Here is a 71,721-nt window from a genome sequence, read left to right on the forward strand (position 1 = left end):
GTGAGCTTCGTAGACAACCCAGTGGAGAACTCCTAGAACTAGTGAAAGTTCTAAAAGAACTAAATTAAGTAGTTATGAAACTTGCTCATCAGATGGAAATAATGATACACCAATATCTGATGAATTTGAACCGATTCATCCTAAAGGTACAAAAGCAGCTAAAAGGAAGGGAAAGAGGAAGGCAACAGCTGTAGAAGTTTAAGAATATGAAGCTTTCGAAGCTAATGATTTGAGGAAAATGACTATAATGAAACCGTGAATGAAATTCGTCAAAAAGATATTGAGACTCGACGAAGGGAGCTTGAGGCGAAGCAAGCTGAAATGGATTTACAAGTCATTTTGGCGGATACTGAAAAAATGAATGATACTCAGCGAATGGCTCATGCAAAATTACTTGAGAAAATTATGGTAAGAAACTAGTCGTTGGAAGCTATTGCTTATTTTTATTTATTTTTAAACTAGCCATTGGAAGCTAGTGCTTATTTTTATTTATTTGTAAACTTGTTGTCGGAAGCTAGTGCTTAGTTTTTATTTATTTGTAAAATAGCCGTTGGAAGCTAGAATATATTCGTTTTTACCTTCTATATAAACTATATGCATCATCTCTTTCAATTCACATCAACAAGAATCAAACACCCACACTAGAAAGCTTTACTAAAGAATTCATTGAAGAATTTGAAGAAGAGTTTTTCGATGACACTAAAAGAAATCGTCTACTCGAGCTCTTTCATAAAATACATGGACATAGCTCAACATTCACACCCCGAAGAAATATTTACAGAGATCGTGAAGGAGGTCATCATCATCTAGTGAATGATTATTTTTCACCAAATCCTGTATATCCAGAAAATATATTTCGACGAAGATTCCGTATGGGAAGACATGTCTTTCTTCGTATCGTGGATGTTGTTTCAAATTTTGATCCATACTTTCAACAGAGGATTGATGCAGTGGGAAGAAAAGGTTTATCACCTTTACAAAAATGCACTGTGGCAATGCGTATGTTGGCATACGGTGTATCTGCTGACGCTGTTGATGATTACGTTCGTACTGGAGAGAGCACCGCGGTTGAATGCTTGAAAAAGTTCGTCTCAAATGTAATTACGATATTTGAGGGTAAATACCTACGAAAGCCAAACTCAAATGACATGCAACGTCTATTGCAGATGGGCGAGGCTCGTGGCTTTCCCGGTATGATGGGTAGTATTGATTGCATGCACTGACAATGGAAAAATTGTCCAAAAGCATGGAAGGGAATGTTCATGAGCGGCCATAAAGGAGTTGCAACAATTATCCTGGAAGCGGTTGCTTCATCTGATTTATGGATATGGCATGCATTTTCTGGAGTTGCTGGATCAAATAATGATATAAATGTGTTAGATCGGTCACTGGTATTTGATGATATCCAGGTCGTGCTCTAGAGGTAAATTATACTATCAACGGAAATAATTATAATATAGGGTATTACTTAACTAATGGAATATATCCTGAATCGGCAACATTCGTTAAAACGATACCACATCCACAAGGTGAAAAAGAAAATTATTTTCAAAATATCAAGAAAGCCAACGAAAAGACGTTGAACGAGTGTTTGGTGTGTTACAGTCTCGTTTTGCAATTGTACGTGGTCCTTCACGCTTTTGGGACAAAGAAGATCTTGGGAGAATCATGAGAGCATGCATCATAATACATAATATGATTGTTGAAGATGAAAGGGACACATATGCCACTTAATTTGGTTCATTCCCAACTTATGATGATGCAACAAATGGTTTATCGCAACCAACTTTAGGTGAAGAACCATCTGCCCCGTACGAAATATATATTCAAAATAATATGCAGATGCGTGATAGACGGGCACATCGTCAGCTACAAAATGACTTGGTTGAGCATATCTCACAGTTCAACGAGAATAGTTAAATTGTAACGTTTAAATTTTATGTTTTCTTGTGTGTTGTTTTCAGTTTCATATTTTTTTAATAATATGATATATTTTAAATACGAGTCATATTTTTTATTTTAGCGACATTTTAAAAAAAATTAATCATTTTAATTTTATTATTAAAATTTTTATACTCATAAATTAAAATTAAAATCAAATAATAAAAACAACTATTAGATATATAATATAATAATGATAAAGGGGTCCTACACAAATGTGGGAAATTGGCTCAACATTGAATAGGTTGGGTCACTTTTTTTATGGGGTTATTTCGGGTGACGTGACGGAGAATGCGCAAGTGTCCTCGAGGAAGTTGACCCCGAGGGCTCTAGATGCTCTCAACTTCCATTTTAACACCAAAATAAGCATGAGCTATCTGCTAGGTTAAAATTTTTCTTTTATTAATCTAGTATTTCTATTAATTTACTTTTAAACGTAATGACTATATATGTAAAGCTCGATAAATTAATCTTTTCGGAATTAAATTTTTTTATTAATTAATTATAATATTAAATAATTAATAAAATAATAATTTATTAATAATTAATAAATTTATTGATTTATTGATATATATATATACCATTTTTAATTTTTTTGACATACATTTGCAAATATATATTTCAAAATGATTATTAATATCGTAATGTAGTGAATGACGAATAAGTTATTGATTATTCTTGCGAAAATAAGGCATAATTGATGCCCGATAAACAAATAATTAGTAATACTATGATAAATAAGAAAGAAGATGAAGTATTGAGATAAAATCGGTCTCATGTCCTTAATTTTCTATTAAAATATGTACATAATATAATATAAAAAAGTTCCATAATACATCAAAAGGATAAAATTTATGAATAAATTAATTTTAAAAGAAAGGCAAGTTTAGAGTCTTATTTTAGAATAAAATATTTAAATAAATATATATTCTGATTTACGATAAGTTTTTTAATTTATATATCACATGAATTTATATGTTTTAAATGAAAAATGATAATCTTATAAATTTGACAAATTTAATTTATATTAAAGGATTTGAGTTGGAATTAAAAAAAATACTTAACTTATATGTATGTTGGGTGGGCGGTTTAAAATACCGATTATGGATTAATCGGTAAATCGGGAATTAATCGAATATATTTAAATATTTTAATAATATTTAAAATATTTATTTTATTTATTATAAAATATATAATTCAAAAATAATTTATAAATATTAATCGAATTTCAAAAATTAAATTATTTATATATTTTTTAAGAATTAATCAGAAATTAATTGAATATTTTTTTAAAAAAAATCCGGGATTTATAGAAGTCCGACTCCTTTGACTGCTAGAAATATTAAAAACTTTGTATATTAAAAATCAGAGCGAGTAAATTAACCTTATATCTTAATATTCAACGCTTTTCGAAAATCTTAATACAATCGAAGTCTCCTGAAAGTAAGCTGAGATCCAAGAACACTTGCAGCCAAGAGGTGTTTTGGGTGACCTTAACAAAGTTAACAGTCCAGGCAGGGGCACATAATATAATGGTAATCTCGGCGAGATCTCCCCTGCGTTTGCTCTACTGCCTTTGCTTCCTCCTATCTCTCTTCTCTTCACCCACTGCGATTTCCGCTAGGTAACCCCGCCCCCCTAATTTACTTCTTTAATTCACCACAATCTCTTCATATTATTAATTATTATTACATATAAACCTGTGAATATCCTGTTTATGAATAATCTCCATTAATTGATATTTATTTTATATTTGTTAATTCAATAAAATTGTCTTTATTTGTATTTTATTGAATGACTTAACATCCAAGTAAAGATATAATTGAACACAGCTTAATTTTTTTATTTAATTAATTAGTTTTTTTTGTTTCTTTTTCGAATAGGAGTGAAGGTTACACTATTAATGGTAGAGTCAAGATTCCAGGTATCTTTATTCCGCTTCTCTCTTTTGTATATTTTGTAATAATTTGCATTTGAGTTTATTCAATTCTACAATGTTATGTTTTCAATACATGGCTATTTTGTTTTGTTAAGGTAAACATCTGCTGATTGTCATGAAAAATTTAATATCTTTATAGTTCCTTTCCGTTTTTGATTATGTAAAGCTTTGTTAATGTGGGAGCTACGATTGGGTAGTGGTTTGATAAATGGAGTGAGTTGATAGGTTTGGATGAACTGTATACGCAATTATCTGATACAAACCTTTGAACATCTCCAAATATGATTGCCGTAGGTGTTTTTGTCCTTTCCTAAATAATGTGACCTGGACGCTCCTCAAAGCATTAACGTCTTGTTCTTGCAAATTTGTGGCCATGTACTAATTCGTAATAATAGGAATCTCTGCAATGACATCATAATCTCGCGTTCCTTGTCGGGTCTTGACAAGTGTTAGTTTTTTTGCAAAAGAACAGAACTTATGTCCGAGATGTCATATAGATCTACTCTTATGGGGTTCTTTTCAGTAAGTACACCTTAATATTGGAGGATGTGAAACCTTAGTACTTTGTCGGAGTATCACCATCTAATTGTGGACTGCACCTTAGTAAGATGTTTAATATCTTGCATTCCAACTGCGAGAACATCAACAATTGATCCTTTAGCATTATGCTTTGAGTTTGTTTCATAAAGTTCTCTCTTGGTTTAGTTTGCAATTTACATTTTCCTCTTCTAAATGTGGACTTTCTTAACAGGAGTTGCTGCAAAAGGATTTGGTCTGCCGATAAAAGTATCAAATGCCAAAGTTATATTAAATGGCCAACAAGTTACCTTTCTTAAGCCTGATGGATATTTTTCATTGTATCCTACCATTATAATGTGATTATCTGCTTTACTAAAGTCATTACATACTTTCCCTGTCTCTTCGTCTTTCTTAGTTCCTGTGTATAATTTATGTCAATCATGATTGTGCTATATGCACATGCCCAGTTAAAGTTAAAATTTATATGAATATGGTGTATTTCATCTTTAAATTCATATTCCTGGTTTAGTTTTCTGTCGGAGAAAGATCTGCTGACTATGTAGAACACATTCAAATCAAAACTTGATCAACCCAGCATCAGGATTTAAATAATTAAAACTACAGATTCACATCTGTTGGTGGATCATATGATTTCCTTCCATATTTTGTCATACATACAATCATACATGAAAACACATACACACACATACATATTTGCACACATATATACTTGTATAATATGGAAAGTCTTTTCAGGATTAATGAATCTTTCATTCTCAACTTATTTTGAAATTACTGATCGCTGTTTGGAGCATTTTTAGTATAATCTTTGAGTGATTTAAGGGCACAGATCTAGATCCTAGTTGTGTCACGGCTTCTAGTGTGGCATAGCTATTTGAGCTTTACTATGATTTAGCCTCTTTGCTCCCCACTTTGCACAGTATGCCACTTGTAGACCCATTTCTCTCTGCTGTGTGAAATGATGGAGGCAGGCTCTGACTAGTAGCCTTTTATACCGTTATTTCTCAAAGAGACAATGTTCAGTGTTTTCCTGGCTATTTGTTATGTATGTATACATATATAAGTATCTCCATGTTTTCGTTTTCAATCCTAAATAAACTAAAAGTATCCTATCCTGGTGCTATGCTATTACAGCTGTGAGCCCACATAAATATGTGTGTGTGTGTGCGCGCGCGCATAAGATAATGTAGGTCAAGCAATCTAGATCCATCAGGTTTTCAATAATCTTGTCTATCTAAAAGCCTAATGCCCAGATGCATTTTAGTTGGGCGCTTATGATATCCCATTAGGTTTACATTGTGCTATTCGATGTACTGAATAGACTTAAAAACTTTCTGAATGTCAAGTCTATTCTAACTTGTTTTACGTGTTTTCTAAAATCGAGGGCTGAGTGATAATGTCACAAATGGTATTGATAAATTTGTTGTAGTTCCTTAATTTTGGCCCAAAGCCATAATGTACCAGCAGGGACTCATCTAATTGAAGTGGCTGCTATTGGTTATTTCTTTTCTCCGGTGAGATTATATCAAACAGTCATTCAATATGATGATTGGACTTTTAGTCCTTTAAAAGTTAACATATTCGTAATTTTAATCCACTTTTACTTGTTCAGGTCCGTGTAGATGTAAGTGCCAGAAACCCCGGCAAGGTTCAGGCAGCACTGACAGAGAATAGAAGGGGTCTAAGCGAGCTAGTACTAGAGCCTTTAAGAGATGAACAGTATTATGAGGTAGTTATACCTTAAATAATATAAGCCGTATTTTTGAAGTCTTCCATATCGTTGTCATTTTGATTGGTTATTAATCTTTGAGTAAGATCAAAATCATCCTGTTCTAATATCCTTGCAGATAAGGGAACCCTTCAATGTAATGTCTTTAGTCAAAAGTCCAATGGGTCTCATGGTTGGTTTTATGTTAATTGTGATGTTCTTAATGCCCAAGCTCGTGGAGAACATGGGTATGTCTTCTGATTATTATCATCATATTTCACTGGGACCTTGCTACTTGTATGAATAATTGAATATACGTGTATTGTTCTTACTCAAGTACATATATGTATATTATTTTTGTTCTTAGACATGCACCTGAATATATATCTATTTTATGAACACAAATTTAAGTCTTGAATTTCTTGTGTTTTAGTTTGAATAAGTAGTACTTTTAGAACCTCTGTTGAGAAGTGTCAGGAACTGGTTGATTATTAAACAATTTGATGCTATTTTTTGGGTTTTTTTTGTTTAGGAAAGTAAATGACAGCAAATAGAACAAAGAAATAGAGTTGAGAAGAGAGAGATTTAGGCTCTGTTTGGGATTGCTGTTAAAAATTGTTGTGCTGTTAGAAAAAGTGCTGCTGAAAAAAGTGTTGTTGTAAAAATAAGATGACTGTTTGGTAATTTTTTTGATACGTATATGTGTTGATGCAAAAAATTAAAAATAATGATGCTTTTGGTAAGGTTTGATGGTGAAATCAGCATCTGCTTCCCGCAACAGCTGAAAAACAGCTTTTTCTAAAAGCATGGAGGGACCTGCTTTCTCTAACAGCAGCTTTTAGGCCAAAAGCACTTTTCCGAAAAGCAGCTTATAAATTTTACCAAACAGTTTTTTAACTGCTTTTCAGCGAAAAGTTGTTGCTGTCTGCAACAGCAATACCAAACACACCCTTAGAGAGATAGAGACATAATAGAGGGAGAGATCAAATAGAGAGATAAAATAGGGAAGAAGAAACTCTATAACCCAACACCTCTTGGTGTAGTGGTATATCCCTACGGGATGTCGAGGGTTCAAACCTTGTCAAAGACAAGATGGTGCGTGAGTGTGTAACTAGCAAAAAAAAGAAACTCTAGAGAGAGAAAGAGAAGAATCCAGTTATAGAGAGAGAAAGAGATTGGTGGCAAAGCCATTTTCATATATTCAACATAATAAGAGTACAAGCATTCATCTGGTATTCATGGACCAGTTTGGTAACTAACTTTGGTAAAGGCTAAAGTACTCTTAAAGTCATGTAAAACGACATTTACTCCACCATTACACTGCACTGCACCATGGTTGTCATGTCGGTCGACTAGTCGCCGACTAGGACTAGTCGGCGACTAGTCGACTAAGCGGTGATTGGAGGTCAACTCAACATGTCGACTAGCTGAATGTCGATATTTCGGTCGCCTGGTCGACTAAGCGGTCGACTAGTCGAGCTGCTCAATGTATATATTTTTTCTGCATAATTTTTTTTACATGCTGCACTACCACATCACATCACAGTTGTATCAGACAATTGTTATTGAATAATTGTTACTTATTTCACATGATTGCAAATACTTTTCTTTGTTCTAAATTGTTAGATGATTGCAAGTACTTTTCTTTGTTATTATTTGTTAGATCTTCTAGCTTTTTCATCATTCTCTCCAAGTGTTGGATTCTTAATTCCTTACAATCTGAAATAAAACATTGTGGAATGAGTTGGAACTTAAAACCTAGAACTTAGAAATCTAAAATACATAATATATATACATTTGTGTGTGTATATATATATGTATATTGTATTTTAATTTATAATAATATATTATTTTTTTGTCGACTAGTCCACGACTAGTCGACTAATCGACTAGCGGGGGGTCCGAGACTCATCGACGTGACAACCATGCACTGCACATACTGCTACTACACTGTACTATATTCAGCTATCGTAACAAGAGGAATGCAGAGACTAATTTAATACTTTAAGCCCTATTAGAGGGAATCACTTGCACCTTATTTTTTTGATGTGTAAAAAATAGACATCTATCACGTGCCTCTATGTCAATACCTTAATTAATAGGTTCCATGACTTTTGTACTATAGACTTTTAATCGTTATTTTAGGAATAAGAATAGAAAAATTGTAGACTTTCTTGACTTAATTGCTAGGGACTTATATTTGATGCAAGGAGGATATATAGAGTATCATTAAGTCGAGGATGTGAGAGAGTCGATAAGCTTGAGATAATAGATAAGCTTCGAGTGACTCAATGATATTTTAGCCAAATATTTTAGCCATGTAAGTTTTAGCCAAAATACACTTAAAGCATCACTAAAAAAATTACGATTCGACCTTTAAGAGTTTTGTTAATAATATCATAGGAAAGATTTAATAAAACTAAATTATTCTTCTTTTGTCTATAAAAATTAGCATTTAACATTCACTCCATTTCAGACTAATTTGAAACTTACATTTATAATTTATACATATCTTTATATAATCTATATTTTTAAAAGAGCAATGCTAAGTTCCCCAAATTCCCCCAAATGATGTGGCATGACACATGTTAAATTTTGATTTTAGGCTCATGTTTACATACACTTGATTCCATATTATAATTGTAAAAAGTTATCATTTATACATGACACATCATTATTTGGGGAAAAAAATTGGGGTATCTAGCATTTCTCTTTTTAAAAATATGGTCACTCTATTTTGATTTGAAGAAGATAATTTAAAGAAAATAAATAATATTTAACATTGCTAAATTTTGAAATTAGTTTAAAGTGCGCGTTAAAAATCAATACGTCTTACATTATGAACGAGGGGAAGTAACTTTTCTTTGTTAGATTATTGGTGCCAAGCTGTTCCTTAACACATACTCCTCGTGTCCCATAAAAATGGCAATATAGTGAAATTTCAAACTCAAACTACCCCAACTTTGAATGAAATTGATAAATACCATTAGACAATTTTTTTTGAAAGTTATCATTAATAAGTATATTTGATTCACTATTAAATTTAATTTTAATTTTGTAAAATTGTAAATTAGTACTGTATAATTTGTGGTCAAACTTGAATAGGTTTTACTTTAGGAAACTATAAACCGCCACTTTTCGAGGGATGGAGGGAGTATAGTTAAATATTAAAGTGGTTACAAGACCATGTAAGAAAATTTTCACTTTAGTTATCAGGATCTTTAATTAGTCACTTAAGTGATCGAAGGAAACGTTATTAGATTATGAGTATTCACTAATAAGTGACTGTTAAGTCATGGAAATATGTGGCGAATATTGTAAATGTGTACCTCTAATTTTTTAATAATCGATGAAATTTGATAGATGCTTGAATTGTTGAAGATAGAGTCGATTTCGTCAAGAATTTTTTAGAAATGATTGTTGTTAAAAACTGATTAAAGAAATTAGGGGTTTTCCTAATTTTATACTTCCCTCATTAATCAATGTACGGAAGAGTGATTTTCCAAATATAGGTTCGTTTTATCCAGCTATTTAGATGCCAAGTATGTCCACGTTTTTCGTGAAGTCAATATTCATAATCTAAGGATTATTATGATGCTCACTTGAGTGACCAATTAGATTCATACACTTTGATCTTAGCACTATATTTTATATATTAAAAAATTACTCTGACTGAATTTCTAAACCTGGTCCATTTGTTTTTTTTCCGTATATTTGCCAATCAGAAATGTTTTCTGTAGTGTCCAAAAGCAATAAACTTGTACTGTTTTAATGTTTTCAGAATTTCACAAGTTAACTGAATCTGTCAAAGGAATTTCTAATAAAAATTACCTTTGTAGTTCAAACCTGGGCCATCCCATATTAATTTTTTTGCTACTTGCAGATGCATCATGCAAATTTGAAATTAACTTCTAGATTCTGATTTAAGTTTAATGGGAGAGTATATGTGCTGAATATGTAACAACGCTAGCAAGAGAATAAATCATCTAATATGATAAAGTTTTATATCATTTTCTCAAGCAGAATGCATTCTAAAACAATCTTAATCCTTATTAAGTTTATCTTTCGAACTTTGATATGCACCAAATTCGTTAAATTTTGCCAAGCGTAGTAGCATTCATGGAAGATTAATTCTGTTATTTGCAAGTTTGTTGTCACTGATTCAACTTCGTATTTGAATGTTGTACTGACAGATCCTGAAGAAATAAAACGAGCTCAAGAGGAGATGAGAAGCCAAGGTGTTCCCTCTATTGCTAACTTATTGCCTGGAGCTGCAAGAAACAATTAGTTTGAATCTTATCGCATTAAGCTCCTTCTTTTCAATGTTTGCTTGGAAAAAAAAAAGTAAAACAGACTACATAACTTATTTATAACAAAGTTGCAAACATATGGATATTGAACGATGCATTTGTACAAGGGACTTGTATTTACATATTTTGGTAGAGATGTCTCAGTACTGGTGGCCAAAAACAGTAGTCTTGAATTGCTTACTTTTGTAAGAATTTCCTAAGTTAAATGGATTTCCAATTTACCTTTGTAGGTCCATGCATCTGTTATGCTGTCATCTTATCCATATAGGTGGTTTGCAATTTTGCCATTCACCTTTTTTGTCTAGAGCATTAGCTTTTAAGTCAGAAGAAGGTCCATTAGTGTTTAATCAATAATTTATCAGTATAAAAATTAATGAAAGGAAGCCAGTGTAGTAATGTTACCAAAAATTTTAATTCTTTGGATGCCCAAAAAAATGTTTGTTTCAATAGCCAAGGTAAGTGAATTTTGCATGTATAAAATATACACAACTTCAGAACAATGTCCAGCTACAATCTCTCTTAATTAGGTAAAAGAAAAAAACTTAAGAACGAAGTCCAGATTTATAAAACATTATACATACTCAGACATTTGAAACAAGGTTACCGCTGATTAATTTTTCTGCAATCATAATCGAAGTTTGGATTAGATGTCTATCATGCTATTCATTAGAAAAGAGATGCAAAAGTTCAAATCACATGTCAATATTCCATTCAGAATAAATTATGGTACAAGTTCTGCTTCTGATTCCTATCAGACACTATCGAAGGAGTCCATACTACTCAGTACTTGCAATTATCACAATTGACAAAGCGGAACTTAGATTTCTAAATGTAGAAGGATCTTGTACTAATACATCCCATTGGATCCTAAGCAACCTTCTAGTTACAACAAAGAATAAAATACAATACAACACAACACAAAACAAAACTGCTGAACATGAAGCGGTGTCACATTCTTAAACTAACACTATAAGTAGTTGCTCGTTTGAAACACATTGGGTTGAGATCCACTTGCACAGACTTTGTGGAAGAGTACCATGTGCTATCTTTTCTTCTCTATGACAGTCCACAAGAAACTTATTTTGTAATGAAGATCCCCTTTGTGAAAAAAGTTAGTTGAGAAAGCAAGAAAGTAAACAAATGCTAAAATCCCAACTTCTTTGAAAACCTATCCGGGAGATTAGCAATCACAAATCCAGCAAACACCTGCAACACGAATGAGGAACTTTGTAAGGGACACTAAGAAGGAATCGTGTGGGTACAAACTTACTTTTTAATGTAATGTTTCAGAGGAAATGGAATGAAAATTAGAAGCGGAGATTCAGCTCTAGTAAATTAACAGCATAAACATGTAATATAAGATATATGTCATACTGAAGATTCACTAATTCTTTTATCCTCAGCACTGAATTTATGCTATGCAAAAGTAACTGAACAAGTTCCGTCAAGCAAATTGAGAATCATAACATTCAGATCACTGTGATAAATGTGCAGAAAGTTGAAAGGTTTAAATATCTATATCCATTCACTTGGTCTGGTAAAATTATTAGAAAGTCGGCTTGAGGATGATCCAGTTTTATGTACTAATATTAAACTTCATCTGGTTGATTAATGTAGTTGGAGCAAATTGTTGTACCATTATAAAAACTACTATTAATGACAATGCTCAAGGCCTATTATCATATAGCTTAAACTTAGATAAGAATTTTCATCTAGATGTATGGACAGCCTTCTTACTTGCACTGAACCAAGAATGTAAATGGCTGAATAATGGCGGCCATGAATCATCATATCAGCCACCATAGCAAGTGGGATTGTGAGAGACATTCCCAAAGTAGCCACAAGTGGAGTTGTCCAAACAACACATAATGCCCTGATAAGATCAGATAACATTTAAACAGGGAAAACACAAGAGCATGTGAAAGAATAGTTGCATACAGGAAAACAGCAAGATCAGCATACCAAAAGTAGTCAGAAAGAACACTTCCAATAAAACCATTAGCAATAACAACTTCATCCAATTTAGCTGAGTGCGGAATCGTAAATTTCGGTTCAATTCCTAATGCTGTCAAAGGCCATACTGGAGCAACAAAATATAATCAAAAGAGTGCTGGAAGCAAGAGCAGATAGAACTGTTGAAGAAAAACTACTAAAATAAAAGAGGGCAAGTAAATGAACTTAAAAAACCTATCGTTATTTACTTACTCCTGAACAGCCGACATAAATTACGGAATATAACAAAGTAATTACACCAAACTTCCTTTAGCATCGTCGAAAATTATACAATAATTGACAAAAAAAAATAATGTAAGCTTTGACAATCCTCCCCTAACACTATGCAACTATGGCATTGAATTCAACCTTGAATGTAAAACTTTTGCTAGTGAAATGTAACACATCTCATTTCTACTGATTTCCATCTACGAGCCTACCTAAATCCACAAGCATGACACAAAGCACTAGTATGCCTTAAGGATGATTCTGAGTACAACTTTTACAGCTAAACTTGAAGATTCTTTTGTAGGTACAGGACTAATTCAGAATTTGGAGTACAGAGACATATCATACTCCATTCTCAGTAGGCTACAAAGATAGTAATTAGTATGAAGCCAAATGTATTATTTTGGACAACAATTGACTGTTTATAGTTGTTGTAGCCTATGTTACTCGGACTCTTCATTTTACCTTCGAATACCCGTGTCGGACACTCGACCCTCGAACATTGACACTTGGACCAGGACACTTATTTTGGGCCAAAATCATGTATCTTTTTCAAGATATAGCCGAGTCCGATACTTAGACACGTATCCATTTCGGACACTTCTAGCCGAGTCCGAGTAACATAGGTTGTAGCTAATGTACATATGATTTGGAGCGTATAGAAAACATGTTCCAAAACATACTAAAATGCTGCTCCCAGTTTTCAAAAGCTGTTACACAAGATTTATGATTACTGTGGTAAAGACAACCTAAAGTTCAAAATATGAATTTGTATAATAGATGGTCACTAAATAACCATTAGCATGAATCTTTCGGATTGGAATAATGCAACTTATAGAAATTCTACTTGTAAAATATTCAAATGACACTACTCTTTACAAAAATAAGCTTCTTGCATTATTATGACATATGTTAGAAGAATGTAACCAAACTAATCACTCTAGCACCATTTTATTATGCCCCACACGCCTTATGCTACCGTAGCTGGACTACTTACCAGTCAATATTGGATAGAGGCTAGTACACGAATTAGAGTTAATAAGAACTTAATTATAATACCTTGTTTGGAATTGGGACCCATGGATGGAGAGAATATTAGTTCTTACATTACATGTTACCCATTCTACTTGCTGCATGGAATGACATATTAAAAGACTTAGACTTGCTTATTTGTTTAAACATTTTCAGTACAGCATACACATATATAAATTGATAAACCAAATTATTTATGCTCTCATTTGTTGAAGTTTCAACTGGATTCATATACTCATCTTCTAATTTTTTCACATACACGTCTTCTAGTCTATGCTCATGGTCCAACTTATATGAATACACAGATGAGAACATAATATATGTAACTTCTATCATCAATTAAAACAATGGTGATTCAGTCAGCAACATTTACTAAATAAACATAATAACATATTGAAGAACTAGAAAGCATATATAGTAAAATGAAAAAGAGCTATAAGCATCAAGAACAAAATCCATCATGCAGATACCCAGTAGCATACAGTTCATTCGAATAAACTTGATATTAGCTTGAGGCTAGTTCAGGTATAAAAACAAAATTAATTGATAGTCAACACTCGACACATATGCACTTACCAAGCCACCACAGGGCAACAAGAGTAAACAAGCCAATATATCCAAACAACTTTTGTACATCAACTCTTTCACCTTCCTCCCCAGAGAACTTTTTGAGAAGAACTGCAGCATAATACATTTTACTAGCTTAGTTACATCGGGAACCTGAAAGCAGTGTGCAGTAAAGGAAGAGGGTCACAAACCAGTAAATAGCCCATACGACAAAGCTGAGAGAAGGCCAAAGAGGTCACCAACAAGTGAGCGTTTTCCATTACTTTAAGATAAACAAAAACAGGTTTAACTGTCAGTCAATGCCCTGAAACATGCAATGGAAGCATCTAAATGACAATAGTTGAAGAAATGAAGGGGAAAAAAAATTGTTCCAGTGTATGAAAAGGATAACGATAAAAAATCGTAAGACTATTTCAGCTTTTCCCCATGTTTGTAAAATAGCCATTATTCCAACCGATGTTACCAGGAGACATGGGTATGGATCCAAGAGTCGGATTCTTAATTTTAAGATAAATTGGATTGTTTGATATGGATAAAAAATTGGACATGGGTGCACTTTACTCAGCATGCAAGCTTAACAGAAGTAGATATTCATAGACTGATTCATTGTACATTCATAAAAAAGTAGTGTTCACTGCAAATAAATCATATACACTTGATTGTGCATGTTTAATTGTAGCATAAACCCAAAATCATAACACAGAAACAAGTCAATTATGGACCTTTACTCTTTAAAAACTAGTTGTTAGGAGACCTATTTCATCTTGAACACTGATGCTACAAGGTGAAGTGTCCGGTTTTAATAAGAAGGATCCGACTCAGATGCCATACCCACACCCATGTCATGTCCGGTGGACACGGGTATAAGGATAAAAATGGAGAGAGTCCAGGTAACAGAGATCCAACTACTTGTGATGACATACACTTGCGAATATTTGCTTATCAAAAGTGACATCCTAGAGTTTCAACTATCAAACAGAAGCATAAGAAACTTACGAAGTATTCAATTCTGAATCATCTGCTGCCCATGTTTTTCCAAGCGTGGTCATGGCAACACCTGCCATGCTAACAAAGACAGCAACTACCTTTGTCACATTTAAGGAGTCTTGACCCAGAAATGCACCAATAAAAAGAGTAAAAAGCCCCGATGTTGAGGACAATACTGTTGTGCTTGCCACACTTGTCCGTGCGAGTGCAGCATTTGATAAATACTGCAGGCTCATAAAGCAGTGAAACTTCTTAGTTAGGGTACTCCATGCAGTTTAGTAAATCTTTTCTATAACTCAAGACAAGATATAGACCTAAAGGAATATAGTCGATGAAGAAAGATAACATGTGCATCCGTAGTACTGCATTTTGTAAATTGACATAGAAAGACTGAAATCCTTAAGAATATGTGCTAAAACTTATGAGTTTGAATACACAAGTAATATCATACAGTGTACCTTTGGTTTTTAGTAGTATACTTACAATCACCAAGTTGAAAGTCATGGAGGTAATAACTTCTTATTCTACAAAACTGGTCTAATTGTTATTAATGATAGTTCAAAACCATAACAAATACATTAAAAGCTCCTATTTAAGGAGTAACTTGCAACAATATATGATTCAGTAATATGTGAAAAACTGGTAAACAGGACACTTGGGTAAAAATGTCTTGATATTTATTAGCTTTTATGAGTAAAATCAATCGAGGTTGAATTCCATGAACAAATAGAAATCACTGATTTTCATTTTGAAGCAGTCACTGATATTGATTGAATAGAAGTATAAGACAAATTTTCCCAGGTGTCTATAGAGTGGGCCTCTATTTTAATATTAATCTTTTGGCAGAAAGTATATAAAATTAAATTTGTTAAATGTATTTTCTATAAGAATGTAGTGCTTCGATTGATCTTACATGACCACAAATTTTATATGATAATTTCCAAAAGTCAGTATCAGGATGTTAAAAAATAGAAAAGAAGACATTTACATCAGGAGCTAAAGGATACAAAACTTAGAAGTATAACGTAGAAGGAATTTATTAGAAAGCAAGATCACAGTTTCATAAAAAAGAACAGGAAAAAATTGACAATTCTAATGAGGACCTGAGGGGCACAGGGACACAGATTACCTCTGTAACAAACCAAATAGGGGCAATGTAAAATCCATAAGTAGCAACTTCCCTGGTGGTAAGCTCTTTGTTTTGCTTCACTGTGTCAGCAGGAACCAATAGCATTTCTTCTTCCTGAGCAGAGATATCCCCTTCACTGTCTTTTCTATTAATTGACCCTTGAATCTCAATTTCAAACATTTTTATGGCCCCATTTTCCGTTGATATACTCTTGCTACTTCTAGAGGTACGTTTCTTAAGATAACTATAGATACAGTCCTTAAGGAATGCTATTGGAAGATACACTACCATTAAAGAAGCACCAAGATATGTCACAGCAAAAGGCTGCTTATAATCTGTGAAAATGCCCTGTTAAAAACACGCATTCTGTTACCAACAAATAAAAATGACATCCTTGCAGAAATCAGGTCTTTCAATAAAACCATATGACTGGATAATGTACGTTAACGTATCTCAGCATCTGATAGACATCAAGTTATTGCCAACACGGGCATTTTTTTAATCTACCTTGAGGAATTAGGGAAACAGAAATTGTATACAATGACTAATATTCTTACAGAAACTCTTAAAAGCTAAGGGCCTGACAGTTACAACCCACATAAGAAGAACTTTTGAGTACAAATAGAAATATCACCTACTAGGAATCCATATGGTATAACTATCAAACAACATGAGATCAAAGAACTAGTTCCTAGCTCCTCATTCAATGTCACCTCCTTGCTAGACATTATTACACAAGCTACCATTTCCAAAACAAAATTCTAAAATCCCCCCCCCCTTTCCTCCCTTTCAAAAGATAATATAAGAAGGAAAAAACAAAGCTTCAAGGAGAATACTAAGATAAGTACATGGCAAAATAAGTAAAAATTAAAAATTAAAATACGCTTAAAGTGACACATAGATGCCTAAAATGCTAAATATGCAAAATTGCCAGTTTTCCAGTTCATTCATTATCAATCTTTACTTAGCTACTTCATTAACCAAACTAATTAAATGCCTAATAGAGCTACAACCCTTTTATTATTTTAATGCCTTAACTCCCCATTATTTCTAATAATCGCAAACATCTCTTATCGGAATTTAGGATCAACCTACAGAAAATGCAAATGTCTCCTAAACCAATCTCCATCCTTCGAAAACCCAACAAGAAATTCCAATAAAAAGACACACACGCACACAGACACACAAAATTGGGTAATAAACCCTAAAGAAGAAAAAGATACCTGTGTAACCTCTGCAGAAGAAACCCAAATAATAACAACAGTACCAATTAGAAACAACCCAGCTCTGTATCTCCAGCCCATCACACAAAACTATCAAGAAAACACCCAAAAAAGATATAATTTTTATTCCCAGATCAAGAAACTTCAAGAAAATGAAAACCCAAGATTATTCTTATGGTTCTTGATCTGACCTTGCTTGTAATTATGGAAAATAAAGAGTTGAAAAGAAGAGAAACAATGGAGTCAGAATGAAGTATCTAGAGTTGAATCTCAAGATTATTCTATAGTTGTATGTGTGTTAAATGTGTGTGTATGTATTTATTGCACATAAACTTGGAATGTAATAATAATGTCAGCTGTGTTTGTTTGTTGAAGTCCCTTGTGGATTTCACAACAAGACATGGATATTCTCTCTCTCTCTCCCCCATCCCATATCGGTTAAATTAGGTTCATTGTTCTAAATCTACCATTTTTCTAAAGTCAAACTTTTACCAATACCAGCTGGCGATCCGTGGGGTCCATGAATTTTGGTTAATATTTATAAATTTTTATTTTCATTTTTTATAATTTTATTAAAATTTTATATAATTAAATATTAAATAATGATTATATAAATATAATTTCATTATTTATAATTTCAAGTCAATTAAAATAATATAAATAGTATATAATTAATGAGATCTTATTCATAAATAATAATATAAATATTTGTTTTTGGTGAGATTTATCTTTAGAAATAATAATATAAATATTTTGTTGATGGGATTCGAACATGATAGGCTCTAATTATTTGATAAAAAAAATCTGACGGTCGTGATCGAAAAAAATAATCAAAATGAGAATTAACCAAATTACAAATTATATATCATTCAATAATTGATTTTTTTTGTTATTTAATGTAAAATAAGGGGAAATTATTCAAAATCATATATATTTATAAATTTATCTTTTAAAGAGAAACTACCAAAAAAATTAATATTTTGAGATTGAACTATATTCTAAAAGTATTTATAAAAATACGGTGTAATCAAAATCACCAAATATGTAACTAGTTGTATCAAATTTTTTTGGTTGTATCTAATTATAGAAAAATTGTATTTTTCCAAAATAAATATTGAAAAGTAATTTTTTTGCTAATAAAGATGTATTTTTGCAAAAAAAATAATTAAAAATGACAGTTTTTTTACAAAATAAAAAAAGAAATTGTACTTGGATATTTTTTTAAAAAATCCCTTTTTAAAATATGACTTGCGATCTTTAAAATTTAAAATGTATTTTTTTTATATTTGTGAAAATATTAAATTTAAGTTGATTTATGTTGAATAGGTTTTTTTTCTGATTGTAACCGAATTCAAAATCAATTTTATAAAAAGTTGAACCGAAGTTAGTTTCTAGGTTGCAGAAATTTCGAATCGTATTTTAACAATTTTAAAACTTCATATTTTAAAAATTATTTCATGAACTTTGGATATTCGAATAATATGTAAGAAATTATTGTTGAGTATATATGTAAGAAGTTATTGCTAATTATGAGATTTTCCGAAGAAATTTTCAAGTTTCAACAATGAGTTCCAAGTTGTTAAGAAGACAGGCGAGGGGCTTAAACTTTACGGTGTGTTTTGTGGACTGTTTGTCACGTCTGGTTTTAAGAGAAATGGAAGTATTTAATAAAATTGCAAGTGTGAATAACCTGTCATTAAAGACATTTTGTTAGTTATTGTTTATACCAAATTTAGTGAGGTTAAATGCTAAGGATACGGTAGAATGTGTCTTTAGTAATGTGACTAAATAAACGTAATGAAAGTAAATAAATCACAAGAAATTAATTTCTCGAAAAATCCGAGAACGGGAAAAAACCGCGGATGGGATTGAGTGTCCAACCTAAAATATAATCCACTAGATAAATAATTATGTTTACAATATGTTTAAGATAAAGAACATGATCGAATACAATCATTGTTTATGATACTTATACATGTGTTTGTAGACTAGCATTTTAGGGTGTAGTGTATGTGTGTTTGTTGTCTTCTTCAAGGAGATCGAGTTGATATTGCTATGGAAGAATAGATTATCTCCCCTCTCCTTTTCTGAACTCCGGTTGGTGTAATGTCCGAGTGAAGTTGTTATATCCCTCCTTTTATTTGCCTCCGCCTTCTCCTTATCTCTTAGGTTGTTCCTCCTTTTTCTCCTATCTTTCCTCCCTTATCTCCCACTTCAAATTGCAGTTGTTATCTTGTTGCATTTACTTGACTTATTCTCCTCCAAAATCGGAGCTCATCTTACAAAGTCTGTTTGCTGTCGTGTAAATCACCTCCTCATCTTTCCGTCCTAACACTCCTTCTCGTCTTTGCCGTGAACTCCTCCCGTCATGTCTACAATTTTCATGTATAACAATAGCCCCATATTTTATAAATAAGGAAACCAAATTTATAAAATCTCCAAATTGATATTTAAATCAATAGTTTGTCAACACAGCTAGTTTTACGTGAGCAAACTCTTCATTTTCTCCAGGTAGTTGTGTAATCAGCCACGTTGATATACAAGCACTGGCCTTTCGTTTATCAAAAAACCCTCTTTTATTCTTATCATAATTCCACCACTTCCCTATATACACTCATTTGCTATCTCTTCGCTAGATCCCTAGATACACTCCCCTCCTAACTCATCTCTTAGTCGTTTCTCCTTCTTCATTACTCACTATGGCCAAAAAATCTACCCGTAGTTCTGAGAGTCACAGTGAATCCCATAAAACCTCGACTAAAAACACTAATTGGATCATGACCAATCTTCTTGAGACCCCTAATAGTCAACCCAGCCTGATTAAATCAGAACGATTCGAGGAGATGAAGCTACTATTACATACTGATGCCAACATCATTGTTCCTGACTCCACCGTCCGGGCTGATTCATACAAGAAAGGTTGGGTATGTTTTTACTATTATCCGTTTGACATTGGACTTACCTTCCCTTTTTCAAAGTTCATTACTAGTGTGTTGAATGCACTGAACATATATCATGGACAACTGATGTCGTTCGAATGGAGGGTTTTGGCTTGTCTGGATGCTATCGAGGAGAAACATGAGTTAAATATTGATGTCGAAGTCGTGAAGCACTCCTACAGTCTGGAGAAGTTCAGCAACTATAGAATTAGTTTTACAAACAAAGACACTGAGGACCCCCTGATTCTCAACAATGAAACTATTAATGATAGGAATTGGAAGAAAGACTATGTTTTTGCTGAAAAGAAGACTCCGGGTGAAGATGCTGTTTATCTTCTGGAACACTGGAACAACACGGTTACGATTCCTATAAATTTCTTGTGTATACTTTATTCTTTGCACTTTTCTACTCGTCATATTGTTCATGTCATGCGTCTCATGTCGTTTATCTCACATATCTATTTTATTTTTGTCATCTTTTCTTGATCTTCACCCTACTGTAACTGGATGTACTTTTTGTAGGCTCGATTTGTTATAGTGCCTTTTGTATTCATGCATCATTTATTTTTGTAGATTGCGATTTTGAGCTTGATGATAATGATGTCGTTACTAAGGCCACCGTTGACAAGTTTCGGTCCTTGCCTGTTTCTGAGAGATTGTGGCCCAATTGCCTCGGGCGCCCCATACGTAACGCTGGTAAGGTTAATGTTGAGGAGTTTGTTGCTAATTTGAAGAAGTTGCAAACAAAAGGTGAAACTGGTACCTTGAAAAAAGTTGGGTCCAAGAACATTGCATATAGGACCAGGGGTAAACTAGTCGTCTCTGCTGCCGTCAAGCCGTCTCAATCGATCCAAAGTTTGTCCTATGAAACTTTGGAGATCCCTAAGAGCGACCAGGACGTGGGGATGAGTACAGGACGTAAGTACGCCAAAGGTATATGTCATTTTCTTTCTTTCATGACATATCTTTTGTTGGCTTTATCTGTTTGGATTCTCTTGTTATCATGGATTAAGCCATGTTTTTTAATTGTAGAGTTTAAGCCCCCCATCATTAAGCCCCTTTTAATTTCTGGCAAAGACTTGTTTAATAAAAGATCTCGTAAGGAAAAATCCACTGAAACTGGATCTTCCAAAGCTCCCATGATGTCAAGCCCCCTGTTAAGTCCTCTCATTAGCCCCTTGATTAAGAAAGTTCGAGTAAATCCAACTGTGACTACCATCAGTTGTGATATCCCCATGCCGCTTCTGATTCAAAGGTATGATGTCCATGCCGACCCTCGCACTTTTTCCCGCTTGCTCGATGATATGGTGCTTCCTCAGTCAATGGAAGAGCTTTTTGCCAAAGAGCTCGAGGATATTCTTGACAATGTTGATGGTTACTCCTTCCATGTAAATTAAGCCTCTTCTCTTTATAATGTACGTTTCCTTTTCTTTATTTATTGTATAGCGTCTTCTGTCGTTAATTATTAACATATGTATCTTCATGTTTCATGTAGACACTCCAAAGTGTTTTGGTTGCTCGTGAAGTTTACAATTATAAAATGCAAATGGCTAAGGAGCTTGAGGCGGAGCATAAGTCCTGTGTCAAAAAGTTATGAGCTGCATAAAACCTTGCCAAGGAAAGGCTAATTGGCATGAACGATCTTCAGAAGGAGTTTGACGAATTCTCAAACAAAGTCCGGTCTATTGAACATGACTTGCGTTCTGATGCTGAAAAGATTGTCCATCAGCAAATCATGAGGATTAGGGTTGACACCATGCTGGAGTTCCATAGGGGGTAATGGAAGACTTGGGACGTACTTGAGACTGTCAAGATTTACAACAAAGAGTTTTCTGATGACGCCTTCCCGTTGGATGAGTTTGACGCCCCTAATGATGATGTGGAAATGAAATCTCCCAAGGATAACATCCCTGACGAGAAGTAGTTTAATCTTGATATCATGTTCCTATTATGAACTTATTTTTGCTTTTTCATTCCGTTCTTCAATTTCTGGTTTTGCTACTATAGATTCATGTTTCGCTGTTAAGGCGGGGAATCGTCTTATCTTGTGACTTAATTGCCTTCCATGGCTTTGATATTTATTGTTGAATGTTCGTTGCTATATTCAACTTGTTGATCTTGAATCAAACTTCTAGTTTCCCGGCACTTCAAATTTCGGCTTGAATTCCTCGAATATGTCATTCGATTTATTTTGTCAAGTCAATTGTACTTTTTGTCATTGTGAGGTGTCGTATGTTATGATTATGTTTCATAAACATGTAAATAATAATCGTTTTGAAGTTATCCATACAACTCTTAAAAATTAGTTGTTAGATTCATTCTTAAAGTAAGATTTGTCTCCCGTGGTCATATGTGTTTTAGTAAGTAAATTTTTAAACGTGGTCGTAGTCGTCAATGTACTTTATTTTATCTTACCGTCAAAACACGTTATTTCGTCACTATTCATTTATTTCGTTATCATTCGTTGGTGCATGCACTCGTAGGGTGGTTAAAAGACCTTATTCCCTCTTGAAACACACCAAGTAATTATACGTAAACCTGTAAAACATCATGAAGATGTGTAAATATCATAGTTTTTGTAATAGTCGTCTAGTACATTACTGTCAACTACATTCGTCAAGTGTGTATAGCACTTTTGAAGTAGCAAATTTGTAGTAGGGTGATCAACCCTTTGTGAGTTTTTCACTATGTAAAAATGTGCAATAATATTGTAGAATCTTAAAGAATAGAAATGCATAATCGACTTAAGTGAACAAGCCTACTACTATGTGATGATTAATGCAATTCACAACTTGAATTAACAACTCGAAAATATATGCATAATCATATCGCATGGTAAAGTAATTCACATCAAGTTGAACACGAAATCGATCTTTCATAGATAACTCATCAAAGGAAAATAATGAAAAATAGTAAACAATGTCATGCTAAACGTAAACAACTACCGACAACTAACTATGTCCTAATCGACTTATTGATCAACGACTTCTAAGAACAGAAATTTGAAAAGATGAGATATAAAACATTACACGTGATAAATTTTTAGATGCAAAGCATTCCAGCTTCTTGATATTTGTGTCCCGTCCATACTGGACAGTCGGTAAGCCCCATATCCAACGACGACATCAATGAAGTAAGGGCCTTACCAAGTGTCAGCAAATTTCCCTGTCATCACGTCCATAGTGTTCTGGAACGTTTTTCTCAGCACCATGTCACTAACACGGAAATTTCTTATATGAACATGTTTGTTGTAGGTATTGGCCACCCTTTGTTGATAAGAAGCTAACCGAATTTTTGTCATCTCTCGCAATTCATCCACCGTGTCTTTGTCGTGTGACAACTCTATGTTTTTCACGTCACTCGTCAAGAGCCCATATCTTGCTGTAGGTATCATGACCTCTGTTGGTAACACGGCTTCAGTGCCGTAGACTAGACTGTATGTCGTCTGTCCTGTAGATGTTTTTGGAGTTATCTTGTCCGACCACAACACCCAAGGCAGTTCTTTAGCCCAATTTCCTTTGCATGATGGCAATCGTCTCTTTAAGCTGTTGATTATGATTTTGTTGATTGACTCAGCTTGTCCATTGGATTGAGGATATCTTGGTGTTGACTTAATCAGACTAATGTTTCAACGCTTGCAAAATATTTCAGTTTTATCACTTATGAACTGCGATCCATTGTCACAAACAATCCCGGATGGCACACCAAAATTGCAAAGGATATTTTTTTAATGAATGAAATTACCTCCTTTTAACGTCACTTGCTTGAACGCCTCCGCTTCAATCCATTTTGAGAAATAATCAGTCATGGCCAACATGAACTCCTTCTGTCCTGGTGCAAGTGGAATTTTTTCCCACGGTATCCATTCCCCACTTCATGAAAGGCCAAGATGGAATGGACATGTTAAGATGCTCAGACAGTTGATGTATGATAGGTGCATGTCGTTGGTAGGCGTCACATCTTTTTGCGTAGTATAGGGTATCCTGTCTTAGTGTCATCCAATAATAACCCAAGCGTAAATTTTTAAAGACATATTTCTTCCATTAGTGTGATTCCCACATTCTCCTTGTGTGTGTCCCTTAGTACCATGTCTGCCTCATGCTTTCTCAGACATCTCTATAGCAGCCCCGTGGAAGATTTTTGAATTATTCCCCATCTATGATCGTAAAACTTGATGCCTTCATCCTATGAATCCTTGCTTCGTTGTTGTTGGTTGGCATTGTTCCAAATTGCAAGTATTCCTTGTATGTCTTCATCCAGCTGTCTGCATCTTCACTAGTATTGTCATCACGTTGATCAAGGGTCATTACTCCAGATTCAAGAACTAGTCTTTTCCATGGCAGGCTTCATGATGTGGACCTACTGGGATGTTGTTTAAATCTAAACCATTGAACACAACTCCCAATCCGGCTAATGCATCAGCTTGCACATTATTTTCCCTTGGAACCTATTATATGCGAAAGTTGTCAAAATAGTTAGGTAACCCTTTGGTGATGTCCAAGTATGCAACCCTCTTGGGTTCCTTGGCTTCATAAGACCCCTTTGACGTGATCAATAATGAGTAGCGAATCACAGTTGACGTCAATGTTTTTGATCTTCATGTCTTTAGCATTTGTGAGTCCCATGATCAATGCCTCATACTCAGCTTCATTGTTTGAGATTTTAAAGTCACAAGCATATTGATTAAGCTATCATATCCTCCTGTGGCGATTTGAGGACAAGCCCCAATCCTGTTCCATTGACATTCGATGCCCCATATGTATACAATGTCCAAGGCTTCACGTCTACTCTTGAAAGAACTTGCTGAAACTCCTGCTCTGCATCTGTCATTTGGCTTGGGCTAAAATCAGCCACAAAATCAGCCCAAGCTTGTGACTTTATCGCAGTCCTTGTGTCATGCGTGATGTCGTAAGTACTTAGTCGTATTGCCCATTTTGCCATTCTTCCCGAGGTTTACTCAAGACGATCCTCAAAGGGAAGTTCGTCATGACATGTATCTTGTGTGACTCAAAATAATGTCTCAACTTAGTGGGAGTTATAGCTAATGCAAGTACTAATTTTTCAAGAGACGTGTACCTTGTTTCCGCATCTACCAAGCTCTTGCTGACTGTAGTACACAGGCGACTGTACACCTTCACTTTCTTTTACAAGGACGCCACTCACTACGTGATCCGTTACAGACAAATACACGTACGGGTCCTCTCCTTGAATGGGTTTGGACAGGAGTGGTGGTGTAGTTAGATAACTTTTCAAGTCATTCAAAGCAGCCTCATATTTTTCCGACCACAAAAATCCTTTATTCTTTCTCAACACGTCATAAAAAAGTTTGCATATGTCCGACGAACGTGAAATGAACCTATTCAAGGCTGCAAACCGTCCTGTCAGTTTCTGTACGTCTTTGACGTTCGATGGACTTTTCAATTCGAAAAATCACCTTAATTTGTCCTGGACTTGCTTCAATTCCTCTCCTTGTCACCATGTGTTTAAGGAACTTTCCTGACGACACAACAAAGTTATATTTGGATGGGTTCAACTTTATGTTGTATGACCTTAGTATATCAAATACTTCTTGAAGATCGCGAACATGATATTCCGCGTTAACAGACTTGACAACCCTGTCGTCAATGTAGACTTCCATCGCCTTCTCTATTTGATCTTTGAACATTTTGTTGACAAGTCTTTGAAACGTAGCCCCAGCATTTCTTAGTCCAAAAGACATGGCTAAGTAACAATATATCCCCCTGTCCGTTATGAACGCAGACTTTTCGCAGTTAGATGGTTCCATTTGAATTTGATTGAAGACACTTGATGCATCCAGGAACGTGAGCAATTCATGAACAACCGTCGAGTCTACCATGGTGTCAATGTGAGGTAGTAGACAGTGGTCTTTAGGACAAGCCTTGTTTAAGTTCGTGTAATCAACACAAACTCTCCATTTCCCATTCTTTTTCTGTACAATGACGATATTCATTAATCATTCAGGATAATCAACTTCTCTAATCATCCCAGCCTTTATGAGCCTTTCCACTTCGTCGTTTTTATCTTGTTTCATTCTGTTGCAAACTTCCTTCATTTTTACTGAACATGTGTGTAGCCGGGATCAACGTTTAGCTTGTGTGTGATGACAGCTGGATCTATTCCTGTTATGTCGTCGTGTTCCCATGCATAAGCATCCAACCTCGTAGTTAGGAAATTCACCAAGTTAGCTTCAATTATTGGGGAGAGGTCTTCTCCTATTAACACCTTCTTGTCTCCCATCTTCAAGTCTACTTCAGCTAGACGTTCTGGTCCTGTAATTGTAGCTACAGGCGTCTCATTTCCATGATGTTGGACGGTCGGTTTCAGACATGTCATGTAACAGTCCCGAGCCATGTTTTGATCCCCATTATTTCTTGGGCTCCCCATGGTGTTGGGAATTTAACATTTGGTGATACGTGAATGGTATTGCCTTCAAGTTATGGATCCAAGACCTTCCCATGATTATATTGTACCTAGAATCCACATCAATTATACAGAATTTTTCCAAGAGATTGACCCCTTGAGCATATGTTGGCAATGTGATTTCCCCCGACGTGCGTTTTGTCTCACCACTAAATCCCACTAGTGTCGTTGATTTCTTGCTCATATCACTTTCCACCAATCCCATTTGTGTTAGTATGCTAAGCATCATGATGTTGGCAGCGCTCCCATTGTCCACCAATATTCTTTTGATTAAGCAATTTCCCACAGGTAGTGAGATAACTAGTCCATCCTGTTGTGGTTCACGTACGTTTCTTTTGTCTGATTAGTCAAACATTAAAGACGATAGACTGTCATTGTCAACTCCCACTTGTGTGACTCGTATGTCTGTTTCTCTGGATGCTCTTTTGGCCTGCGAATATGTTAATCCACATATCTCTGACCCACCTGAAATGAAGTTAATCACCTTGTGATGTGGTGGAGGTGGTGGTTGTCTTAGTGGTGTCATGTTATCCTTTCTAGGCGACATGTCCTTCCTGACATAAGACGTCTTCTTTGACGTCATGAATTCTGTGAGTTATCCTTTCCTGGTGAGAAATTGTAGCTCTTTTTGCAAAGCCATGCAGTCATAAGCCTTATGTCCGTAATATCCATGATAGTCGCACCATAGTTTGAAATCTGGGTTCGCTTTAGGCTTGTTGCTCTTTACTGACCACTTGACTATACCTCCCAACTTGGTGAACTTCTTCATCATGGCTGAAGGTGTTATCGTGAAGCCATAGTTGTCATAAGTTGGAGGCATATTAGGGTCCTTTCTCCAGTCGTTACGTTCCTCCCTTTTCCACTTGTTAGATTCTAGCATCGAGTTAACATAGACTTCATCCCTGACAGATCGTGTATAGGGCTTGTAATCCTAGGATCTTGGCGTTGTAATCTTTCTTGATGGTTTGTAATACTTCTCGTCTTCTTCCATTCTGTCTTCTTCCAGTCTCACTTGTGCCATAGCTTTGGCTTGCACGTTATACATCGTTCTGCAAGGATATTTTATCAACTCTTCATAAGCGGAGATTCCCGTTCCAACCCCCTTATGAAGGCTTCAATAGCTGTAGGGACGTCCCAGTTGGTGATGGTCACTTTCTCTCTATTGAATCTCGTCAAGTAATCACGTAATGGTTCCCTATTTCGTTGGATAATTTTGTATAAATCGCTGGTGGTTTTTTCGAACACCCGGCTGCTAGCAAATTACATGTTGAAGGCGTCTACTAAATCATCAAACGTCTTAATGCTTCCGTGTGGGAGGTTTAAAAACCATTGTAAAGCCGGTCCTGACAATGTAGAACCAAAACCTTTGCACATACAAGCTTCCTTCAAATCACGCGCGATTGGTCCCGTGAACATTCGTTGCTTATATTGTGCAATGTGTTCCAAAGGATCACTTGTTCCATCATATGGTCTCATCTGTGGCACCATGAAATGTTTTGGTATTTCTACCAAAACAATGTTGTCATGGAAAGGTGAATCAGCGTAGCTTGTGAGAGTCGCTTTCTCTAATGGTTTTGGAACACCAGGAATCCTTTCAATCAAATCTCTTACTTCTTGTAGTTCTCTTTTGAATTCTTCTGCGATTTGATTCTGGGATTTGATTCTGGGATCTATTTCTCCTATATCGTGACCTTCTTCTGTCAGTTTCTCCTTGGCGATCATCACGATCATCGTATCGTTGCTCGTCACTCATCTTTTCCATGTCATCATCATTATTCGGCACATCCTCCATGTCTTATATATAAATAATAACATATGTTCCATTCGTCGTCCCTCATGTTCATGTCTAAACGTCTGACCACGCTTGGGATTGTCTTCTTCGTCACAGTCTTAGTTCTTAATTTGGCCCTAGTCAGCTCTTTCTTCAAAGTCTCATTCTCAAAACGCATCTTGTAGCCGTTTCAATGTCGCAACCATTTCTTTGTTGTCATCAGCTTCACCCTCCTGGTTTGTGATTTTTTCTCCATCATTTGCCATCGTAATGTGTCAATCAAATCCTTAGCAAGTTTCCCACAGACGGCGCCAATTGTTTATACCAAATTTAGTGAGGTTAAATGCTAAGGATAGGGTAAAATATGTCTTTAGTAATGTGACTAAATAAATGCAATGAAAGTAAATAAAACACAAGAAATTGGTGACGCGGAAAACCCGAGAACGGGAAAAAATCCGCGGATGGGATTGAGTACCCAACCTAAAACGTAATCCACTAGATAAATGATTATGTTTACAATATGTTTAAATTAAAGAACATGATCGAATACAATCATCGTTTATGATACTTATACATGTGTTTGTAGGCTGGCATTTTAGGGTGTAGTGTATGTGTGTTTGTTGTCTTCTTCAAGGAGATCGAGTTGATATTGCTATGAAAGAATAGATTATCTCCCCTCTCCTTTTCTAAACTCCGGTTGGTGTGATGTCTGAGTGAAATTGCTATATCCCTCATTTTGTTTGCCTCCACCTTCTCCTTATCTCTTAGGTTGTTCCTCATTTTTCTCCTATCTTTCCTCCCTTATCTTCCACTTCAAATTGCAGTTCTTATTGCAGTTCTTATTTGTTGCATTTACTTGACTTATTCTCCTCCAAAATCGTAGTTCAGCTTGACAAAGTCTGTGATTCTTCACGTCGTTGTCATGTATTTGCTGTCGTGTAATCACCTCCTCATTTTCGTGTCCTGACACTCCTTCTCGTTTTTGCCGTGAACTCCTCCCGTCATGTCTGCAATTTTCATGTATAAGAGTTATGTAAATTGTTGCACTTTGCAAATGTTTCTTTTTTTGTTCTTTTGAGCTATAAACATATAGTCTGATGCTTTTGCAGATTGCCTTTTTTGTAAAACTTAACATCCTTTTACAAAACTTACAGGCAACCGACTTGGAGTCTATGTTAATCGAACTCTTCTCCAAGTGTCCGGTCGGACACTCGACAGTTGGACATTGACACTCGGACTCGGACATTTATTTTAAGCCAAAAATATGTATATTTTTCAAAATATTGCCGAGTCTGATATCTTGACACGTGTCCATGTCGGACACTTCTAACCGAGTCCAAGTAACGTAGCTTGGGATAAGGTTGGTAAACAAACATCATGTGTGTTATCATTCTGGGAACTGTCTCCTAAAATCTAAATAGTCTATTCCTTTCTAGCAGCATTATACTTTCAATGAATACTAAGTTTTGCTTGTTCTTGTGCAACAATATTCTTTACTAAACAAATTCTATATAAAACACAGGCTTCTTATTACTTAGATGAATGGCTCCTACGTAAATGAAGCCATTCTTCTATGATAAAAGTTACAGAGACCAATTAGAAAGTTAAAAAGGAAAAACTAGAGGAGCAAATGTTAAGCATATAAGTTTTTCATTTAAACTTCTGATAGGGTTCAGTAAATAAACACAGATCAGGCAGGTCTTGGTAGGATCAGTGATATACAAGCCCTTAAGGATAGAGTAAAACACAATATGTGCAAATTTTGTACATTCAGTTTCTTCGCCATACTGAAAATTTTGGAGCGTGAATTGTTTGTGATGAAAATAATATCACAGTTCAGATGAAATCAGTCAACACTAGGAGTTCATAACTGTAACTCTGTAAGCATAAAGACAAATACAGTTCTCCCAAGCCTGAAAAGTGACACCATGACTTGAAATCAAGCCAGCAACTAAGAGATCTTTTTCTCTACTGAGTCGAATGACCATGCAATTCTTGGAAGAAGACAAGATCACATCAGTTGCCTTCACAAAATACTCGATCTGAGTATGGAAAAAATTAAATCAAAATTATAGAAGAAAAAAGGGTCAATATGTACTTACATCACATGTAGTGCAGTGAAGCATGTTGATAGAAGCTAAGTGTCTAGGAAGGAAAAAACCTAAATTTAGAATATTTTTGTTATGTTAAGAGATTGCATGATCTTAAAATGAAAAGATCAGTCGAATGATCGTCATTTCCATCAGTTGAATGGTGACTGGCTGCCATCAACATTCAAAGCAATACAAACATCACATTAGCCAAAAGAATTTAAAAGAACATGCTAATTATAATTTTCTATAATAATAATTTAATTAGTTATATTAATTAGTCAAATGTTATATTTAGTTTAACAACCAATCTATTATCCCATTTAATTTACCAGAAAAAAGAATCTATGTACCACATATAACATAGATTAATTACTATAGAAAAATTTGTGAAGGAAATAATATTCACCAACTTAAGTAAAAGTAATCATATACCTCTTCCGTCCACATTTTGAAAAATGTACAAGTCGATGTCATCAGCTTGTTCTTAGTAATTAAGAAAAATGTACAAGTGGAGTCGATCATCATCCTCCCTGTGGCTGCTTTTCTTTCTAAATCCCTGATTCTGGTTCCAGTTCTCGATTGCTAACTTGATTCAATTGCACTGTCACTAAATTACTTCCTCTTCTGTGATTTTGTATTATGAAGTCGTTTAGGTCCGTAACTTCTTCCCCTTAAAGCCTCTCTGCACAAACAGATACTAATTCTGTGCATGTTTTTAAGCAAGTGAAATTCTCTAGCTGGGGACACCCAAGCACATGAATTTTTTCTAACTTGGGCATATTGAAAGCGTAGCTTACACTGCAACTGAAACTTCTGAGGTTTGGCAAATCATTAAGAGTAACTGATGAGAGTTGACAGAGTATGAAAATCTTGTCATCTGTGTCAGAAGTTTCATCTCCCCTTCCATCATTAATAATGCCTTCCAACAACCTGCAATTTGATATCACTAATGTTTCGAGATGGAGATTTCTGAAGACAGGGCTCGTGAAAAGAGAAGGGAGTCCACAGTTATCAACTTCCACCTTCTTTAAAGCAGGCATATAGTACTGATAATTTGCACCATGGGCAAAAATTCTGAGGTTTGGCAAATCTTTAAAAATAACTGAATCCAGCTGAAAGAGTTCAATAGTCTTGGTATCCATTCCAGCATGTTCATCACCTCTTACATCCTCTACAATTTCTTCCAACAAAGCACATTCTGATATTTTTAGTGTTTGGAGTTGTAGTAGACTTCTAAAGCCTGAGACTGTGAAAAGAGCAGAGCGTCCAGAACTTTTAACTTCCAGTTCCTGTAATTTTGGGAAATATAGAGATTCTACATCATGCCACCAACAGCCAGACAATGATATTGTTTTCAGATTATATAAATGAACTTGCCATTTACATGGTAGTTGCATCTGGTTATCACTTTCAATATATAAACTCCTTAGCGTGCAGTTAGAATCATCACTGCCCAACTCTATTGCTTCTATGTTAATCTTCCCACAACTATTTAGCTTAAAATTTACCAAGCTTGGGAATTGAACCTACAAAAAGAATGCCCAATTGTTATTAAATTGAACAAGCATAAAAGAAAGTGCCTATTTATTTTTTCAGTGTCCATTAGAAAAAAAAAATTCCAGTCTCGAGTGTTCTTGTTATATTTTTTTGCATATGTACCTTGTAGGTGAAGGTACTTGATTTCCCACTCAGGCAACACCAAAAACAGGTCAAAATCTTCAAATCAACAAGCTCCAGCTCCTTCAACTCAGGGAACACGATGATTTCTTCTTCTTCTTCTTCTCGTTCACTTCCCCTAATTATCTCTCTCATCATCGTGCACCTTATGAACCTCAACTGTCTAAGGTGGGTAAGATCTCTGGCTATACAACTGGGGAACGCGTTTCTTAAGCCACGGCAATAGCTTACGTCCAGTCTTTCCAAATTCCGTAGCCTATGCAACATGGCATGTGGGATCACACTTTCAAGTTTCCTACAGTGGTTTACCTCGAGCATATATAGTTTGCAAAAGGAGGAAGCTACAAAATTATTTTTATAGTCATCATAATTATGATTTCCCCAAATATCAGTGATTTCCAAATCTTTGATTTCCAAATATTTCAAGGAAGGGAATGCAACCTACAGCATATACATACCCCATGGATTAAAAATTCAGATAAATAAAGATAATTACTACAGAACATAGAAGACAGATAGGCACAAAAAAGATAATTAAAGTAAAGCATACCATTCCATCAAATAGCGGTTGAAATTGAACGCAGGAGATGCCAGAGTTGTTCAACGAGCCCAAATGCATTTCTTTCTTTTCCCTGTAAAAGCTTTTAAGACTACTCAGATGCATTAGCCACAAAATTTTTAGTTTACAGAAGTTTATGGCTTCTCCCCTTCCATCCTCAACAATGCCTTCCAAAAGTCTGCAGTTGAATACTACTAAAGTTTCGAGCTGTTGGAGATTTCTAGAGATAGAACCCCTGAAAAGAGATAACAGTCCACAGTTTCTAACTTCCACCTCTTTTAAAGACGGCATATAACACTCATAGTTTGAACCGTGGATAAAACTTTTGAGGTTTGGCAAACAACTAAAGAAAACTGATTTCAGCTGTTCTAGTCCAAAAATAGTCTGCGTATCCATTTCAGCATGTTCGTCACCTTTTACGTCTTCAACAATTTCTTCCAACAAAGCACAATTTATTATTACTAGTCTTTGGAGTTGTTGTAGACTTCGAAAGCCTGAGATTGTAATAAGAACAGAGCCTCCAAAATTAGAAATACTCAGCGCCTTTAGTTGTGGGAAACATAGAGATTTCATCTCATCCCACCAACAGTTATCCAATGACAATGATTCCAGATACATAAACAGATTATCAATTTACATGGAAGTTGCAGCTGGTTAACACTGTGCATATTTAAAATCTTCAGTGGGCTAGTAGAATCATCTCCCCACAACTCTATCGCTTCCAACTTAATCTCCCCACAACTACGCAGATAGAAATCTTCCAAGGTTGGAAATTTAACCTACAAAGAAAATGTTATTACCAATTCATAAAAGTTTACTTAACACAAATTTATAGATAAAAACAGCAAGTCATGTCGAAAAATTACTATCGAGATAAAAGGTAATTTTATCATAATATATTGTACAATTTAACAAGAAATCTAAAGTTTTTTCACAGTAGTGGTCTGAAACAAGAAGTGTGGTCTCTACACTAAGCATGGTTCAACTGAATGCATTTCAGTTTGGTAAAGCAGTTGAGAACATGGACGAGGTTTGCAAGTGGATGAAGTAATTCAGGAAGACTTCTTCCAATAGAGTGCGTCTTCAATGACGGCTCCATCTTTGCTGGTGATGCTCCTTTGGATGACATAGATTAGCTTCTGTCTAAGGTTCTTAGTTGTTTTATGAAGGCTGTATAAGCTTTCCTATATAGAGTTTGTTCGTCAAATAGCCCAGCAGTGTTCTAAAAATCGGTCGACTCACCAAGTATTCAACTTTTGTATTGTTTGACTAGAAAAGTTATTGGAAGATTCATATACAAAGAATATGAATGTACCTTGTAGACAAATTGCTCGACTATAAAAGGTATTGGAAGATTCATATACAAAGAATATGAATGTACCTTGTAGGTATCGGATTCCCCACCCTGGTAACACCAAAAGCTGGTCAAATTCTCCAAATCAACTAGCTTTAACTTCGTCATCTTGGGGAAAACGATGATGGTGCCATCATCATCATGAGTGATCTCTTTTTGTTTTTGTTCACCTTCCCTGATTAGCTCTCTCATCATATCGCACTTTCTGATTTCCATATGTTGAAGGTGGATAAGATCTCTAGCAATACAAGGGGGGAACACGTTTCTCAAGCTACTGCAAAAGCTTATGTCTAGTCTTTCCAGATTCCGTAGCCTATGCAACATGGCATGTGGGATGACGCTTTCCAGTTTGCTACAGCCACTCACTTCGAGCCTCTTGAGTTTGCAAAAGGAGGAGGAGGATGCGATATATTATTGTCATCGTAGTAATGCTTTCCCCAGATATCAGTGACTGTATGTTCCAAATCATAGATACACAAAACTTCTAAGGAAGGGAATGCAACCTGTAGTAGCATATACCGAATGAATTACAAACAAGTAGATGATGACTAATACATTTTATATGTGCTGAATAAGTAGTAAAGCATACCATTTCATCAAATAATGGTTGAAATTGAACATAAGAGATGACTGATTTGTCCGTTGAACCCCAATTCTTTTCTTTCTTTTCCCTGTAGAAGCTTCTGAGACTCCCCAGATTACCCAGCTCCAATTTTTTTAGTTTGGAGAATTCTATGATTTCTCCATCACCTGTGCCTTCATTCGTTACAATTACTTCCATTGCAGGACATTCATGTATGTAGAGCGTTTGCAATTGCATCAGATATTTTGCAACAGACTTGCAGAAGAGGTATTTCATTGCAGAGCATCTTCCAACACGTAAAATGGTTAGTTTAGAGAAAGATGTTAGCGGTTGCCAACTATGCAGAATCTCATCTTGAAATAACCTTGCTATATACTCCATGGCATCACATGATTCAATTTCGAGTTCTCTTAAATCTGCGAAGGCTTCTCTGTTGCTATTGCAGATGATACTTACATCAACATCCGTAGACTTCAGGGTCATTTTCTCAGCCCTCCTCAACAGACTTTGGAAGCCTTTATCTCTCTTCACTTCAACATCGATCAACTCAATCATTCTCGTTGAAACAGGTAAAGCCTGAGTATTTAATCGCTGTCCAACAGATATATCATATTTTTTTAATTTAAAAAATATAGATGTACCTTGACAAGCCTCAAAATCACTGAGAAAAATCTTTAAACTTGTCAGACGAGTTAATCTACTGATCTCGTCCATTATTGGTGTTATGTCTTTTGCATCATCGGAAAATCTGAATCCATTTCGTATATGCAACTCCTCCAGACTGGATAGACTAGAGATGGCACTTGGCACCATTTTCACTTCAGGTAATTCCTGTTGGATATCTAGCTTTCGAAGGTATTCCAGGTTTGGCAAATCCAGTGGACTTCGAAGATTACAACCCCAAATGCAGAGAGTGTTTAGATTTTTGGGGAAAAGACTAACATCTGTCTCTCTTATGTCACAGTTATCGAAGATAAGCATCTTGAGTTTACTTAAGGGTTGAAGAGAGAAATGCTCTGAAAAAAATGCACACTTTGGAGCATTAGAAATCCAAGATTAGCAAACATGCCAAAGAAGCCACCTGAGAATTGTTGTAAATGATTGTTGCAGTGTAACCACAATGTATGTAGGTCTGTACAAATCAGATCCTCCGGGAAGTAAACTTCACCATCCTCCACGTCCAAACGTAATAATTTATTAGTTCCGTTACCAAAATTATCAGGTAACCGTGAGCTACACCTTACGTGTAAAAATGCATATTTTGGATCTGCGAAAGCTATGGATCTTGAGACGTCTCTAATGATGTCATGCAATTTTGTTATATGATTTTCTCTACAGTTGAGCAACAAAGAAGACTTCGTGAGAATATCAACCATAGCAGGTATTGTAGATTCTCCATCAGGTACAAGTTGCGAGCCTATTGATACCTGGATCAGCTTCCTGATATCGATGTGAGCATCTTCAGGAAACAAGGAACAAAAAAAAAGACATAACTTTGCATCGTCGTGCAGTGTATCAATACTCAATCTAACACAGGCATAAATTTGAGGATCTATACCAGCAATATTTTTAAAATTTCCCTTCCTGAAGTTTTTGAAGGACATCCCTCCATACATAGTGAGACATAAATTGCAGTGCTCTACCAACCGCACAAATGAGGAGTGGTAAGCCCGCACATTTAGTACACACTTCTTTTGCTAGGGTTTCATCCTGCAGAGAATTAATATGACAAGTACCAACGGAGTTCTGGAACAGATCCCATGCTTCCTTAACAGTCAGGGCTGTAATCTGGACAGGGCTCTTGCAGTTGTTACGCAAGCATATATCTTCCCTTCTTGATGTCAAGAGGATCTTACTACCCTTAGAACTACTGCCTTCACCAAATGAAGCTCCAATAACATCGTCCAGGGGAATCTCACTCCATACATCGTCCAATATGATGAGGATCTTCCCCCCATAAATTAAACTATTTTTTAGCTGAGACGCTCTGCTTTCCACATTATCTTGAGATTCAAAATGGCAATTTAGATAACCCGCAATCTGGTTTTGTAACTTAAACACGTCCAACTTTTCGCTGCCAACATTTGCCCTCATGACCTTGTTAAAGATCTTCTTCTCCATTGCTTCTTTCCAAATTTGTTCCGTCATTCGAGTTTTTCCAACTCCTGGCATTCTATATATGCCAAGAATGAGAGGACTACCTTCAGTTGTTAGCGCATTCCACAGCTTGCCATAGGCATTCTTTCTGGATGAAAAATCCTGGAATGCAGCATCAGTTGTTGGTAAATTTTCAATCACCGGGAGATGTGCAATTTCATTAGCCAGGAGATCCTTTCCGAATTTGATGATTTCATAACCTTGAGCATAGCCTCCCTGCCTAGTCGAAAACAGAAGACAGGTTTAGGAATATGCAGACACTTGAGGCACATCCATGAAGCTCTATTTCTGCATTTCTCTGTGAAGTCTTTAGCACTCTCCTGCATTTCTTTCACCTCCGTCTGCCACTTGAATACATGATCTTCAATTATTTTACCATTAGCTCTTTCTTCAGCACATTTTTGGCTCACCCTGTACTCCTGAATGTTAACATTCTCAATTTCCGAATTGAGAACGTCAATAAGTTCCTTGTAGCAGAACAAATAGCGTAATCCACGGAAAAATGCATCAACTGTAGCATCAGATATTCTGTCAACAACTTTCCCCACGCATGGAATGTCTGATAGACTAACCATGATAAGCCCTTGCTCTTGCTCTTTTTTTATCAACTTCAAAAGGAAAACAAAGAGGCAGAAGATCTAATTGCTAAAACTGCACCAATATAATGAAGGAAAAAAGAAAGCAGGTAGAGTGATTTGATTAAAGTACGATGAGTGATCTTGTAGAATAATAATATTGAGACTCAAGAACAATGTAAGCAGTTGAAAGTTGAAACTAGTAGACTAGTAAAAAACAATGCACTGTTAATATTACCTATATTGAATTTTAAAAATACAATAATTTTACTATCTAAAATCATGACTATAATTATTCTTGTCGCATCAGTAAACAAGTGTGATATGACCAATCTATGTATACTATGTTATACTAGAGGAAACATTAAAAGATTATGCACATCCTATTTTAACAACACCTAAATAGATGTTATAGTCATTTTACGCAGAATAGCAAACTTCCTTTTACTTAGATTTTTAAGTTAGGGTTATACATCAACAAGCGATGATCCCTCATTTGAGCTCCACACACTGCCAATAATAATTGATGCTGGTACATAGGGTCCGTCCATTTTACTGTTTCACCTTTTGCCTAATAACCCGCATGCTTTCGACATTATTATGATATGATATTGATTTCTTCGGTGTGAATTATTGAGTGAATTATGATAACTTGATTGAATGTTAGCTGTAGTCTCATTAACTTGACAAGGACCAAACTTGAAATAATGATGTGCCCAGTTGAAGCTGAAGAGGCAACTAAGTTAAAGAGAAGAGGAACTATTATTAGTTGCATATCATCCCTAGCAGCAAAGGTTTAGAAATGTTCATGTTATATGTTTATATCTTAAGCTAAAATTAAATTTAATAAAAACTTAGAAACTTAAAATTTTCATGTTATATTTTATACTAGAACGCAATTATATAATATATTAAAAGACGCATGGGTTATAAGAGAGCATGTCCAACAACTCATGTTAACTATAGTTCAAGTGGCAAAAGTTTTTCGCTGTTGAGATAGAAAAGATGCATTCCAAACATCTATAGCTAACAAAAATTAAACATAAACTCACCTCCTCCATATTTGTCAAACCCCTGCAGATCTGTAAGACCTTCCATGTCATCTCCCTCTTTTTTCCATCTCCCCTCCCGCCAAATCTTTCTTCCCCTATTTCTATCTTTTACTTCTGTTTTGTTTTTGGAGAGTGGCGATTTTAGTTTATTGAGTTAGATAACTTTACTAATCATCAGTTACATAAATGGAGAATGCCTGTTCTGAATTATCTAGGAGCAAAACACCAATTTCTGTATAATGTGAATGTTGGCTGTCTGCGTACGATATAATATCTATACAGAATTACAAATAGCAAGTCATTTGTCTCCTTGAGAATAAAAGGAACGATACTGACTAACAACATTCTAGTTCAAGGGCTTAACTTATTGACAAAATATTAAATAAACCTCGGAATGGTTTTGAGCTTCAGAAAAGATAAAAATAATGATAATATCTATCAACTGAATAAACTGGAGAAAACATCTAAGAGATAGAGCCTGTGACTAGCCATGATTCTAATACTACTAAATTTGGTCAAAAGGAATGGTATCATGCTACTTGTAGCTCAGGCCAATTGGTCAGCTAATCCAAACCTCAAGAGAAACTTTTTTTCATTACAATCCAGCATTTCACTCAAGCTACAGTGTATACTCCTCTGGGCCAAAAGCTTTTGCCTCGATTCCAGTCTCTTCTTCATACCATAGCGGAAGAACTCCGGATAATTAGCAGCTTCTTCAATTTGTCTACCCATCACATCTACCAAAAACTTGATTCTGGGTTTTAAGGAATTTTTAATGCTCTTAATCAGGATTGGGGGATAACCAGTCACCAGAGCTGCTATATGTTGGTCTTGAAACCCACACTTCTTTAAGTATGTGACATGCGAGTTCAACACCTTCTTTGCATCTCTACACAAAACCTCAGGGTAGTTAATTGCTAGTGTCTGGAGCTCTTTTTCTGCCAGGCCCAATGATAGGAGAAACTCAGAAGTCGGGCGCAACCTTTTATCAACTCCATAACCCATAATAGATGGATTCTTCACCAAAACTTTACCAATTACTTCATTATTTAGACCAAGACTTGAAAGAAATTCGACAATTTGCGCAAGCTTGGATTCTATGCTATAGCTAATGATTCTTGGATTGAACATTAGCATTTTACCAAGTTGGTTTTCATGGATCCCAAGAGATTCGAAGAATGCAAGAAGTGGACAAAGCTTTTCTTCCACGCTGTGGGCGAAGTATTTGGGGAAACTTTGTAATTGCAGAAGCAATGTCATTAGGTTTAGTTCCCAATAATGTACCGAGGAACTGAACCATAGGAATAAGTTTCTCATTTAGACCGAGGGAAAGAATCTTAGGGCACCTGGAAATAACATTAGGCAGTTTCCGTTCCTGGATTCCGATGCTTGTCAAATAACCCCAGTTTTCATCAGCCTTTTCCCTCTGTACATCTTCAAGGCGCTTGCACTTTTTGAGCAAGACATCAATACTTTTGTCATCAAAACCTTTATCTTTGAAAAACCACCTGATGCTGCTATTGTTACCAGTCGGCTGAGCACTCACAACTTGCATGTTATCTAAAAATAATTGGCCATAAATTTATTATGTGGGAATGACGATCATAGACTGCAATGACCCACTAACAGACACGCGTGCGTACATAAAGAGACAACAATCTACCAGGTTTTATTAGTAACCGCCAACATTATGTATAATTTTCTGATCTAAGCTTATGTTTACAAAAATTGTACAAGCTTAAGCAAATTTATATATTTTCATCCAGTGACTTGGATTAAAAACCAACACAAGTAATTCATCAGTCTGTCAAAATAGGTAAAATGAGAGAGTTGCAACTAGTAACTAAATAAAAATTGAATGCACAGTACTTGTTCTGGCATAAACTTTACATATGAACAAGAAAATCACCGAGTAAACATAATAAACAGCTTGGAAATTGGAGGGGTGTTAAATTTTAACTATGTAGGATTTTTTTGGATTCTAGAATTCCATGGGTACAGGTGAACTTAAAGAGTAGTTTAAATCCATGATCCCCACAGAAAAATGCTGCTATAAGGAACGCAACTGAAATCCATATCGAAAATAACATAAGAAAAACCATTGACCTTTAATACTCACTTTAAATGTAGTACAAATGCTGCTTCCTGAACAACAATATACACACACATATACATATACATATACATACAATGGAGAACAAGTTCTAGCACAGGAATACGTCTGCACTTTCCAAAAACAATTGTTCTACACATGTTCTAAATTGTTGTCACCTTAGAACAATGTAGCGACGGGCTATAATTGTTTTAAAACTTTGTCATTCATATATTACCAATCAATCCTTATCTCTAGTTTTTTTATACAGAGGTCTTTGCTCTAGAATGCAATCCGTGTGTTATAACTTATAATATCGTTTTGCACTCACGGAGAACTAGTGTGAAAACACGCGAAAACAATTGTTCATTTATCTGATCCTTTTTTTATAAAAGGTTCTACTGCAAACGTCTAAAGTAGTCTACAAACCTACAAAAAATGACTAATTACATTAACAAAAAATCACTAAATACACAAATAAAACAAGTAATAACACAAATTATAGTATAAAATGATCTTCAATTCAGAATAACAGGAGAGTGAAATATATACAAATGTGTGTGTGTGTGTGTTAAGGAGATGAAATGGGTAAACAGAGAAAGTACCTGATTGGATGAAATTAGGGTTTAGCAGAGTGTGATACAGAGCTAGTAATGAATTTAGGGATACATGGCGGTGATTATGTATACAAGTTCTAGCCTTATCCTCCTTGTCTATATACTTTCCATTTATCATATCCCAATATTTATTTGAAAATTATTAATTTTCTAATTTTAGAAAGATAATGTCAGAGGCCCATTATTATTAGAGACTTAATTGCACGGTATTGTTTAGTAGGAAAATAGTTTAAGTATAGAAATTATCACGGGAGTGGCTGAATAATTTTTTTTTAACGCCCGATAGCATTCTATTAACTGATATAGACGGACGTTAATTTTAGAAGGGTAAATATGTAAAAACGTAAGTTAAGGATTCAATACTTACAAATACATGTATACCTCCCTAATTACGAGAAGATCTGCTAGAAGGAACTGATGATGTTCTTGAAGAAGGGGTAAAGGACCTTAGGGGCTTCACAAAACAGGAAATGTGGGACGTCATGTCTTTGTTGCAGGCATGGTTGTAAAAATCGCCGATTTTGACGATTAATCGGCCGATTAATCGTCAATCGGCAGGCCAACGATTTATTTCAGTCAAATCAGCCGGAAAAACGTTTTTTCCGAGAAAATCGGTTCAATCCAGTCAAAATCGGACCAAAGTCGAGCAAGATAATAAAAGTTGGGTCGAATCTAATCAAATCGTCACAGCTTCTTAATCATTCAAGACAAATTAAACACTCAATATATGTATATGTGTGCATATATGTTCATATTTGTAGTCTCCGATTCAATGTAATGAAATGGGTGTATGAACATAGTAGTGGATTATGATGGTTTGGTTGAATAATGTTGTAAAGTTTTTGGGTTTATATAAGATTTGGTTTACATGTAATGAAAGAAGGTGATAGAAGAAGAAGATGAGAAGAAGGCGATTAGATGAGTTACTAGTTTAGACTTTAGAGGCGGGATGTAAAAATCTATACCTAATCTTATAACTGGAATACTAATGTATTGTCTAGTGTAATGGGCCGTTCAGTTGCAAGATTATGGGCCAAATCTAATATTCATGCAAGCTCAACCCAAAGATTATGCAGGGTAATTGACATGTGTATTGAAAATGTATTATTTTAATAAATATTTAAATAATACTAAAAAATGTGTCCGATTATTGTTCCGATTAATCGTTCCGATTAATCCCCGATTTATCGATTAATCGCTAATCGGTACCTCAACGGATTAGACTCGATTAGCGATTTTAATAACACTGGTTGCAGGGTCTAGCGTCTGATCCTCCACCACCTGTCGATGACGACCTTCTCGTACCAGCACTGGCAGATCTTCTTTGCTTACCTCACTCGACATAGATTCTAAAGAGGGTTCTGCTAGCTGCAATACCAAATATTTTTAGCGTGGAATTTTCGCTCGCAAGCTACATATAGTCAAGTGAAGTGAAATATAATCAACACTGACTACCACAATAAGCCCAGGTATTTGGAGAACTTCGTTATTATTTATCAATAATAAATTTATTCCATAAACAAACAAACACACTGGAAGCCTATCAATTCCTGCATTTTTCTCATTAGCACATGGATTATAAGAAGTGATTTTAAACAATTTTGTTCCGAATAAGTGAAATAGTTCATCCCAAAATGCACTAGTACATACATTACCTCTGATTACATCTGTTACTTATAGTAGAGTTTGCGAAACTGATTGATGTCAGCGGTGTTCATTTATCCAGATTATTTATTATTCGATGTAATTCTTCATTTAACGAGGAATCTATGATATTTATTAATCGAGATTCTACTGTACACACACTGAGAACTATGTGTCTCCTGCCAGAAGCTTCGCAACGGATAACGAAAGAACTGGAGTTGTTCTATAAGGTTCTGTAAAGTTTTACAAGGTTTGGTAAATTGAGTTCGAATAAGTAAATTTTTCAAAAAATTTACTAAGGCCCCAATTGGAGCCGAAGATATGAAACTTTTCCAAAAATTTACTAAGGCCCAGAGTAGGGCCGACGAAGTAAATAAAACATAAACTAGAAATGCTTGGTGAACAAAACATAATAAAATAAGCCCGAAGGCAACTGAAATGTAAGCCTGCAGGCATAAGAATTTAGGCCCAAAGGCATCAAGTTTATACAAGTTCAAAAACAAGAATAAGAACAAAGAAGCTAGTCTGAGAGGTCTTCGTCAAGACCAGAGGAGACGACAAGGGGCTCATCTTCAACGGGCTTGCCGACAGGGTCGTCCATGCCTTATAATCCCAAAGGCTTGATCTTCGCCTCCAAGCACCGACATTGGAAACTGTTGATGTGTATGAATCCATTCGGATCCTGTTAGATATATTTGATAATGTCATGGTTAATATGATTTATGTTTAGTTTTCAGATCTTACTTAAACAGGATAAATCAGTACTTACTGAAATTTAGGACTTAAGGATATCAGTACTTATATTATCAGGAGATAATCATCAGAAGATGGATATCAGAACTTAAGTACTGAAGGACGTTCAGATAAGGACAGCAGCTGATTAAAGGAAAGAAGATCGAGACAAACATAAGAAGAGATATGCATGAAGAAGGAATTCTATGAAGAATAGAATACTTGGAAGAAAAGATATCTGATTGATATATTTTAGGAAGCAGAATTATATTCCATATCAATTAGCGATTATCTTGTAATTGTGTAGTATATAAACACTGACATAGGGTTTACACTATAAGTGTTAAAATATTCGAGAAGATTATTCATTGTAACCCTAGAAGCTCTCGTGATATTTGTTCATCACTGAGAGGTAACAATTCCATACTGTAACAGAGTTTATTGTTTCAATAAAGTTTGCTTTCTGTTACTTGAGTTATTAAAGTTCGATTTGATTGTACTTTGCACTGTATTCACCCCCTCTACAGTGTGTGTGTGACCTAACAAGTGGTATCAGAGCCTATCTGTTAACACACAAACAGTTTAAGATCCAAACACAATCATGTCTGACACAGAAACTCCAACTAAGCCCACCAAAACTGAAGAACCTCCAAAGACACAAATTCAAAGTCGGTATGAGACCATCAGAGTTCCCATACTGAGACCATCTGAATATGCCATATGGAAGGTGAGGATAACCATGTTTCTGGAAGCTACAGATCCAGAATATCTTGATAGAATCAAGGAAGGACCTCACAAACCAACCAAGCTCGTTGTTGCAGTTGCAGGTGAAGCAGCAAAGACTGTACCAAAGGAGAAGAGTGATTACACTGTTGAAGATACCGCATCAATTGCTAAGGATGCTAAGGTACGACACTTACTGCATAGTGTCATTGATAATGTAATGTCAAACAGGGTAATTAACTGCAAGACTGCAAAGGAGATATGGGATGCTCTGGAAACAAGGTGTCAGGGAACTGATACAATTAAGAAGAACAGGAAGACAATACTCACTCAAGAGTATGAACACTTTGACTCAAAGGCTAATGAGTCATTGACTGATTTATATGATAGATTTGTCAAACTCTTGAATGATTTGTCACTGGTTAATAAGGAGTATGATCTTGAAGATTCAAACCTTAAATTCCTGTTAGCACTTCCTGAATGCTGGGATTTGAAGGCAACAACAATAAGAGACAACTACAATATTGATGAAACAACTCTTGATGAAATTTATGGAATGCTCAAGACTCATGAACTTGAGATGGAACAAAGAAGCAAGAGGAAAGGAGGAAAGTCAAGGACAGTTGCTCTTAAGGCTAAAGAAGAATCCCCCAAGGCAGCTACCTCAAGGAAAGACAAGGGTAAAGCTCTTTTCATAAAGTCTGATACTGAGTCATCAAGTTCTGAAAGTGATGATGAATCAGAATCTGAAAGCTTGCCTGAGACTGATGCTGATGAGGAGATGATGAAGCTGTGTGCTCTTATGGTAAAAGGGATCACAAAGATTGCATACAGGAAGTTCAGGAAGGGAAAGAAGTTTTCCAGGAACGTCACAAGTTCTGATAAGAAGAATTTCAGAAGATCTGAGGGCAGAGGAGGAAAGTCTGACAGAGGAGATTATATCAATGTCAAATGCTATAACTGTGGTGAGAAATGCCACATATCTCCTGATTGCAAGAAAGTGAAGAGTGACAAAGGCAAGGCTCTTGTCACAAAGAAGAAAATCTGGACAGACACCTCAGACTCTGAAAGTGAGGAGAATTATGCTTTGATGGCAAAAGCTGATAAAACAAGTGCTGAAAGCAGTTCTGAAGCTGCTGAATCAAAGGTACCTCAGACTACTTATGCTTTTCATACTGATGATATTAATGAGTTGAGAAGATATCTTAAAACCATGTTTGTTAGTTATAGAGATCAAACCTTAGCATGTGAAAGATTGACTTCTGAAAATCTTGCTTTTAAGAAAAGAAATGATTTCTTAGAAAAAGAGTTAGTTATGTTCCATCAAACTCAGAAAGATAGAGATGATGCCTTTTATGTAAGGGATGAAGTACTAAAAATGAATGAATCTCTAAAAACTGAGTTAGACAAGGAAAGAGAGGTTATCAGGACTTGGACTAACTCTGGCAGAACAACTCAGAATTTGTTAAGTAGTGAAAACTGGAAAGAGGGCTTAGGTTATGGAGATGATAAGAATGATAAAGGAACTGTAGAAATTAAGCCTGTTGTTGCTAAGCAAAAGCCAAAGTTAAAACCCGTTAAATTTGTAACTGTAAAGTCTGATAATGAGAAATCAGAAGTTAAAAAGGGATTAACTTCTGACAAACTAAAACAGGAAAAGACAGCTGAAGTAAACATAGGCTTAATGACTAAGAAGCAGCTTAAGCATAAGCTGAAAGATGTTAAGAACGCAAACAATTTAAAATCACCTAGGAAAAATAGGAATGGAAAGGAAGGTGTGAATAAAAGCAATGATTATAAACCTGTTCCTAAAGCTCCTAGGAAAACGTGTTATAACTGTGGAAGTTCTAACCATCTGGCTTCTTTTTGCAGGAAGAATAAGAACATAAACTCCTTACCTTCAAAGTCAGAAGTTAAGAGTCAGTCTGTTAGATATAAGCCACAAAATCCTTGTTTTCATTGTGGTAGTTTATGGCATTCCATTTATACTTGTAAGGAATATCATAGTTTGTACTATGATTATTATCAAATAAAACCTTCTTTAAAGAAAGTTTACATTGTTCCTCCTAGTGTAAATTTTGATTCAAAGTCTGATAGTATAAATTCTGATAAGAAAAATGTTAACATAAACTCTAATGCTAAATCCGCTGCAAATGTTAATAAACTTGATAAGGCCAAAGGATCCAAGCAAGTCTGGGTCCTTAAAACTAATCATTAGTGGTCTTTGTGATTGCAGGGCAATAGGAAAAACATCCTAGTTCTGGACAGTGGATGTTCAGGACATATGACTGGAAATAAAGCCCTGCTATCAGACTTTGTGGAGAAAGCTGGCCCAAGTGTTTCTTATGGAGATGACAACATTGGAAAAACATTGGGATATGGCAATATCAATATTGGAAATGTCATCATTAAAGAAGTAGCTCTGGTCTCAAGACTTAAACACAATCTGCTGAGCATAAGTCAAATCTGTGACAGAAGTTATCATGTTGATTTCTTTAAAGAACACTGTGAAGTTGTGAGGAAATCTACAGGCAAAGTTGTTCTGAAATGATACAGGCGTGGTAACATTTATGAAGCTAAGCTTTCAACAAGTACCGATGGTTCTGCTATATGTCTGATGAGTAGAGCATCAATTGAAGAAAGCTGGAATTGGCATAAGAAACTCTCTCATTTAAATTTCAACAATATAAATGAGTTGGTCAAGAAAGATCTAGTGAGAGGACTGCCAAAGTCAGTATTTGCTCCTGATGGCCTTTGTGATTCTTGTCAGAAGGCCAAATAAAGAAGATCCTCATTCAAGAGTAAGACTGAATCATCAATTCTTGAGCCTTATCACCTACTACATGTTGATCTATTTGGTCAAGTGAATGTCATGTCCATTGCAAAGAAGAAATATGCCTTGATCATAGTAGATGAGTTCACCAGATACATATGGGTGTATTTCTTGCACACAAAAAGTGAAACTGCGTCTATCTTGATTGATCATGTCAAACAACTGGATAAATTGGTTAAAGATTCTGTGAAGATAATAAGGAGTGACAATGGTACTGAGTTCAAGAATTTGATAATGGAAGAGTTCTGCAAAAACCATGGAATCAAACAGGAATTCTCTGCTTCTGGAACTCCACAGCAAAATGGAGTTGTTGAAAGGAAGAATAGAACTCTCATTGAAGCTGCATGTACAATGCTTGAAGAAGCAAAGCTTCCAACCTATTTCTGGGCTGAAGCTGTGCAGACTGCTTGTTTTACTCAAAATGCTACACTCATTAACAAGCAAGGAAAGACACCATATGAGATGGTGAAGAAAAAGAAGCCAAATCTGAAGTATTTTCATGTATTTGGATGCAAGTGTTTTATTCTTAAGACTCATCCTGAACATGCTATCCAAATTTGATCTAAAAGCTGATGAAGGAATCTTTGTTGGATATCCACTTTCCGCAAAAGCCTTCAGAGTCTATAACTTAAGAACAAGAGTGGTCATAGAGTCTATCAATGTCTCTTTTGATGACAAGAAGATTACTGGACTTGAAGATTTTATTGATCATGATCAGCTGAGATTTGAAAATGAAGACTCAAATTCTGATACTGATAATCCTGACAATCTAAGTCCTGATACTGCAAACTCTGATGGATTAAACTCTGACGTTATTGAAACTGTGGTGACTATGCCAAAGGAAGATGCACCTATGCAGGGGGAGCATACTCAAGATCTTACCACATCTCAAGAAGCATCAGAACATACATCTGGCTCTTCAAGTTCTGATTCGTCAAGTTCTGATAAGCCAACTTCTGATAGTTCTGAAAATCTAAATTCTGAAGAATCCAACTCAGAGAGCATAGTTTCAGGGGGAGCATCAGAAAATGAAAATAAAGACATCATGGATCATGGGGGAGCATCCAGTTCTAGAGAAAACCTTCCATCTGCAAGGAAATGGACTAAATCACATACACCTGATTTGATAATTGGAAATCCTGATACAGGTGTCAGAACTAGAACATGTACTTCAAATGAATGTCTTTACAATTCTTTTCTTTCTTAGACTGAGCCAAAGAAAGTGGAAGAAGCTTTTCAAGATGCTGATTGGGTGCAAGCAATGCAGGAAGAGTTAAATGAATTTGAAAGAAATAAAGTCTGGACCCTAGTGCCAAGACCAAATAATAGATCCGTTGTTGGTATAAAGTGGGTATTCAGAAACAAAACTGACAGTGATGGCATAATTACAAGGAATAAGGCAAGGCTGGTTGCAAAAGGATATTCTCAACATGAGGGAATTGATTATGATGAAACATTTGCACCAGTTGCTAGGTTAGAATCCATAAGGATATTTTTGGCTTATGTTGCTCACAAAAAGTTTACTGTCTTTCAAATGGATGTGAAAAGTGCTTTTCTCAATGGAGAATTGGAGGAAGAAGTATATGTTGAACAACCTCCTAGGCTTTGTAGATTCCAAATATCCAGATTATTTCTACAGGCTTGATAAAGCACTTTGTGGACTTAAGCAAGCTCCTAGAGCATGGTATGAGACTTTAGCTCAGTTTCTTCTGGAAAGTGGATTTAACAGAGGAACTATAGACAAAATACTGTTCTACCTCAACCATGGAAAGGACTTACTTCTAGTCCAGATTTATGTTGATGATATCATTTTTGGGTCTACAAATGATAGTCTTTGCAAAAAGTTTGCCAAACTGATGCAGTCAAGGTATCAGATGAGTATGATGGGGGAACTTAGCTATTTTCTGGGCCTTCAAGTCAAGCAGAATGAAGAAGGCACTTTTATTTGTCAAACTAAGTACACCAGAAACTTGCTGAAGAAATTTGGAATGCAAGATTGTTCAAGTGCATCCACTCCCATGGCCACTGCAACAAAACTGGACAAGGATGCTGGTAAATCAGTAGATATTACTGATTACAGAGGTATGATTGGCTTTCTACTCTATCTAACTGCTAGTAGACCTGATATCATGTATGCTACCTGTCTTTGTGCAAGATTTTAAGCAGATCCAAGAGAACCTCACTTAACAGCTGTGAAGAGAATTTTCAAGTATCTTAAGGGAACAGCTGATCTGGGATTGTGGTATCCCAGAGAATCAGATTTTAAACTAATAGGTTACTCAGATGCAGATTTTGCAGGTTGCAAAATTGACAGGAAAAGCACAAGTGGAAGCTGCCAATTTCTTGGAGGCAGATTGGTTTCTTGGTTTAGCAAGAAACAAAAGTCAATTTCCACATCAACTGCAGAAGCAGAGTACATTGCTGCAGGAAGCTGTTGTGCACAGATTCTTTGGATGAAGAATCAGTTACTGGATTATGGGTTAACATATTTCAAAATCCCTATTTACTGTGATAATCAAAGTGCTATTGCTATGACAGGTAATCCAGTTCAACACTCTATGACAAAGCATATCAACATCAGGTACCACTTCATAAGGGAACATGTGGATGAAGGTACAGTGGAATTGCACTTTGTTCCAACAGATCAACAACTAGCAGATATCTTCACAAAACCACCGTGTAAAGCTACTTTTACAAGATTGGTAAATGAACTTGGAATGGTTTCAGGTTCTTTCTCTAAATCTGCTTAGTTTTGTTCTGATGCATTAGACTTTATGATCAGTATTTACAAAAATTACTCTCATTGTGTATTCTGTGCTTAATTGAAAATTTGCTTAAGTACTGACTGTTGTCTGATGTAAGTTTCTAAACTCTGAAAATGATATGTCTGTTTATGAAACTATTCACTCCCATGAGGATACCTGTGCTAGATGCTGACCTAGTAGTCTTCAATAAACTAGGGATCCCATGTTAGAAGTAATTATTTCTGTGGAAATCTGTTGACATAAACAAATTCTGATATTGAGTTTAGTTGAGTTTACTTTGTCTATCTTATTACTAAGTCACAAACTAGAATAATGTTTCTCATCTGTTAAGTTCTGATGCTAGTAAATCTGTTGAATGTACTAAGTGCTGATAAACCTCTCTTATCAAAAGAAAAAGAATAGAATCAAGGATTAAAATTCAGGTACTCCTTTGAGATCTAGAGTACAAATATGGAAGGGACGACCCAAGTGCATTGCTGGTATTAAGTAAATATGCATCAGAAAAGCAAAATATTTTCTTGGTGACTTTTCACACTCTATGATTACTGGAGAAATACTCTGATAATAGCATAAATTCTGATAAGCAGTCGTGACTCACTTACACTGAGAAGCCACTGTAAAATGGAATTTAAAAAGATGAACAAAATTAGCACAAAATAGTTGAGGTGGACTCAAGCATGAACTCATTCAATAGTAGGTTTCAGAATAATGACAGGTTTTTAGTAAAGTTTTAGTTATGCCTTATTTCTAAGATATACTGAAGTGAATCAGACTTTACTCTTTTTCTGATATTTAGCTTAATGCATACACTAAACACTCCATATGAATGATGAAAATTACTGTGGTGATCTATATTATTTTAGATGAACAGTTTCTGTGTCACATTGCACAAATTCTGAGGACAAGTTCTGATTTCACGTTCTGATGATTAAGTTATGAAGAATCTATATCAGATGTTGTGTGAGGACTTACTAAGATAGGCATTCATTTTTCGAGTTAAGAAATCATGTTCTGATAACTGTTAAGTTCTAATATAAGTCTAAGTTCTGATAATTAAAATCTGATCTTTTAATTGACTTATTTGTGGATAAAATCTAAAAACAGTTTCATTTTAAATCAGACCATGTTTGGGTAGAATATTAACAGTCAAAATAATTAGGGAAAGTGGTTCATGTACATGTACAGCAATGTTTACTTGTTACTTGTGTGCATTAAACCCTGACTTACACTTCCAATGACTGTTTTTCGTCTTCCCAGTCTAGGGAGACGAGGTAGAATTAATTCTACCTGTCAGCATTGAATTTTCTTGCGTCTCCTGGCATTCTTTTGCCTATATAAACAACCACTTCACATCAGCCTTCACATCAACTCTTTTATCACAAAACTCATCTCCATTTTCTTTATATCAACAACACCATGGTCAATTACAATATGTTTTTGAACTATGAAACATTCAACATGGAGCTGAGCTGTGAAGCCTGGCAGCAGGAATGGCACGTCACTGCCATTCCTGATGAGATATGGGACTCAGTTCCCCAGGAGGTACTCACCCACCTCCTGTTCTTCTACATGGATTACCATCACCATCTGGAGAGATTGGAGGAGGAAAGGCTGGAAGCTCTACGCCAGCAAGAGCGAATCATACGACTCGCTATTCTGTTTGTCGAGAGTAGGAAGAAGAAATGATTTAGCTTCTTCTTCCTGTTTTTCTTCATCGTCAGCCTTGCCCTGCTTCTTGAGCTAGGACTAAGGCTGTTGATGTTAGGTTTAGCAGCTTAGGACAATCTTGTAAAAGTTCTGATGTAATTTAAATTTCATGAATGTATTCTCTTAATATATTAATGAAATTTCTTTTTTTGCAAGTTCTTGTCTCTGAGATGTTCTGAAATGCATTGATAAATCCTGATAAATATTCATATTCTGATGACCATTTCAATTTTAATTTAAATTAAGTTCTGATTTTACATTATCAGTACTTGTTCCCTTGATTTATTTTGGTCATTCTCACTCGAATTTTTTTAGAATATTGGTGTTGCAGTGAAAAGTAATTGAATAAGTGGAAACAGTTTCAATTTTGAATTAAAACTGATTTACCTTGATTAATGGAATTACTGGGTAAGTGGAACGGTTTTTCCTTGAAAAACTGCAAGTGGGTAAGTAATGATTACTGTTTTCCCGTGCCCATTAACTATTCATTATTACTGCATGTCTGACAGGTGTCCAACGGTTACATTTTTTTTCAAAGTATAAGTAAGACAGAGAGAGGATTTTTTTTATCTTTTATTCACTTTTCTACTTTATCTCTCTATTTGCTTTTACTCTCTTTCTTCTCCTGACGTTGATTTTTTCATATAGACATTCTATCAAACACCTAACAGGCACTCTTAAATCTCGATTATTTTCATGACACCTAAGGATTTGATCATTGATGGAGCTAAATTTGTTCCAAATAACTATGCTACAATTCGAAAGGCTCTCCATTTACCAGAAGGATGTACTTTCTCAACCCCAGAGGAATCAGCTCTTCAGGAGTTAATGGCCAGTTTGGGGTATGAGCAGAGTTTGGCTAAGTTTGGGCAGTTGAAACGGACTCATATCATAAAGGAATGGAGCTTCTTCTTCGACTGCATCACTAAAACTTTTGGGAATAAGTGTTCCAACTTTGATGCAATCCCTATAATGAGTCAGCACATCGGGTATGCAATCATTAACCAAAATCATTTCGATTTTGCAAATGCTGTGATAGGTTTCATAAGGGATAGGATGACAGAAGATAGAAATGTAGTTTATTTTGCTAGATTCTGTCAGCTTATATATAACTTTTGCTGTTCTAATCCCCCTCAATTAGCCAGTACGTTAATTTCACCATTCAAAATTACAAAACGAGCTTTTAATGACCTGGTAAATGCTGATCTTAAGAAAAGGGTGGTTAGACCTTTACAGATTCCTCAGTCTGTAAAACAGATCTTGGTAAATGCTGATCCTGAAACCTATAGATCTGTTTATACTGATATCCAACCAACCACCACCTCCCAAACACCACAGCAACCATCAGAACATACCACTCATACTACTCAACCTACCCTCAGACAATATCTCAAATCATATCTCTCCACTTCACAGACAGTTCGACCTTCATCCTCAGCACCTACTGTGAAGCCTTTATCTTCCAAGGCTAAGAGGACAACGACTGTTTCTCAAACACCTCAGAAGAGAAGGAGGATTGTTTTGAGAGATGAATCTGATAGTGAGGAACAGGTTTCTACTTGAGAACCTGTTAATAAAGAAGCTGAGAAAGTTCCTTCTCAGAAGGATTCTGCAATTGGGGGATCTAGGCTTCTCAAAAGGCTTAGAAGAACCTGTTGATGAAACTCCCAAGGAATCCATATCTTCAAAGAGATACAAGAAACAGAGGGCAAAAATGCCGGTTTCAGATGATGAGGAAGCAGCAGCTATGGAAGGGGATCAGGATTCTCTGATCTCACAAGAACCAGAATCTGCTAAGGCCACTGCTTCTCCATTAACTTCAACTAAGGAAGCTATTACTGAAAAGGCCAACACACCTTCTGTGTCTCCTAAGACTGTATCTCCTGTTAATTCAGGCACAAGTGCTGATATTGATATCCAGAACTTGGTTGTGCCTGAAGTACTTTACTTAGAAGCTCCAACAACAACTAATCCATCAACAACACCTGTTACTGATGCTGCTCAAACTCCAGAATTATCTACTACACCTTCTCTGCATCTAGATGCTGATGATCAGAATATAGGTGAGCATCAGGTTATGGCTGTTGATCAGAACTTGGAACCAGATCAGCAATTAGAGGATGATCCTGAAGCCTCCATTGCTACTCATACTATTGTTTTATCAGAAGATACTGATTCTGTAAGTTCTGATGCTACAAATGCTGGAGATACTGGTGATGCTGCTCCAAATGAAGATGCTGATGAAGCAGGTCCTTCAGGACATGCTCCTCAACAAACTGTTTTTAAATCTGAACTTGTTACGAAGTTTGTTACAAGAGAAGCACCAGTGCCTTGGAGTGAAACTCCTGCAAGACAGGAGTGCACTAAGGAATGGAACTCAGTTACCTGTGCTCCATCTGCACAGCATCTTGCTGAGCACTTGACTAAAGCTGATGAGATGTTAATTATTGATGATTTCAAAATACAGCTTAGAGTCACTGCATTGAGTACTAAACATCTACAAGGTCTCCATTCAACTACTCATGCAGAGTTACATCACTTACGGGAAGAATTAATGAAGCAAGAACAAGTTCAGAAAATTGACAAGAAAAAATTCTTCCAACCTACCTTTGACAGAGTTGCTTATATTGAGAAGACTCAAGAGAAACAACAAGCTCATATTGATGATATTCTGAAAAATCAAGCTTCTCAGCAATCTCAACTTAATGAAATCCAAGCCTCAGTGGAATTGCTTGTCTCTCTTCTCTTGCCTGCTGATGCCAAAAAGGGGGAGAAAGTAATTAAGTCCAAATGCAAAACTGATAAGACACTGAAGGGGAAGGATGATAAAAGGATGATCATGGAAACCTGGAATGGGTAGAGGTCATAGTCAAGGTAGAGGTTTCTCATCAAGAAAAGCTGAAATCACAAGTCACAGGACTAAGGTCTGATACTGGAAAAAGACAGTTATTTCTTCGGGAAAATCCAGGAATGGACTTGGAGAGTTTAATGGAAGAAGAAGCCAGACTTAAATCAGAAAAAGTCACATTTAAATCTGAAGCTTCTGGTAAAAAGACACTTCTAAAACTCAAAGGCATTGTGATAAAAGAAAGGACAAATACTGAAGCAACATTGGCTAAATCACAACCGCAAATAGATCCAAGATCCAAGGGTAAAGAAAAAGTTGGTGAACCTATCAAGGTTTATATGCCTCTTGAGAATGAAGAAATCACTGATGAAAAGGATGATCTTGCTCTGACTTCAAGAAAAGTTTCTAAGACAACCTCTGACATGGCTCAAGTTGTTCAGAGTCAAGAGACAGTAAGTTCTGATATTTCGAAGAAGCAAGTAACCTCTGACATAGCTCAAGTTAACTTGATATCAGAAGATAAATCAAGGAACTCCTACCAGGATTCACTAAAGCAAAACAGACTCAACCTTTGAAGACTGCTGCAAGTGGTTTTGAAGCAAGAGTAGTTACTGGAAAGGAAACAAGAGACAAAACTGGATTGGGAAGTGCTGATGAAAGAAGAATATAAAACACTGCCAACAATCCAACTTCCTTGAGTGAACCAGGTATTGGAGCAACTCCTGAGAGATTGAATCAACTGGAATCTGTACAAATGGTTTACCATACCTATTTGAAAGAACACATCTTGTTGTACTTCATGACAGATGGTAGGGTTTATCATATAAGGCAAAATGCCATTTCATTGAAGTATTTTGAAGAACTGGAGCATGTACTATTCTTACTTCAAGTGAATGACAGATTAACAGAAAGTGCTGCAAACTATTTGAAGGATCAGATTCAGAGACAGAAAAGGCTTTATTCTGTTAAGTCTGACAGCACATATCTTCCAAAGTACAGAGATCACAAGGGTGATATAGTTGAAATGAAGCCTAACACTGCTAAGATTATAACTACCTTTCTGGGTTACATGGCTGTGGAATTCAATCTTGAGTCTGATAAGGCATATTTGATCAGACTGGATCAGGATATAAGAAAAGCTAAGATTAATGATCTCAGGGCTGCAATCTTTCAAATTGGTGAAGATACTGCAGAGCTTAAAGATGCTAAAAGGAGGATGATTGATGAACTCAGATATGCTGAGAGATGTTTGTTGAAGAACTATCTCCGAACAACTCCTGACATCAAAGAGATCAGAAGATGAAGCCAAGTCAAGATCTACAACTGCTTAAATTCTGATATTTATACAGACTGAAGTTGTTATCAGAAGTTAAAGATTGGTAAAGCTTTAAGGACTGTAAGTTGTAGTTATCTAGTCTAATTCTCATGCATTTGTACTTAATATTTTTGACATCATCAAATATCTGTTAAACTTGTATATTATGCTAATTTACAAGTTGGGGGAGATTGTTAGATATATTTGATAATGTCATGGTTAATATGATTTATGTTTAGTTTTCAGATCTTACTTAAACAGGATAAATAAGTACTTACTGGAATTCAGGACTTAAGGATATCGGTACTTATATTATCAGGAGATAATCATCAGAAGATGAATATCAGAACTTAAGTACTGAAGGACGTTCAGATAAGGACAACAGCTGATTAAAGGAAAGAAGATCGAGACAAACATAAGAAGAGATATGCATGAAGAAGGAATTCTATGAAGAATAAAATACTTGGAAGAAAAGATATCTGATTGATATATTTTAGGAAGCAGAATTATATTCCATATCAATTAACGATTATCTTGTAACTGTGTAGTATATAAACACAGACATAGGGTTTACACTATAAGTGTTAAAATATTCGAGAAGATTATTCATTATAACCCTAGCAGCTCTCGTAATATTTGTTCATCACTGAGAGGTAACAGTTCCATACTGTACAGAGTTTATTGTTTCAATAAAGTTTGTTTTCTGTTACTTGAGTTATTAAAGTTCGATTTGATTGTACTTTACACTGTATTCACCTCCTCTACAGTGTGTGTGTGACCTAACGGATCCATTTGGGTGAAGGCAATATTCATTTACCTGAACAACCTCTTTACTAATTTTAAAGGAGGTGCTTCAGAAATCCCGATGGCATAGTCTCCTTCAACTCGACGGGACGGGAGGGGTATGAAAAATCCGATTCGAACTCTTCGGATGGTACTCGTCATAGAATTATTTAATTTTGTTTTTTTTAGCTTTATGAGGGATTTTTGGCAGCTGGGAATAGAGATGTACAAAAGGCCCACCAGGACCGGGTTTTGACTGGGCCTTACAAAGGCGGGGCTTTGACAGGGCCGGGTTTTTTGGGCTTTGACTTTGACTGATCCGGGTTGGGATTTCCAAAAATGTCAGAGCCCCTGTGGGCCTTCGAGGCGGGCCTCACTGGGCTTTTTCGGGTCAGATCGGGCCAGACTTTTTTCTAATTTAAATCAGATCGAGTTTTATTAGAGATCTTGAAAACTACATATGTTACCAACTAGATCATCGTAAAAATGTATTAGTTACATGGACTATTTTATAAAAACATTATTTCGTTGAAAATATTTAAGTTTGGAAAAACATGTTTATAGAATAATATTATTAATCAATGTTATCCAAATATATATAGTGTACTTACTATATCTTCTTTCATTAATCCTGCAATAGAGTATATAAATAATATTATTAATCAAAAATATGTAAATATATATATGTGTTTAAAGTATTATTTATATTTATAGTAAATATAAATTCATAAATATATAAGAAAATATATTAGAATAATTAGATTTTAAACGGGCTTTTTCGGGTTTTTAATCAGGCCGTGCCAAAGACCGGGCCGGGCCGAAGCCCGGGCTTTTAACCGGGACGGGCCGGGATTTGCCTAAAAATATAGGGTCCGTCGAGGCCCTAAGCCCGGTCCAGGACCGGGTCGAGTTTTGACCGGGCCGGGCTTGACCGGGCTTTGACCGGATTGGGTCGGGCCAGATTTTCGGGCCCAGGCTTTTTGTGCATCTCTAGGTAGGAAGGAGGCGATGTCGCTAAAGTAGGTCGGACCGCTCGACACCGCACTCGCACTAGACCGATCCATGATCCTGCATCTGAAAATGAGGAAGCATTAGCCGTGTACTCGGATTGTATAACTATGAAAAAAAGGACTAAAAGAGAAAGACCGAGTACAACAGGCCAGGATCGGTCCGAAAAAGGAGATGAAGTTTTAGTCTTACGGACTTGGGGGCTCGTCTCCCGAAGTGTGTTCTAGGGCTTGGACATTCCGAAGAATGTTCACAGCTTACAACACACCTGCATTCCATCTTTAAATCCCGACAAGTCTCCAAAAAAAAGGAGAAGAAGAAGGGGTGTTTGAGGGACAATTCCCGAAGACTGTTCTAAGGCTTAAAATGTGTCGAAGCATGTTCAAGACTAGGAATAGCCTCGCTTACCCTTTTTAAGCCCTTCTAGACCAAAAAAGAAAAAGAGGGGGGAGACGGAAATTCCTAATAATTCTATACAGACTCAAACTCCTGCAAACCCCCCAAAGATATTGTAAACAAAAAAATACTGCATGGTGAACCACGGACTTGCATGTAAAAATATTGGGTAAGGAACTTACTGTTATGCAGAAGATTGGAAGCACTATATGGTTGTTGAGGGAACCCTGACCTTGTGTTGCCCGTGATTTGGTGTTTGGGAGGGAGGTTTTTGCGGAGAGTGGTTGTTGTTTGTAAGGAAATGAAATAAAAGAGGATATTGCAAGAGAGGGGGAGTATATATAAAATTAAAGAGATGTGCCCTTTAAGTTTCTAGGTCCAAGAGACATTAGTTTTGAAACCAACGGTTGAGATCCAAATGTTTGGCATTCAATGGCTAGATGAGATTGGGATTTCGAGATGGAACAACTGTCATAATTAAGGAAGTCACAGTTTCCCAGGCGAATTTACCCACCGAAGACAACGAAGTAGGCCGAAGAAGTTGGACTTCGTCCAAGAAATCCTTCTCAGTCGAAGTCTAGGGACATGTTAGAGGCCCGCTATTATTAGGCCCATGTAACATATTTGGGATGAAGACGATAAGACACTACGTGGGATGAAGTGAGGACGGCCGAATAACTAGGACGACAGTTGGTCCAGTAAAGACGAGGACGCAGTGGTGGGTTTAAAGCACATAAATGCAACTGAAACAGTAATTAAAAACGTGAAAAATCAGAATTTTCAAAACCCACCGCAGGATCCATGCGAAAAATAGATATTTAATTTGTAGATCAGATTGTTTACCTTAAGAAGCTTTACAATTATGGTTGTCAAAAGGAGATCCTAGATTTAAATAAACACCACGTATCCTGCCTTAACGATCTACGACGTACAGGTATCCACACGAAAGCTGGTATGGAGGAGGCGTGTACTAGCACCAAGAACGGACATGTTTTCCCCTATCTCACTCTCTCACCTTTAGCTGCTAGGGTTTTATGTTTTTATCTACTAAAAACGTAATCCTAATTTTAGTCTTAAGGATGGTTATATAGAGAGACCAAAAATAGTCCTAACCCTAATCCAAGTTAGAGTTTATTAAAATCTGAAAATCTATTTATTTAATAATTAACTTTAACTCAATTACTAAATAACAACTGAATTTTGGATTTAATAATATACAAATTTGAAATTCATTTATCCCATTAATTAAGTCCAACTTAATTAATAATAAATAATTCAAATTTCCTTTTTTAATTCAAATCCGAATTTGAATTAAATATTCCTCCATGCTTTCTTTCGTGCGACCCTATAGGTTATTATAATATTGGCAATAATTTAAATATCTCATATTTAAATTATAAATAATGAGTGGCATCTGGTAATACATCATTGCTACCCAAGTAATAATAATTAAATCGGTGATCGACTAAACCTTTCGTGAATAATGTACAATGTAATATAATCCCTTTAACCAAATATTATAGATTAAACTAGAGGCATGTAATGTGTCATCCTCATCATAGTTTAATCCAAGTTTCCTTGATCAATGAGTAGATTATCATATCAAATCAACATTTGAGCGTGGTCACGCATTTCATAGTCTAGCTCACTCAAGAGGCCAATAATATCACTCCTAAAATAGAAGGGTTAAATCCCATCTAGATCATTTATATTTCTCATACGATTCATAATATACCCAATGTCCACTTTTATCACTACCCGATCAAGGATAACTTTAATGGAATCAATGTATATTAATTCTCGTATAGAAATATAATGACTTCAGGTTTAAGGACCATTACATCATTATCACTGTGAGAATTACTTATGATACAACAAACATGTAGAATCTCACATTGGGTCTGTCCAACACCATGTACATATACATCTTCCTGTGTTTTTGACTTTAGTATCACTATACCTATGATCAATGAGATGTGATTATCAGTCAACAAACACACCAGTCTTAATGCATTATTATTGCCCCTTAATAATAATACTCGACTAGAGACCTTTAGGAATATTGATATTATTCTCATAATCTCATTTCTAAGTCACGTACTTAGAGATATAGAATTGCATATCATATTCCAAGGACATTTATTAATCTAACATTTATATCGCAGTAAATTAAGAATTAATGAATTATAAAGGGAATAATCGATAGAACATAAACATAAATAATCCTAATGTCTTAAACTAAAACATCATATTGTTGTCTCTAGGGCATAAACACTAACACGCAGTCCCCTGGCCTTAACGGCCACTTCCCCCTCTAAGCGGAACGAACCGATAATCTCGGAGAGAAACGTTAACATCACAAAGATTATATACACGATGGAACGAATTCATCCACACACACTCTCAGATCACATTATTATCTTGTATTCAGAATTATCCATACAAAGACCAGTTAACATATTCTCATATCGGAGGTAAATCGAGGAAATTATCTCTCGCATTATTTTTTTTGCAGGCCGAAGTTTATTCATCTAGACGAAAACTGGGTCGACAGAAAATTGGTTATAACAGATAGAATTGTATTTTGCGAGGAGAAAGACCCTGAATAACCGTAATCTCTTCTATATATAATAGAAGAACAAGGGGATAAAATTCATGAGATTAAAAAGTCTCAATGAAAAGACTAAACTACCCTTATTTTTAATATTTATATAAACCATGTGGTTTGTGGGAATCGAACTTGAGATATATCATTCACAACCTCATACCACTACACCATATTGTTACATGTGTTTTTTATCATACACATAATATGTAAGTGTGCTAAATGAATATTTTATTTAACTTTAAAGATAGTTCCTTGAATTCCACAAAAAATAGACAGTTACTTGAATATTTGTACAATAAATTTTAAAGAATTGAATTGCAGACATAAAGTTAGGCATAGTACATAAATGGATTATATTTTTATTTATTAATCATCTTTTAGTTTGAAAATATATCTCATATATTTTTAATATATTTTTTATTATAAAAAATTAATTAAAATGTACATCTATAATTTTTAAATAAAATATTGAAAATAGAATCTCTTATATATAAATAATCTATAATGGTATTACATATTTAGATAAGTTCGAATTATAATGAGTCAACTCATTTTAGTTTATTTCGAATTTGAAACCAAAACTTGGCCCATTATTCAAAACAACTCGAAAAATATCGTCACATTCTACGTTTAGTAAATTTAAATTAAAAACTCTGCGAGAATATCTTACCAATAATATGAATTTTTTTTAATATCTTATGTTAATATAAATTAATTTATTTGAGGTATTTATAAGATCAAGTCTATTGATTATTTGTATTAAAATTACTAACTTCATTGGTAGTGCATTATTATTTTTGGGATTTTTCCCGATTTTAAAAATATTTGAAACTTGATATGAGATCTCACGAGATTTGTTAAAACTACGACGATATATAAAATTGATTTATTTTTATTTTTCATTTTAAAAAAAATAGTTTTTTCAAAAGAATTATTTTAGATTAGCAATTTCAATTAATCAAGGTAATATTTTACAAATATTTAGAATAATTTTTAATATTTTGAATTATTCAAATAAAAGTTAAATCTATATTATATTGTACCACTTGATTCAATGCATTTTATACTATTTAAAGAAAATATATATTGTTCAATAATTCGAAGGAATTATCCAATTCAACTGATATTTATAAAACTTTATCGAAATGAAAAATATTTAATTTTAGGAGAATAATATACAATGTTATCAAATTATTATATGAAAAAATATTGGAGTCGTAATGAAAGAAATATAAAAGCGGTTTAAATAACGATATTTTATCATTTTTCTTCGAATTCTTGAAAAAAAATCATGAATATCAATAATAAGTCTTTACAATATATAATTTATTTTTATGTTACAATCATGATTGATACTCGACTGCGTAAAACATAGATGGGGATTATTTGTCAGTGATGATTTGAATACCATATATAAATTATCGTAATTTTTTTATTACATAATTTTAATTTTTGAATAATTATAGATGCATGTTATTTAAGTAATCAATTGTCTCACTAGATGTTAATAATGATTATACATGTACATAAATCAGATATTTAGCATATAAATAATTGAAATCATCGTAATTTTACTAAGAAATGTAACATACGATAATTTACATATTGACATACACATACAACTTAATCTTATTTATTTAACAGTGGTGTAAATAAAAAACTAAATTTCTTTCATACAAACATACGTTGAATTTCAAAAACTAACATTTTTCATAAAGTCAACTTTTATATTAGCAGTAATGTAAATTTCACATTATTGTATATTATAATTACAAGTCATTCTGACTTCAGTTATGTATTTTTTTTGTCTTTTTAAATTGAGTAAGTTAATTGTAAATTAGTAGTGAACTCGGTAATAATTAGACCAGTACATATAGTTTATTTAAATAGAATTTAAAATTTCCGGTGAACTCTGTATTCAACATATATGTTACTACCTCTGTCCCATGGGGTTCTATACGTTTACTATTTGCACGTATTTCGAGAGTTGTATAAAGTATAGTTTCATAATATATTATTTTATTTATTTTTGAATAAAAGTTTAAACATAAAACTTTTATTCAGAAAAAAAAATTAAAAAAATATTGTGGAGTTATGCTTTAAAGGAGTATTGAAAAGCGTGCCAAAAAGTAATGTATAGAATTCAATAGGACAGAGGGAGTAGTTTTTAACTTTTTCTTTGTAAACATACTAACAACATTCTACAGATTAAGTTTAATTGTTTCATTTTAAACGTACACTGACTACTGTGTTTATATTGATTCATTAAATACAAATTATACAACACAAATAAGAATATATATATATATATGTATTACATAATGAGCTATATTAGAAACGTTGTGTAATTTGGTAATGTCTTGTTTAAATAATACACGTTCATAAACAATCAACTTGTATTTGATATACATTAGATTTTGTTTAACATTTACAAATAAGAAAACAACTAAGAACATTATAATTGCATGATGTATAAAAAAATTCTAGAAAATGATCCGTACCTCGCACGGGTTATTATGCTAGTATATATTAATAGGAAAAAAGGGATAATATTTATGAGATTAAAAACTCTCATTGAAAAGACTAAATTACCCCTATTTTTAATATTTATATAAAAGATGTGGTTTGTAGGAATTGAACTCGAGATATTTCATTCATCTATACAACCTCAGACCACTACACCATATTGTCATATGCATTTTTTATCATACACATAATATGTAACTGTGATAAATGAATATTTTATTTAACTTTAAAGATAGTTACATGAATTTCGAAAAAAAAATAATTACTTGAATATTTGTACAGTTAATTTTAAATAATTGAATTCCAGATATAAAGTTAATCATAGTACATAAATGGATTATTTTCTTATATATTAGTCATTTTGTAAATCGAAAATATATCTCATATATTTTTAACATATTTTTTATTATAAAAAGTAATTAAAATGTACATATATAATTTTTTTAAAAAATATTGAAAATAGAATCGCTTATATATAAATAATCTATATTGGTATAACATATTTAGATAAGTTCGAATTATAATGAGTCAATACATTTTAGTTTATTTCGAATTTGAAATCAGAAATTGACCCATTGGTCAAAAGTACTCAAAATTTGACTACATGACCCGGCCGAAAAACATCGTCACATTTTACATTTAGTAAATTTAAATTACAAGTTCGGAGAGAATATCTTACCAATAATGTGAATTTTTTTAATATCTTATGTTAATATAAATTAATGTGTTTGAGGTCTTTATAAGATCATGTCAATTGATTATTTATATTAAAATTACTAACCTCACTGGTAACGCATGATTATTTTTGGGATTTGTCCCGATTTTAAGAATATTCGAAATTTGATATGAGATCTCACGAGATTTGTTAAAACTACGATGATATATTAAATCAATTTATTTTTAGCTTTTTAAAAAGAATTCTTTTAGATAAATAATATTCATTGATCAAGATAATATTGTACAAATATTTTGAATTATTTTAATATTTTGAATTATTCAAATAAAAGTTATACCTATATTATAATGTAGCATTTGATTCAATGCATTTTATATTATTTAAGGAATATATATATATATATAATATTGTTTAATAATTTGAAGGAATTAACCAGTTCAACTGATATTTATAAAACTTTATCGAATTGAAAAACATTTAATTTTAGGAGAATAGTATATAGTGTTATCAAATTATTATATGAAGAAATATTAGAGTCGTAATGAAAGAAACTTAAAAACGGTTTAAATTATGATATAATTATAATTTTTCCTTCGAATTCTTGAAAAAAACCATGAATATCAATAATAAGTCTTAAAAATATATAATTTATTTTTATGTTACAAACATTATTGATACTCGGTTGTGTAAAAAATAGATATGATTGTTTGTCAGTGATAATGTGCATACCATATATAAATTATAGCACTTTATTTATTACATAATTTTGATTTTTGAATAATTATAAATGCATGTTATTTAAGTAATTAATTGTCTCACTAGATGTTAATAATGATTATACATGTACGTAAATCAGATATTTAGCATATAAATAATTAAAACCATCATAATTTACTAAGAAATGTAACATAAAATAATTTACATGCTAACACACACACATCTAACTTAATCCTACTTTGTTAACAGTAGTGTAAATAAAAAACTAACATTTTCCCATACATACATATGTTGAATTTCAAAAACTAATATTTTTTCATTAAAATAAACTTTAATATTTACATTGCTGTATATTATTATTTCAAGTCGTTCTAACTTCAGTTATGCATTTTTTATCTTTTTAAATTGAGTAATTTAATTGTAAGTTAGTAGTGAACTTAGTAATAATATAGACCAGTATATAGAGTTTATTTATATAAAATTCAAAAATTTTGGTCAACTCTGTATTCAACATATATATTTATTTACTAACTTGTTATTTGTAAACAGGCTGACGTCATTCTACAAATTAAGTTTAATCGTTTCGTTTTAAACGTACTGACTACCCTGTTTATATTCATTCATTAAATACAAATTATACAACACAAACAAGAATATATATATATATATATATTTTGCTTAATGAGCTATATTAGAAATATTGTGTAATTTGATAATTTCTTGTATACAAATATTACACATTGATAAACAATCAATTTGTATTTGATATGCGTTAGACATTGTACAACATTTACAATTAAGAAAACAACTAAGAGAAATTCCAACAACCTCCTTGCATTTTTACTACAAATAATATAAATAAACGAGCTCCTAATTATTTAGAAGTCAAAATCAAACAATTTCTCCAACAATTCTCCTTAAACTCACTTTCTATCTAATCTTTTTACTCATTAAAGTCATTTATATTAAATAAACAGATAAGAAAAATATAATATAATAATAGTTGAGGATGAGGTATTTAATTCTAAAAGTGAGGAAACATTCGAAGATGCTAATGTTATAGAGGGGGAAGAGAGCTTGTTGGATATAAATTTTATCTCCATTTCTTCAAAATTTGACTTAAGACCCTATATAAGGATAATGTTAGAGTTGCTTTAAGAATATTATAATTACATGATACAAAAAAAACTGTAAAAAATGACCCGTGTCTCGCACAGGTTATTATGCTAGTTTAATAATAATGGTCCAAAATACTCGGTGAATATTTTAACCGACCTTATCAGTGGAGTAGTATCAGAGGAGTGATACGTTACTAGCAGTGATATTAAGTGTCATGAATGATATGACATCGTATCCTACTAGTTACATGACCTTTAATAGAAAATCTTTTATTTGTAAATACTTTAATAATCTGCACATACGTGATAGGATTGTACTCTTTTTTACTAAGATATAATACTATGATAATATTTTCATTTCAATTTTATATAATATTAAAAATATTTTGTACATCGCACTTGTCGTTTTAGTCTAAGTATATATTAAGTGTAATGCACTTATTATCAAAATATTTGATCATGTATCGCTAAAATAATTTCAATGATATAAATAAAAATAAATAATTAAGATTATGTGTTTTAGAATAAGTATTTTTCTAATATAATCATAAATAGAAAATAATTATATTATTTTACTACTATTCAAACACCAATTACGATATAATGTTCCAATACAATCCTAAATCAAATATGATTAGAGATTTAACAGATCATTAATATAAAAAAATTATATTATTCTACTACTATTTATACGCCAAAATATTAAAAAATGATATAACGGTATGTTAGATATATTTGTGATGTCATGTCTAATCTGTTGTGTTTAGTTTCAGAATTTAATATCAGGGACTTACTGGAAATCAGAACTTACTGAAGTCAGAACTCACTGAAGTCAGAACTTATATCAGAACTTAAGGTCATCAGGATTTATATCATGTCTTAAGTGCGAGTACTTCAGATAAGGAATGCAACTGATTTACAGGAGATGATCTGGACTAAAACAATAGAAGATATGTATGGAGAGTTGGACAGCTAGAAGACTTGTAGAGGATAATATCTGATTGATATATTTTAGGAGTCATAATTATATTCCATATCAATTAGAAGATATCTTGTAACTGTGTACTATATAAACACAACTTAGGGTTTACACTATAAGTGTTATCATTCACGAGAACATTATACATTGTAACCTAGCAACTCTTAGTGATATTGTTCATCACTGAGAGAGTAGTTTAACATACTTTGTAACAAAGCTTATTATATTGAATAAATTTGATTACTATTACATACTTCTGTTCTAAATCGATTTGATTGTATAAACACTATATTCAACACCCTTCTATAGTGTTGTGTGACCTAACAAGTGGTATCAGAGCCTCTCTGTTGATATACAAACATTGAGATCCAGTTTACAATCATATCTGAAGAAACACAAACTCCACCTAAGCCCACCAAAACTCAAGACACACAAAACAATTAAACCCACAGTCGATATGAAACCATTAGGGTTCCCATAATGAGAGCATCTGAGTATCCTATATGGAAGGTAAAGATGGCTATGTTTCTGGAAGCCACGGAATCTAGAATACCTTGATAGAATAATGATGGACCATATAAGCCTACCAAGCTTTCTGTTGCAGCTGCTGATCAACCAGCAAAGATGATACCAAAGGAGAAAGGTGATTACACAACTGAAGACATCTCATCTATTGCCAATGATGCAAGGGTAAGGCATCTGCTGCATAGTGCAATTGACAATGTCATGTCAAACAGGGTAATTGGATGCAAGACTGTAAATGAGATATGGGATGCTTTGGAGACAAGATGCCAGGGAACTGAAGCAATCGAAAAGAACAGGAAGACTATACTCACACAAGAGTATGAGCACTTTGACTCAAAAGCTGATGAGTCACTAACTGATTTATATGACAGGTTTGCCAAACTCTTGAATGATCTGTCACTGGTGGACAAGGAATATGATCTTGAAGATTCAAATCTAAAATTCCTTTTAGCTCTTCCTGAAAATTGGGATTTGAAGTCTACTACCATAAGAGACAACTATGACCTTGCTGAAACTACTCTTGATGAAATTTATGGTATGCTCAAGACTCATGAACTTGAGATGGATCAAAGGAGCAAAAGGAATGGAAGAAAGTCAAAGACAGTTGCTCTTAATGCTAAGGAGGAATCTCCTAAAGTGGTTATCTCAAAGAGGGGCAAAGGAAAGACTCTCATCATACAGTCTGATTCAGAGTCATCATATTCTGATGATGATGATTCAGAATCTGAAAATTTATCTGAAGTGGATGTTGATGCAGAGATGATGCAACTGTATGCTCTTATGGTGAAGGGTATCACAAAGATAGCCTACAAGAAATTCAGAAAGGGCAAGAAGTTCTCTAGGAAAGGTGGAAGTTCTGAAAAGAAAGGGATTCAGAAAGTCTGAAGGAAAAGGAGGAAAGTCTGATAGAGGAGACAACTCAAATGTTAAATGCTACAATTATGGTGAAAGAGGCCACATCTCTCCTGACTGCAAGAAAGGAAAAGGTTATAAAGGCCAGACACTTATCACAAAGAAGAAAAAATGGGCAGACACTTTAGATTCTGAAGATGAGGTGAACTATGCCTTAATGGCAAATGCTGATAGCAGTTCTGATGCTGTTAAATTGAAAGGTACCTCAATTAACTCTTGCTTTTCATACTGATGATATTTTTGAGCTAAGATTATATCTTAAAACCATGTTCATTAGTTTTAGAGATCAGACTTTAATAAATGAAAGATTAATATCTGAAAGTCTTGCTCTTAGAAACAGAAATGACTACTTAGGAAAGGAGTTAGTTATATTCCATCAAACTCAGAAAGAAAGGGATGAGGCTTTGTATGTTAGAGATGAAGTGCTAAAATTGAATAAATCTCTTAAATCTGAACTGGAAAAGGAATAGGAGATAATCAAAACTTGGACTAACTGTGGAAGAACAACTCAGAAAATCTTAGAAAATAGAAATTGGAAAGAAGGTCTAGGTTACCTAGATGATAAAGAAGAAAATGAAACTGTGTCATCTAAACCAAACTTTACCAAGAAAGCTGAACAACCTAAAGTTAATCCTATTAAATTTGTAGCAAAAACTGTTGTGTCTGATTCTGAAAAGATGAAAGACTCTAAGACAGAATTCAAAGAAAACTCAACTTCTGACAAATTAAAACAGGATAAACCAGCTTCAGTAAACATAGGTTTAATGACAAAGAAGCAGCTTAAGCATAAGCTGAAAGAGATTAGAAATGTGAACAAGATAAAGGAAGCTAGGAAAAATAGGAATGGAAAGGAAGGTGTGAATAAAAGCAATAATTATATGCCCGTTCCTAATGCTCCTAGAAAGAAATGCTATAATTGTGGAAACTCTAACCATCTTACTTCTTTTGCAGGAAAAATAAAGATATAAACTCTTTACCTCCTAGATCAGGAGTTAAGAGTCAGTCTGTAAGGTTTAAACTACAAAATCCTTATTTTCATTGTGGTAGTTTATGACATTCGATTTATACTTGTAAGGAATATCATAGTTTGTACTATGATTATTATCAAATAAAACCTTCTTTGAAGAAAGTTACTGTAATTCCTTCTAGTGTAAATTCTGATGCAAAGTCTGATAAAAAGCATGTTAGCATAAACTCTGAAACTAAATTCGCTGCAAATGCTAACAAACTTAAAAAGGCAAAAGGATCCAAGAAAGTCTGGGTCCTTAAAACTAACCAATAGTGATCTTTGTGATTGCAGGGCAACAGGAAAAATATCTGGACAGTGGATGTTCAGGTTATATGACTGGTAATAAAGCCCTGCTATCAGACTTTGTGGAGAAAACTGGCCCAAGGAGTTTCTTATGGAGATGGCAACATGGGAAAGACTCTGGGATATGGCAATATCAATCTTGAGAATGTCATAATTGAATCAGTAGCTCTTGTCTCAGGACTTAAACACAATCTGTTAAGTGTGAGTCAAATCTGTGACAGAGGTTATCATGTGGATTTCTTTGAAGAACACTGTGAAGTTGTAAGTAATTCTACATGCAAAGTGGTTCTGAAAGGTTACAGACATGGTAACATATATGAAGCCAGACTTTCAACAAACTCTGATGGTTCTGCAATCTGTCTGTTAAGCAGAGCATCAATTGAAGAAAGCTGGAATTGGCACAAGAGACTCTCTCATTTAAATTTCAACAACATAAATGAGCTAGTAAAGAAAGATCTTGTGAGAGGACTGCCAAAATCAGTATTCGCTGCTGATGGTGTTTGTGATTCATGTCAAAAGGCAAAATAAAGAAAATTTTCATTCAAGAGCAAAACTGAATCCTCAATTCTTGAGCCTTATCACTTACTGCATGTTAATCTATTTGGTCCAGTCAATGTCATGTCCATTGCAAAGAAGAAATATGCTATGGTTATAGTGGATGAGTTCACAAGATACACTTGGGTGTATTTCTTGCACAAGAAAAATGAAACTGCATCTACTCTAACTGATCATGTCAGGCAGCTGGATAAGTTGGTCAAAGATTATGTTAAAATAATAAGAAGTGATAATGGTACTGAGTTCAAGAATTCAATCATGGAAGAGCTCTGCAAAGAGCATGGAATAAAGCAGGAATTTTCTGCACCTGGAACTCCACAACAGAATGGAGTTGTAGAAAGAAAGAACATGACTCTTATTGAAGCTGCACGAACTATGCTTGATGAAGCAAAGCTACCAACCTATTTTTGGGCTGAAGCTGTGCAGACTGCTTATTTTACACAGAATGCTACACTCATAAACAAGCATGAAAAACACCATATGAGATGGTGAAGAAAAAGAAGCCAAATCTGAAATACTTTCATGTACTTGGATGCAAGTGTTTTGTTCTTAAGACTCATCCTAAACAGGTGTCAAAATTTGATCTAAAAGCTGATGAAGGATTTTTTTTGGATACCCACTTTCCACAAAAGCCTTCAGAGTCTACAATTTAAGAACAAGGGTTGTCATGGAATCTATCAATGTATCTTTTGATGATAAAAAGATTACTGGACTTGAAGATTTCAATGATCGTGATCAGCTGAGATTTGAAAATGAAGATTTAAATTCTGATTCTGTAAATTCTGATGACCTAAATCCTGATCTTGTAAGTTCTGACGGGTTAAACTCTGATGTCATTGAAACTGTGGTAATTGCTCCAAAGAAAAATGCACCTGTTCAGGGGGAGCAAGCTGATGATCATACCACATCTCAAGACTCTCAAAAAACATCAGAACCTGTCACTGGTTCTTCAAGTTCTGATTCATCAAATTCTGATGAGCCAAATTCTGATAATTCTGGAAACTCTGATTCTTCAATTCCTGAAGCTGGGTAAAGAGAAATAGAAATAATTGTACTTGTCAAGAATTTCTCTGTAGTTTGTTTGTTCTACTTGTAAGCAGTTGTGAGCTATTTAAGCTTGACAAAGTTCTCATTCGATATATATATATATATATTATATATATATATATATATATATATATATCTGGTGGATACCTTCAAATCCACCAGAAAGTTTTAAAAGCTTGTGTTTTTATTACTTTGTGTTTTGATTTATATAACTACTTCATTCTGCAATCTGCAAATCAAACACTTATATATTTGTCGAGTTAGAACTGTTTTAAAATCTTGAGAAAGTAGCCAGAATTACATTCAACCCCCCTTCTGTAATTCTTGTAGTATTGTTAGGGAATAATAATTGGTATCAGAGCGAGCTCTTGAAGTACAAAGAGTGTAAAGATCACAATAAACAGCAAGATGAACAAGAAGGATGTTGAAGTCAAAATTCCATTTCTGGACAAAGATAATTATCACTATTGGAAGGTGAAAATGCAC

General features: G+C 34.5%; 7 protein-coding genes across 12 annotated transcripts; 1 reads left to right on the forward strand and 6 right to left on the reverse strand.

Moving 5' to 3' along the window:
• Positions 1-3,319: 3,319 nt before the first annotated feature.
• Positions 3,320-10,677, forward strand: LOC141697375 (ER membrane protein complex subunit 7 homolog). The gene is made up of 7 exons (XM_074501706.1): positions 3,320-3,565; positions 3,825-3,865; positions 4,632-4,737; positions 5,871-5,934; positions 6,033-6,149; positions 6,268-6,376; positions 10,322-10,677. The coding sequence occupies exons 1-7, from the start codon at positions 3,474-3,476 to the stop codon at positions 10,414-10,416; spliced, it is 624 nt and encodes a 207-aa protein (XP_074357807.1). The 5' UTR covers positions 3,320-3,473; the 3' UTR covers positions 10,417-10,677.
• Positions 10,678-11,116: 439 nt separating this feature from the next.
• LOC141697367 (putative transporter C405.03c) lies at positions 11,117-18,037 on the reverse strand. Of its 2 annotated transcripts, XM_074501694.1 has the most exons (9): positions 17,788-18,037; positions 17,597-17,686; positions 16,374-16,721; positions 15,254-15,468; positions 14,449-14,519; positions 14,267-14,368; positions 12,401-12,518; positions 12,176-12,311; positions 11,117-11,644 (listed from the first exon to the last, which is right to left on the reverse strand). In XM_074501694.1, the coding sequence occupies exons 2-9, from the start codon at positions 17,675-17,677 to the stop codon at positions 11,582-11,584; spliced, it is 1,134 nt and encodes a 377-aa protein (XP_074357795.1). In that variant the 5' UTR covers positions 17,678-17,686; positions 17,788-18,037; the 3' UTR covers positions 11,117-11,581. The 2 variants fall into 2 exon arrangements, with proteins under 2 accessions (XP_074357795.1, XP_074357793.1); XM_074501692.1 differs by having other exon boundaries at positions 17,597-18,037.
• A 5,640-nt stretch (positions 18,038-23,677) lies between these two features.
• LOC141696157 (uncharacterized) lies at positions 23,678-24,842 on the reverse strand. The gene is made up of 2 exons (XM_074500338.1): positions 24,707-24,842; positions 23,678-23,985 (listed from the first exon to the last, which is right to left on the reverse strand). Exons 1-2 carry the CDS (start codon positions 24,840-24,842, stop codon positions 23,678-23,680), a joined length of 444 nt encoding a protein of 147 aa, XP_074356439.1.
• A 2,078-nt stretch (positions 24,843-26,920) lies between these two features.
• Positions 26,921-27,559, reverse strand: LOC141696158 (uncharacterized). The gene is made up of 2 exons (XM_074500340.1): positions 27,442-27,559; positions 26,921-27,315 (listed from the first exon to the last, which is right to left on the reverse strand). The coding sequence occupies exons 1-2, from the start codon at positions 27,557-27,559 to the stop codon at positions 26,921-26,923; spliced, it is 513 nt and encodes a 170-aa protein (XP_074356441.1).
• A 1,679-nt stretch (positions 27,560-29,238) lies between these two features.
• LOC141698647 (uncharacterized) lies at positions 29,239-36,587 on the reverse strand. Of its 5 annotated transcripts, none has more exons than XM_074503421.1 (7): positions 35,020-36,587; positions 34,458-34,933; positions 33,068-33,855; positions 32,500-32,958; positions 31,273-32,366; positions 30,850-31,004; positions 29,239-30,771 (listed from the first exon to the last, which is right to left on the reverse strand). In XM_074503421.1, exons 3-5 carry the CDS (start codon positions 33,692-33,694, stop codon positions 31,512-31,514), a joined length of 1,941 nt encoding a protein of 646 aa, XP_074359522.1. In that variant the 5' UTR covers positions 33,695-33,855; positions 34,458-34,933; positions 35,020-36,587; the 3' UTR covers positions 29,239-30,771; positions 30,850-31,004; positions 31,273-31,511. The 5 variants fall into 5 exon arrangements, with proteins under 5 accessions (XP_074359522.1, XP_074359520.1, XP_074359519.1 ...); XM_074503419.1 differs by having other exon boundaries at positions 30,850-31,008; XM_074503418.1 differs by lacking the exon at positions 30,850-31,004 and having other exon boundaries at positions 29,239-30,789.
• LOC141696159 (uncharacterized) lies at positions 34,793-38,806 on the reverse strand. The gene is made up of 6 exons (XM_074500341.1): positions 38,798-38,806; positions 37,432-37,778; positions 36,750-37,390; positions 36,182-36,472; positions 35,020-36,029; positions 34,793-34,933 (listed from the first exon to the last, which is right to left on the reverse strand). Exons 1-6 carry the CDS (start codon positions 38,804-38,806, stop codon positions 34,793-34,795), a joined length of 2,439 nt encoding a protein of 812 aa, XP_074356442.1.
• Positions 38,807-39,147: 341 nt separating this feature from the next.
• Positions 39,148-41,641, reverse strand: LOC141697809 (transcription termination factor MTERF6, chloroplastic/mitochondrial-like). The gene is given in 3 exon segments (XM_074502354.1): positions 39,148-40,015; positions 40,017-40,357; positions 41,495-41,641. Coding segments are annotated over 3 exon segments (1,143 nt in total). The 5' UTR covers positions 41,625-41,641; the 3' UTR covers positions 39,148-39,343.
• Between the last annotated feature and the right edge of the window lie 30,080 nt (positions 41,642-71,721).

The sequence above is a fragment of the Apium graveolens genome, chromosome 11 (genome assembly GCF_009905375.1).
Source record: "Apium graveolens cultivar Ventura chromosome 11, ASM990537v1, whole genome shotgun sequence".
Taxonomy (NCBI): Eukaryota; Viridiplantae; Streptophyta; class Magnoliopsida; order Apiales; family Apiaceae; genus Apium; species Apium graveolens.

What these genes read in the sequence shown, in the direction of transcription:
- LOC141697375 (XM_074501706.1), top strand. Translation starts at nt 3,474, where the DNA reads ATGGTAATCTCGGCGAGATCTCCCCTGCGTTTGCTCTACTGCCTTTGC. An exon ending in CCCACTGCGATTTCCGCTAG is followed by an intron (nt 3,566 to 3,824) that starts GTAACCCCGCCC and finishes TTTTTCGAATAG; the next exon opens with GAGTGAAGGTTACACTATTA. An exon ending in CCTGATGGATATTTTTCATT is followed by an intron (nt 4,738 to 5,870) that starts GTATCCTACCAT and finishes TTTGGCCCAAAG; the next exon opens with CCATAATGTACCAGCAGGGA.
- LOC141697367 (XM_074501694.1), bottom strand. Translation starts at nt 17,677, where the DNA reads ATGGGCTGGAGATACAGAGCTGGGTTGTTTCTAATTGGTACTGTTGTT. An exon ending in CTATTTGGTTTGTTACAGAG is followed by an intron (nt 15,469 to 16,373) that starts GTAATCTGTGTC and finishes ATGAGCCTGCAG; the next exon opens with TATTTATCAAATGCTGCACT. An exon ending in GTTCTTTCTGACTACTTTTG is followed by an intron (nt 12,312 to 12,400) that starts GTATGCTGATCT and finishes TGATCTTATCAG; the next exon opens with GGCATTATGTGTTGTTTGGA.
- LOC141696157 (XM_074500338.1), bottom strand. Translation starts at nt 24,842, where the DNA reads ATGACCCTTGATCAACGTGATGACAATACTAGTGAAGATGCAGACAGC. An exon ending in TCATAGGATGAAGGCATCAA is followed by an intron (nt 23,986 to 24,706) that starts GTTTTACGATCA and finishes AAACATCTACAG; the next exon opens with GACAGACGACATACAGTCTA.
- LOC141696158 (XM_074500340.1), bottom strand. Translation starts at nt 27,559, where the DNA reads ATGACGTCAAAGAAGACGTCTTATGTCAGGAAGGACATGTCGCCTAGA. An exon ending in GGTGATTAACTTCATTTCAG is followed by an intron (nt 27,316 to 27,441) that starts GTGGGTCAGAGA and finishes TTGACTAATCAG; the next exon opens with ACAAAAGAAACGTACGTGAA.
- LOC141698647 (XM_074503418.1), bottom strand. Translation starts at nt 33,694, where the DNA reads ATGTATCTGGAATCATTGTCATTGGATAACTGTTGGTGGGATGAGATG. An exon ending in AACCGCTATTTGATGGAATG is followed by an intron (nt 32,959 to 33,067) that starts GTATGCTTTACT and finishes TATATGCTGTAG; the next exon opens with GTTGCATTCCCTTCCTTGAA. An exon ending in CAAGTACCTTCACCTACAAG is followed by an intron (nt 32,367 to 32,499) that starts GTACATATGCAA and finishes TTCTTTTTGTAG; the next exon opens with GTTCAATTCCCAAGCTTGGT.
- LOC141696159 (XM_074500341.1), bottom strand. An exon ending in TCTGTTCCAGAACTCCGTTG is followed by an intron (nt 36,473 to 36,749) that starts GTACTTGTCATA and finishes TGTTTCCTGAAG; the next exon opens with ATGCTCACATCGATATCAGG. An exon ending in AACCATTATTTGATGAAATG is followed by an intron (nt 34,934 to 35,019) that starts GTATGCTTTACT and finishes ATGCTACTACAG; the next exon opens with GTTGCATTCCCTTCCTTAGA.